The sequence below is a fragment of the Nicotiana sylvestris genome, chromosome 3 (assembly GCF_000393655.2).
Source record: "Nicotiana sylvestris chromosome 3, ASM39365v2, whole genome shotgun sequence".
NCBI lineage: Eukaryota > Viridiplantae > Streptophyta > Magnoliopsida > Solanales > Solanaceae > Nicotiana > Nicotiana sylvestris.
In genome coordinates this window covers 167,883,942-167,956,030 of record NC_091059.1, presented here as the reverse complement: position 1 = coordinate 167,956,030, position 72,089 = coordinate 167,883,942, and the positions used below count along the sequence as shown (strand labels likewise).

The 72,089-nt window shown below is 37.7% G+C and overlaps 1 protein-coding gene and 1 long non-coding RNA gene across 2 annotated transcripts; both read right to left on the bottom strand.

Moving 5' to 3' along the window:
- Positions 1 to 31,284: 31,284 nt before the first annotated feature.
- Positions 31,285 to 48,618, bottom strand: LOC104236766 (uncharacterized). Its single transcript, XR_011406239.1, has 7 exons — positions 48,428 to 48,618; positions 48,225 to 48,298; positions 47,857 to 48,019; positions 47,113 to 47,311; positions 46,274 to 46,556; positions 35,089 to 35,327; positions 31,285 to 31,494 (listed from the first exon to the last, which is right to left on the bottom strand). It is a non-coding gene; the product is annotated as an uncharacterized lncRNA (long non-coding RNA).
- A 1,237-nt stretch (positions 48,619 to 49,855) lies between these two features.
- On the bottom strand, positions 49,856 to 52,183 carry LOC104236767 (DELLA protein GAI1-like). Its single transcript, XM_009790774.2, has one exon. It carries the CDS (start codon positions 51,930 to 51,932, stop codon positions 50,169 to 50,171), a length of 1,764 nt encoding a protein of 587 aa, XP_009789076.1. The 5' UTR covers positions 51,933 to 52,183; the 3' UTR covers positions 49,856 to 50,168.
- Positions 52,184 to 72,089: the final 19,906 nt, after the last annotated feature.

Genomic DNA, 72,089 nt, shown 5'->3' with positions numbered 1-72,089 from the left:
GTACCCTTTTATAAATTCAGACTGATAGTCCAAATATTGCAAAAAATATATTTTTTCTTTAGTCTTTATCTTTCTTCAAAAATAATAAAAATACTTATTTTTGATTTTTAGGTTTATTTTCTCTATTCACGATATGCCCGAACTACGCCGGTTTGATTCTCACCGGATGTGAGATACGTAGGCAACCCTCGTCGGGTTCAACCCCATTTTTCTAAATAGCCAAAAATCAGTAAATAAATAAATAAAAGATGTGTCAAATTTTTAATAGAGTCGTAAATAAGTCAGGTGACGTTGTTTTATCATAAATAGCCGAATGTTCCCGAAAGGGACGCCGGAAGGCTAACTTTGCATAAACAGCCACCTTTGGGTTTTGTTTAGCATTTTTTTAGACCCGCACAGCCTTAAAATCTTTGTCTCCAAAGTGTTTAAAGGCCGTGGTCAAAGCTTGATCCTCTCTGTAAAAAAAATATATTTTTTTTGAGTCAGTCAATTTTGTTAAAATCACCTTAATAAATGTGCAGGATGAGCACGATGCAAAATGAACATTTTTCAATAATGACCAAAATCCCTGTCAAGTTACGGCTATGGTGGAATGATCTAGGTGTTAAAGGACAAAATGAGGTTAAGAAATATTTGAAAGGTCTTGTGGGTCTGTTGGAAATCCAGCCTCGGGGAGATATCATAAGAGCTTTGGTTACCTATTGGGACCCGGCGCACAATGTTTTCCATTTCTCTGATTTTGAACTCACCCCGACTTTGGAAGAAATGGCCGGATACATCGGGAATACTGAACTTCCCTTGAGGGAAAAATACTTGGTCGCCCCAAGAGTCGTCACGGTACATCGGTTCCTAGATTCATTGAAGATACCTAGAACAGTCCACAACCCGGATCTAGCAGCCGGATTCTGTACTCCATGCTTCATATATGATAGATACGGTCACGAGGGGGGATTCAATAATCCAATCAACAAACTGTGCAGCAAAGGAGTTCGTCAGAAGTGGGACGAGCACAGACGGGTGGCGTTCATGATAACGTTTCTGGGTCTTCTGGTATTTCCCAGGAAAGATGGAAACATTGATTTGAAGATATCTGGGGTCGTCAGCACTTTACTCACGCAAAGTGACAGTACTCTCGCGCCTATGGTGGTATCCGACATCTTTCGAGCTCTCACAGCTTGTAAAGCTGGGGGAAATTTCTTCGAAGGTTGTAACTTTGCTCCTACAGATATGGATGACCGAGCACCTCTGCCATCATTCCGAGATTTTGAGCCATGGTTCCCCGGAAAAGACCCGCATAGAAGAATCTTACACGAGAACCAGAGAGATCATTTGGCCCAAAGGAGTCCTGGCATGGACCTCGTTCTTGCAAGCTCTTACTGCCAGCCAAATACAATGGACGTTGGGATGGTTGCCTGTTGATGAGATCTTATATATGTCGGCGGCTAAAACTCATTTCTTGCTGATGGGGCTTAAGAGCATTCAACCTTACGCACCCGGCCGAGTTTTGAGACAATTTGGAAGATGCCAGACAGTACCTCATGAGGAAGATCTTAGCGCTCAAACAGTTGAGATAAGTCCTAACGGACAGTTCCCAGAAGCAAAGATTCGCCAAATCTGGAATGAGGGTCAACTTTTGAAATCAGATACTTGCGTGCGGGATCGAGCCAAAGGAGAAACGGACGCCAGGTTACCTTGCATGGTATAGAAGGGAACTCGAGCATGAAAGGCCAGCTAAGAGACCCCACATCCGGGATTTCACCGAGTCATCGCAAAGGCATTGGGATTGGTTAGCAAAGGAAAGAGGCTATTGCGCCGAAATCAGCAGGCTAAAGCAACAAGTGGAAAACTTGAAATATGAACACAACGTACAAGTTGCTACCGATCTGGGAGAGCGGAACAGGTTGATTCAAGAAAATGAAAAGCTCAGAGCCCAGATCAAACAGATAAGGTTGGATGCAGATAAACAGCCAAGGCGTCGATCAGACGAGCACCTGATAAAAAGGCTAAAAAGCGAGATCAGAGAGTGGCGAGATGGTTTGGAGAAATCTGAGAACGTCATAGCGGAGCTCAAAGCACAGTGGGATACAAGAACAGATAAGCATCGCAGATACCTAAATCAATTGGAAGGCGACCACGAGAAGACTGTTGCTAAGATAAAGAGAGAGATGGCAGCACTTGAGATCAAAGCAGCTAGTCAGGCCAAGGATTTACAAATTGAGAGCAGATACTGGTATGACTCAATAGCCCAGATGAAGCTGGAAGTACGGCGATTGGAGCATCAGCATATACAGGATATTCAAGTATTCGAGATATGCAGCGATCAGATAAAACGCCTACTCATAGAAAAGAAGCAAACCAGAGATAGGATCAAAGCCATTGCCCATGCCATCACCAGACGATGTCTGCGATGTGAGAACATGTCCAGTGTTACCTTCCCCTCGGCAGTAATGGTTTATGTCAAGCAGACTATGCATGAGCTGGAGCAACTTGAGAGGGATTTCACGCCTAGGACCGCGGCAAGGCCGAATGATGCCCCGCGGACACCAATTTGCAAAACCATAATGCACTCATAAGTCAAGCCCGTATCTTAGCGTCTTCTGTTTGTTTTTCCATCAGGGTGATTTTTTTAGTCTATTTTTGAGTCTAGGTTTATTTTTTTCAAAGTTTGATTTTTGCAGAATGTAGTTTGTAATAGACTGCTTCAATAATAAAGAGTTTGCTTCTTTCACGCTCATTTGTGTTTTTCGAACTACGTAATGATCTTATTCACGTAGGCATCGTGATACGTAGGCAATCCTCATCGGATCCGGTCGCATTTCTTTTACTGCAAAATAAAAAAAAACAAAAAGAAAAAAAAGGGAAAAGGAAAGAAAGGAAAAACTAATAAAAGGAAAAATGCCGGAATGACGCATGCTCTCGTAGCAAACATATAGTAATCCACTTAACTGTATAGGTGCATCATGCCCAACGTGAGATTAACTATCTGTTATTTGCTACAAATTAACCGTGCGTTTGTCGTTGAGTATATTCAGGGTTTTGAAAGGACGGTTGGTTTGGTGAAAGTCTGGCCTCGCACTCATATTTCACGAGGTCAAGGAGAAGTGTTCAACTACCTGTTGTTAGGGCCAGAAGCAGTACTCACACTTACTTCACCAGGTCAAAAGGAAGTGTGGAAATGTCTTCAGAAATTCCATTGCAAACGATCCCTGTTTCTGAGGAAAGCTCAATCTCAGCCGTCCTCACACCTGAATCCGCAACCGCGGAGGAAAATAGAATCCTACGGCTCCGCATGTTGGAAATGCTGGACGACTAGAACAATGGGAAAGAACCGCCAAGTGTCGTCCCCGGATTCCCTGAATTATTCTCCAGGTCAAGTGGGACTTCTAATGTCCCCATAAATTACCCTGCTACCCCATTCGGGTACCCAGCCACCTCGGCCTTCTCTGCTGGATCGCCTTCTGAGCCTCATCCCCGAATGTCGGCCACTGATGCAAGCATGAACATCTTTACTGCATCGCCTTGCCCGGTTACAGCACAGCCTACCACGTACAAGCCAAGCTTTGACTCATCCTCTTTTACATTCCAAGCACCGTCGTTCTCAATGGAACCAACTAGGTTCGCTACCAGTACTAATCCTCTACCGCCTCAGTGCGAGCTTGTACCAGGGCAGGATCAGAACCCCAGAGTTGTAGAACAAAATGAGATGGCCAAAAGGATGAGAAGCCTTGAGCAAAGTCTGAAGAATATGCAAGGATTGAGCGGGCAAAAGAGCGTCTCTTACGCCGACCTATGCATGTTTCCTCACGTACACCTGCCAACGGGTTTCAAGACCCCCAAGTTTGAGAAATACGATGGGCACGGTGACCCCATTGCACATCTTAAGAAATACTGCAACCAATTGCGGGGAGCCGGCGGAAAAGAAGAACTGCTAATGGCATACTTTGGGGAAAGTTTAGTAGGGATAGCTTCGGAATGGTATATGGATCAGGAAATGTCCCGATGGCATATATGGGATGATCTCGCCAGAGATTTTGTAAAACAATTCCAGTATAACATCGACATTGCGCCAGACCGAAACTCTCTGTCGAATTTGAAGAAGAAGCCTTCGGAAAGCTTTAGAGAGTATGCTATTAAGTGGCGTGAACAGGCGTCGAGAGTGAAGCCTCCCATGGATGAAGTGGAAATGGTCACTACCTTTCTCCAGGCTCAAGAGTCTGACTATTTCCAGAACATGATGTCGGCCATGGGTAAGCCATTCGCGGAAGCGATCAAGATTGGAGAGATGGTGGAAAATGGGTTGAAAACGGGAAGGATTTTGAGTCAAGCAGCCATAAGGGCAACCTCCCAGGCCGTCCAAAGCGGGTCTGGAGGAACAACAAGGGGGAAGAAGAAAGAAGAAACGACTATGGCAGCCTCTGAAGCAAGGGAGTATCGTCATCCCAGGCCCCATTTTCCGGAAAGAGCCCCACAACACTATTACCCCCATTCAAATTCGGCATATGCTCATCAACCTTATATGGTCATGAATGCCCAACCTTATAACCATCCACCACAACAAGCCAACCGAGGCCCAGCTCCACCTCCCAGAAATCAGCCTCCTTACCGCAACCACTATAACCCACAACCCCCGCAGAATAACTACCGCCCCCAAGAGCCACCTCGACGGCGGACTTTCACGCCCATCGGTGAGCCATACTCAACTTTGTTCCCAAAGTTGGTCCAGTTGGGTTTCTTGCAACCCATCCCTCAAACAAGGCAAAACCCGACATCTCCTTCTTACAAAGCCGGAGTCAGATGCGCCTATCATTCAGGGGCCGAGGGACATGATACAAACGACTGCTGGTCATTGAAAAGAGTGGTCGAAAATTTGATAGAGCAGGGGAAAATAGTGCTAAGGGACGAGGAGATCCCGAATGTAACAAACAATCCATTGCCCGCTCACAATAATGGGCCGCTGATCGGCATGATTTGTGAAAACAAAGAGTTCGATCCTGCTTTGAAAGCCATAATTGCCATTGTCGACACGGGGAAGAGGCCTGAAATAGACCAAAAATCAGAAAAGGGGGAGGAGGCCAAGGTTGCAGAGAGCAAGTCTGAAAAGAAGGTGGAAAAGAAAGTGGTACCAGCAAAGGGCGGAGTTCTTTACGTACCGCGAGGTCAAGCTGAAGAAGACGCAGAAATCCGGGATCAAAAAGACAAAACCTATGTACGTGCCAAAAGGGGCCTATGTGGTCCGGGGGACGATTCAACCACCTCGGCTGAATGAGCCAGTGGTTATCGGACGCGTGCCACAAAAGCCAATGACCAACCTGTCCACAGTGCCGTGGAATTATCAAAAGACTTTGGTGATGTACAAAGGAAAAGAGGTCATGGGAGAACTTCCAGAAAATACTTTCATTGGAGGGTACTCAAATACCCAAGAACTGAACAACGCCACACAAAGGCGCTTTCCTCCAAAGAAGCCTGTGAGTGTTGAAGAGGCGGAAGTGTTCTTCCAACAAATGAAGATGCCGGATTACGAAGTGATAGATCAGCTGCGCAAGCACCCTGAGCAGGTGTCCATGCTATCATTATTGATAAGGTCGGCCGAGCATCAAAAGATCTTACTGAAGACCCTGAATGAGGCATATGTGCCGGTTGAAACCTCGGTTGAGCAATTAGAGCGGATGACAGAAAGATTCTTCGCCGTCAACCAAATCTCCTTCAGCAAGAACGATCTACCCCCGGAAGGAGCAGCACACAACAAGGCTTTGCATTTAACAGTCAAATGCGAGGACTACTATGTCAAGCGGGTAATGTTGGATGGAGGTTCAGGCGTTGACATTTGCCCGCTCTTCCACGCTACAGAGAATGGAAATTGGGACCGGAAGAATCCGACCCAACAATGTCTGCGTAAGAGCTTTCGATGGCATCAAGAGAGATACCATGGGAGAAATAGACCTGTTGTTGGTCATAGGACCAGTCGAATTCCGAGTAACCTTCCAGGTGATCGACATGGACACATCCTACAATTTTCTCCTTGGTAGACCTTGGATCCATGCGGCAGGAGCCGTGCCTTCCACTCTTCACCAGATGGTGAAGTTCGAGTACGAAGACCAAGAGATCGTGGTCCATGGGGAAGACGAACATGCCATTTATCGGGACCCATCCATCCCGTATCTTGAACCAAGAGAAGGGAGCGAACATACGGTCTATCAAGCTTTCGAGGTGGTATTGGCAGAGCAGCACGAAGAGGGAGTACCTTGCCCCCAGCCTTTCTTGTCTAACGCTTCGGTTATGGTGGCCAAAGAGATGATCCGACACGGATTTAGGCCGGGGAAGGGGCTTGGACGAACCCTTCAGGGAATGACAGAACCCATTACTTTACCAGTCATCAAGAAACCTTTTGGACTAGGTTTCAAACCTACTCCAGCAGACGAAAAATGGGCAAAGAAAAGGAGAAATGAGGGCTGGAAGTTGCCTCAACCACTGCCGGATTTACATGCGACTTTCGTCAGGCCAAGGTACGCTGAAGAAGAAGATGATGAGGTCTTCACAGCTGAGGAAATCGAGGAAATATGTGGGGCAATGAGGGAAATGCTCTACGAGGTCCACATGGTTCAACCAGGTGAAGGAACAAGCACTACTGAGATGCTGTACATGGGACCGAACGCCCAACTTCAAAACTGGGAGGCCACGCCATTCCCGACTAGACGGAAGTCCGGGTAGACCTGCCCTGCCACCTTTCCTGTATCACAAGTTATCTCCGGGACATAACTTGAACGTTTTCTTCTTTTCAATTGTTGTTTTGAATTCCTAGTTGTAAACATTGTTGTCCTCCAACTTTCCAAAGAAAATATACAAAAATACAAAAAAAAATCATCATTGCTTTCCTATTCTTTCTTTTGTTCTGATTTTTATTACTTTTCCTCTTATCTTCCTTTTCAGTCCTAATAATGCGGCTTTAAATATGACATGCTTGCGGACTTCACGCCCAGATCACAATGAGCTATTTAACTGCGAATTAATGAACCCAGAACCAGAATATGATGCGGAAGAGGCTTTTAGGGAGATAAACCGAGAGTTGGAATATTTCGAGAATAAACCTAAGCCAAATCTGAATGACACTGAACCGGTAAATTTAGGAACCCCGGAAGAAATCCGGGAGACCAAGATAAGCATTCACACGGACAAGAAAATGCGAGAGGCGATAATTCAACTTCTTCTTGAATTTAAAGACGTGTTTGCTTGGTCATATGATGACATGCCGGGACTAGGTGTCGATCTAGTGGTTCACAAATTGCCGATTCATCCTGATTGTCCTCCAGTTCAACAAAAGCAACGAAAGTTCAAAACTGAGGTCAGTGACAAGATTAAGGAGGAGATCACCAAACAGTTGAAAACGGGAGTGATCCGGGTAGTCCAATATACAACATGGTTGGCGAATGTGGTTCCAGTACCGAAAAAGGACGGGAAAACTCGGGTATGTGTAGATTACCGAGATCTGAACAGAGCAAGTCCCAAAGATAATTTCCCGCTGCCCAACATCCACATCCTCGTTGATAATTGTGCCAAACACGAGATACAGTCTTTTGTAGATTGTTATGCTGGGTATCATCAGGTACTGATGGATGAAGAGGACGCCGAGAAAACTGCCTTCACCACGCCTTGGGGCACCTACTGTTATCGGGTCATGCCATTTGGTCTAAAGAATGCTGGGGCTACTTACATGAGGGCCATGACCGCCATTTTCCATGACATGATGCACCAGGAAATAGAGGTGTACGTGGACGATATGATAGTCAAGTCCAGGACGCAGGATAATCACATCCAAGACTTGAGGAAATTCTTCGAGAGGCTAAGGAAGTATGACTTGAAGCTAAATCCAGCCAAATGCGCTTTCGGAGTTCCATCGGGCAAACTTTTGGGTTTCATCGTAAGCAGGAGAGGTATCGAGCTAGATCCAACTAAGATAAAATCCATCAGAGATTTGCCTCCTCCAAGAACAAAGAAAGACGTGATGAGTCTTTTGGGCAGGTTGAACTACATCAGTCGGTTTATTGCCCAGCTGACAAGCACGTGTGAGCCCATATTCAAGCTGTTAAGGAAAGATGCGGCGATTAAGTGGACAACGGAGTGTCAAGAAGCCTTTGATAAAGTCAAAGAATACCTTTCGAATCCCCCAGTCTTGGTCCCTCCAGAACCAGGGAGGCCACTTTTCTTGTATCTGACAGTCTTGGAGAACTCTTTCGGTTGCGTCCTCGGGCAACACGACATAACCGGAAAGAAGGAACAAGCAATCTACTACTTGAGCAAGAAATTCACCAGCTACGAGGCCAAATACACTCTGCTGGAAAGGACATGCTGCGCTCTCACATGGGTTGCTCAAAAGCTGAGACATTATCTCCAAGCCCACACTACATTCCTCATAAGCAGGTTGGATCCCTTGAAGTATATATTTCAGAAACCAATGCCTACTGGGAGACTGGCTAAATGGCAAATCTTGCTTACGGAATTCGACATAGTTTATGTCACTCGCACGGCCATGAAAGCCCAGGCATTAGCTGATCATTTGGCCGAAAATCCGGTCGATGAGGAATACCAGCCATTGGATACTTACTTTCCAGATGAAGAGGTAAACACCGTAGAAGTGATCTCGGAGGGAGCTCATATTTGGAAGATGTTCTTTGACGGAGCCGTGAACGCCAAGGGTGTAGGGATTGGGGCAAGTTTGATCTCGCCTTCCGGTCAGCATTATCCCGCCATAGCTAGACTGCGTTTCTTTTGCACAAACAATACAACTGAGTATGAAGCCTGCATTATGGGCATGCATATGGCAATCGATCAGGATGTCGAAGACTTGCTGATTATAGGAGATTCTGACCTGATCATCCGGCAGGCTCAAGGCGAATGGGAAACTCGGGATGTCAAACTTATCCCGTACCGACAACATGTGGAGGACCTCAGCAAGCGCTTTACATCAATAGAATTCAGGTACATTCCGAGGTGTCACAATGAACTGGCAGATGCACTTGCTACTTTGGCTTCAATGCTGCCCTACCCGGGCAACGCCCACGTCGATCCTTTGGAAATCCAAATCAAGGAAAGACACGGTTACTGCAGTGTAATCGAGGCAGGATCAAGTACGCAGCCTTGGTACCATGACATCAGGAAATTCCTGAAGACGCAAGAATACCCAGAGCATGCTACTGGAGATCAGAAGAGGACCATTAGGCGACATGCAAGTGGTTTCTTTCTAAGCGGTGATTTGTTATATAAGAGGACCCCGGACCTCAATCTCCTAAGATGTGTCGATATCGAGGAATCGAGAAAGATCATGCACGAAGTACACGCAGGTGTGTGCGGACCTCACATGAACGGGTATGTCTTGGCAAAGAAAATCCTTCGAGCAGGTTATTACTGGATGACCATGGAAAAGGATTGCTTTAGTTTCGTTCGGAAGTGTCATCAGTGTCAGGTGCACGGTGATTTGATTCATGCACCTCCCACGGAACTGCATCCCATGTCCGCACCATGGCCATTCGTCGCCTGGGGCATGGACGTCATTGGACCAATTGAACCAAAGGCCTCGAACGGACACAGGTTTATACTAGTGGCCATAGACTACTTTACGAAATGGGTAGAGGCTGTCACTCTCAAGTCGGTCACCAAGAAAGCTGTGGTGGATTTTGTACACTCAAATCTTATCTGTCGCTTCGGTATTCCTGCGACTATCATTACAGATAATGCAGCAAACTTGAACAGTCACTTGATGGGAGATGTGTGCGAGCAATTCAAGATAACACACAGGAATTCCACTCCTTATCGGCCAAAAGCCAATGGTGCTGTGGAAGCTGCAAATAAAAACATCAAGAAGATTTTGAGGAAAACGATACAAAATTCCCGACAGTGGCATGAGCAGTTACCTTTTGCATTATTGGGGTACCGCACTACGGTACGCACATCAGTAGGAGCAACTCCTTATCTTTTGGTTTATGGGACCGAGGCCGTATTACCGGCAGAGGTAGAGATTCCTTCACTTCGAATCATTGTCGAAGCGGAAATCGAGGACAGCGAGTGGGTTAAGGCTCGACTGGAGCAATTGACATTGATTGATGAAAAGCGAATGGCCGCAGTTTGTCACGGACAGCTATACCAACAAAGGATGGCCCGTGCTTACAACAAGAAAGTCCGACCCCGGAATTTCGAAGTAGGTCAGCTAGTACTGAGGCGTATTCTGCCGCATCATGAAGAAGCAAAAGGAAAGTTTGCCCCAAATTGGAAAGGTCCATACATCGTAAGGAAGATATTGCCGAGAGGAGCACTGTATTTAGGTGATATCGAAGGAAATGACCCCGACACAACAGTGAATGCAGATGCAGTCAAGAGATACTACGTCTAGATCATACTCCGAGTGGTCCTGACACATTCGAAAATGGCGAAGGTTTTATTCCCCACTACTTCCAAACACTACCCAATCCTCTCTCTCTCTATATATATATATATATAAAAAAAAGAGAAAACAAAAACAAAACAAAATTTGATTGAGGCCTGAACTACGTTTGACTTGATTCCGAAAGGATATGTAGGCAGCCTCTCCCTGAGGTTCAGTCACACCAACAATAAAATCCCATTCACCCTGAAATTGAAATTGGGGCACGTCGAGCAGTTTAGAAGTTAGTATCATCTACCTCTCTTTACCAAGCACAAGCCTTCAAATCAATTACCGAATACGGTGGGGAACCAATAAGCATCACAAATGGAAACCGGCACACTCTGAATTGAGAGAAATAAAATGAGAGAGTCTCGGCGGTGAAAACCTTCGGGCACCACGAGGCGATGGGGAGTAGAGAAACCAAAATGAGAGAGCTTGTTTAGTAAAAACTCACAAAGAGTGCTATCAAGCGATGACAGGAAGAGAAATGAGAGAGGTCAGCCAGCGAAAACCCGCAAAAGGGCGCTGTTGGCCGAAAAGAATGACTCCATCCAAAGAAAGTTTCGGCAGAGTGCCACCAGTTTGGAATCACAGATCCGTTCTGGTTTAGGAAAACGCAAGCTCTTAGAAGGTCATACATCTAGTCCAAAGAGCATGTCATGTCATTTAAAGCCAGCGTTATCTTCCTCAGATAAGTTTTTCTCGTCCCGAAAAGGGTGTTCTTTTTCTGATTTTATTTTCCCCTTTCGTTGTTTCTTTTCGAATCCCTTTCGCATTTTAACCCCGAGTTCAGGACACGCCGGAAAGGACAGGTGGCATGGTTTGTTTACACGGAATCCCGTCTCATGAAGGAAAGCACCTCATCTCGTTGATATGATTACCCAAGCATGATGAATCATGACGTTTGATGTTGTTCCGGAGTAAAGAAGAAAGAGAGAAATCTTGAAGTCTTCCCCAGCAAGTCCACCTTCGGACAAATCCCCACAGAGTCTCCCCCTGTACAAATCCCCACAGAGTTTCTCCTTTTGTACAATCTCCCACAAAGTCTCCCCAGTAAAAAAAAAAAAAAAACCCCCGTTGGAATTTCATCAGCACATCCCCGGCGAGTCCTTTTGTAAATATTCCCCAACAAGCTTACCCTAACAAACCTTGGGAAACCCGTTTTGAAACAAAAACCCAGCACACCCCATTGTACAGAATCCGCACAAAGGATCCACTTTGTAAATATTCCCCCCACATAGCTTCCTTTGTACAAGTTCCCACAGAACACCGCCAATAAAATCCCCGTTGAGAACCTTCAATCAAAACGAGACAAAAGAAAAAAGAGGCCTTACGAGGCAAATCATCACAGAATCCGGAAATACAAGCCTGAGCAGTCTAAAGGTTTCGCCATTCAAATCAAATCAATGGCGGGACTTCGCAACAGAAATAGAGACGCAACAAAGCAATTGGGAACGATCAAGGTCACCAAACCAACCGTCATTCCCGAACTAACAAATGATTCTTTGTTTGGAAGGTTGAAACAGGTCTAATCCAAGACAACCGTGCAAGGAGTAGGTGTCGCCCAAAGAAGAAGGTACACGGGTACAGGAAGTACTTCGGCAATAAGGAATTCACTCAAAAGGTAAGTTCCCGCAAACTCCCTTTTATCTTCTATTAAAATAAGAAAACTAAAAAAATAGATCGTGTAGAATTCTCGAGCTTTATCCCCAGCCAATCAGCATTAGGGTTTTAAACCCTAAACTGAATTTTCCTTTTAATCAGCATTAGGGTTTTAAACCCTAAACTAAATTTTCCTTTCAGCCAGCATTAGAGTTTTAAACTCTAAACTGAGCTTTTCCATGCCATCAGCATTAGGGTTTTAAACCCTAAACTGAATTTTCCTTTCAGCCAGCATTAGAGTTTTAAACTCTAAACTGAGCTTTTCCATGCAATCAGCATTAGGGTTTTAAACCCTAAACTGAACTTTTCCCTTTCAGCCAGCATTAGAGTTTTAAACTCTAAACTGAGCTCTTCCATGCCATCAGCATTAGGGTTTTAAACCCTAAACTGAATTTTCCTTTCAGCCAGCATTAGAGTTTTAAACTCTAAACTGAGCTTTTCCATGCAATCAGCATTAGGGTTTTAAACCCTAAACTGAACTTTTTCCTTTCAGCCAGCATTAGAGTTTTAAACTCTAAACTGAGCTTTTCCATGCAATCAGCATTAGGGTTTTAAACCCTAAACTGAACTTTTTCCTTTCAGCCAGCATTAGAGTTTTAAACTCTAAACTGAGCTTTTCCATGCAATCAGCATTAGGGTTTTAAACCCTAAACTGAACTTTTTCCTTTCAGCCAGCATTAGAGTTAAACTCTAAACTGAGCATTTCCATGCAGTCAGCATTAGGGTTTTAAACCCTAAACTGAATTTTCCTTTTGGTCAGCATTAGGGTTTTAAACCCTAAACTAAACTTTTTCCTTTCAGCCAGCATTAGAGTTTTAAACTCTAAACTGAGCTTTTCCATGCAATCAGCATTAGGGTTTTAAACCCTAAACTGAATTTTCCTTTTAGTCAGCATTAGGGTTTTAAACCCTAAACTGAACTTTTTCCTTTCAGCAAGCATTAGAGTTTTAAACTCTAAACTGAGCTTTTCCATGCAATCAGCATTAGGGTTTTAAACCCTAAACTGAATTTTCCTTTTAGTCAGCATTAGGGTTTTAAACCCTAAACTGAACTTTTTCTTTTCAGCCAGCATTAGAGTTTTAAACTCTAAACTGAGCTTTTCCATGCAATCAGCATTAGGGTTTTAAACCCTAAACTGAATTTTCCTTTTAGTCAGCATTAGGGTTTTAAACCCTAAACTGAACTTTTTCTTTTCAGCCAGCATTAGAGTTTTAAACTCTAAACTGAGCTTTTCCATGCAATCAGCATTAGGGTTTTAAACCCTAAACTGAATTTTCCTTTTAGTCAGCATTAGGGTTTTAAACCCTAAACTGAACTCTTTCCTTCCAGCCAGCATTAGAGTTTTAAACTCTAAACTGAGTTTTTCCATGCCATCAGCATTAGGGTTTTAAACCCTAAACTGAATTTTCCTTTCAGCCAGCATTAGAGTTTTAAACTCTAAACTGAGCTTTTTCGTGCAATCAGCATTAGGGTTTTAAACCCTAAACTGAATTTTCCTTTCAGCCAGCATTAGAGTTTTAAACTCTAAACTGAGCTTTTTCATGCAATCAGCATTAGGGTTTTAAACCCTAAACTGAACTTTTTCCTTTCAGCCAGCATTAGAGTTTTAAACTCTAAACTGAGCTTTTCCATGCAATCAGCATTAGGGTTTTAAACCCTAAACTGAATTTTCCTTTCAGCCAGCATTAGAGTTTTAAACTCTAAACTGAGCTTTTTCATGCAATCAGCATTAGGGTTTTAAACCCTAAACTGAATTTTCCTTTCAGCCAGCATTAGAGTTTTAAACTCTAAACTGAGCTTTTTCATGCAATCAGCATTAGGGTTTTAAACCCTAAACTGAATTTTCCTTTCAGCCAGCATTAGAGTTTTAAACTCTAAACTGAGCTTTTCCATGCAATCAGCATTAGGGTTTTAAACCCTAAACTGAATTTTCCTTTCAGCCAGCATTAGAGTTTTAAACTCTAAACTGAGCTTTTTCCATGCAATCAGCATTAGGGTTTTAAACCCTAAACTGAATTTTCCTTTCAGCCCGCATTAGAGTTTTAAACTCTAAACTGAGCTTTTTCATGCAATCAGCATTAGGGTTTTAAACCCTAAACTGAATTTTCCTTTCAGCCAGCATTAGAGTGTTAAACTCTAAACTGAGCTTTTTCATGCAATCAGCATTAGGGTTTTAAACCCTAAACTGAATTTTCCTTTCAGCCAGCATTAGAGTTTTAAACTCTAAACTGAGCTTTTTCATGCAATCAGCATTAGGGTTTTAAACCCTAAACTGAATTTTCCTTTCAGCCAGCATTAGAGTTTTAAACTCTAAACTGAGCTTTTTCATGCAATCAGCATTAGGGTTTTAAACCCTAAACTGAATTTTCCTTTCAGCCAGCATTAGAGTTTTAAACTCTAAACTGAGCTTTTTCATGCAATCAGCATTAGGGTTTTAAACCCTAAACTGAATTTTCCTTTCAGCCAGCATTAGAGTTTTAAACTCTAAACTGAGCTTTTTCATGCAATCAGCATTAGGGTTTTAAACCCTAAACTGAATTTTCCTTTCAGCCAGCATTAGAGTTTTAAACTCTAAACTGAGCTTTTTCATGCAATCAGCATTAGGGTTTTAAACCCTAAACTGAATTTTCCTTTCAGCCAGCATTAGAGTTTTAAACTCTAAACTGAGCTTTTTCATGCAATCAGCATTAGGGTTTTAAACCCTAAACTGAATTTTCCTTTCAGCCAGCATTAGAGTTTTAAACTCTAAACTGAGCTTTTTCATGCAATCAGCATTAGGGTTTTAAACCCTAAACTGAATTTTCCTTTCAGCCAGCATTAGAGTTTTAAACTCTAAACTGAGCTTTTTCATGCAATCAGCATTAGGGTTTTAAACCCTAAACTGAATTTTCCTTTCAGCCAGCATTAGAGTTTTAAACTCTAAACTGAGCTTTTTCATGCAATCAGCATTAGGGTTTTAAACCCTAAACTGAATTTTCCTTTCAGCCAGCATTAGAGTTTTAAACTCTAAACTGAGCTTTTTCATGCAATCAGCATTAGGGTTTTAAACCCTAAACTGAATTTTCCTTTCAGCCAGCATTAGAGTTTTAAACTCTAAACTGAGCTTTTCCATGCAATCAGCATTAGGGTTTTAAACCCTAAACTGAATTTTCCTTTCAGCCAGCATTAGAGTTTTAAACTCTAAACTGAGCTTTTTCCATGCAATCAGCATTAGGGTTTTAAACCCTAAACTGAATTTTCCTTTCAGCCCGCATTAGAGTTTTAAACTCTAAACTGAGCTTTTTCATGCAATCAGCATTAGGGTTTTAAACCCTAAACTGAATTTTCCTTTCAGCCAGCATTAGAGTGTTAAACTCTAAACTGAGCTTTTTCATGCAATCAGCATTAGGGTTTTAAACCCTAAACTGAATTTTCCTTTCAGCCAGCATTAGAGTTTTAAACTCTAAACTGAGCTTTTTCATGCAATCAGCATTAGGGTTTTAAACCCTAAACTGAATTTTCCTTTCAGCCAGCATTAGAGTTTTAAACTCTAAACTGAGCTTTTTCATGCAATCAGCATTAGGGTTTTAAACCCTAAACTGAATTTTCCTTTCAGCCAGCATTAGAGTTTTAAACTCTAAACTGAGCTTTTTCATGCAATCAGCATTAGGGTTTTAAACCCTAAACTGAATTTTCCTTTCAGCCAGCATTAGAGTTTTAAACTCTAAACTGAGCTTTTTCATGCAATCAGCATTAGGGTTTTAAACCCTAAACTGAATTTTCCTTTCAGCCAGCATTAGAGTTTTAAACTCTAAACTGAGCTTTTTCATGCAATCAGCATTAGGGTTTTAAACCCTAAACTGAATTTTCCTTTCAGCCAGCATTAGAGTTTTAAACTCTAAACTGAGCTTTTTCATGCAATCAGCATTAGGGTTTTAAACCCTAAACTGAATTTTCCTTTCAGCCAGCATTAGAGTTTTAAACTCTAAACTGAGCTTTTTCATGCAATCAGCATTAGGGTTTTAAACCCTAAACTGAATTTTCCTTTCAGCCAGCATTAGAGTTTTAAACTCTAAACTGAGCTTTTTCATGCAATCAGCATTAGGGTTTTAAACCCTAAACTGAATTTTCCTTTCAGCCAGCATTAGAGTTTTAAACTCTAAACTGAGCTTTTTCATGCAATCAGCATTAGGGTTTTAAACCCTAAACTGAATTTTCCTTTCAGCCAGCATTAGAGTTTTAAACTCTAAACTGAGCTTTTTCATGCAATCAGCATTAGGGTTTTAAACCCTAAACTGAATTTTCCTTTCAGCCAGCATTAGAGTTTTAAACTCTAAACTGAGCTTTTTCATGCAATCAGCATTAGGGTTTTAAACCCTAAACTGAATTTTCCTTTCAGCCAGCATTAGAGTTTTAAACTCTAAACTGAGCTTTTTCATGCAATCAGCATTAGGGTTTTAAACCCTAAACTGAATTTTCCTTTCAGCCAGCATTAGAGTTTTAAACTCTAAACTGAGCTTTTTCATGCAATCAGCATTAGGGTTTTAAACCCTAAACTGAATTTTCCTTTCAGCCAGCATTAGAGTTTTAAACTCTAAACTGAGCTTTTTCATGCAATCAGCATTAGGGTTTTAAACCCTAAACTGAATTTTCCTTTCAGCCAGCATTAGAGTTTTAAACTCTAAACTGAGCTTTTTCATGCAATCAGCATTAGGGTTTTAAACCCTAAACTGAATTTTCCTTTCAGCCAGCATTAGAGTTTTAAACTCTAAACTGAGCTTTTTCATGCAATCAGCATTAGGGTTTTAAACCCTAAACTGAATTTTCCTTTCAGCCAGCATTAGAGTTTTAAACTCTAAACTGAGCTTTTTCATGCAATCAGCATTAGGGTTTTAAACCCTAAACTGAATTTTCCTTTCAGCCAGCATTAGAGTTTTAAACTCTAAACTGAGCTTTTTCATGCAATCAGCATTAGGGTTTTAAACCCTAAACTGAATTTTCCTTTCAGCCAGCATTAGAGTTTTAAACTCTAAACTGAGCTTTTTCATGCAATCAGCATTAGGGTTTTAAACCCTAAACTGAATTTTCCTTTCAGCCAGCATTAGAGTTTTAAACTCTAAACTGAGCTTTTTCATGCAATCAGCATTAGGGTTTTAAACCCTAAACTGAATTTTCCTTTCAGCCAGCATTAGAGTTTTAAACCCTAAACTGAATTTTCCCTTTTAGTCAGCATTAGGGTTTTTAAACCTTAAACTGAATTCTTCCTTTGTTCGGCATTAGGGTTTTAAACCCTGAACTGAACCTTTCCCCAGCTAGTCGGTATTAGGGCTCCAACCCTGAACTGAGCATGCATATTCTCTTTCATCAATTTTATGAACTTCATGGTGAATAATTAACGAAATTTTCCTAGTGAAACTGGGGCAGAAAAATTTCGTTCGTTTGTTTGTTTTTTCCCGCAGGTCTGACCTCGAGCCACATGGATCGAAATGACCCACGAGATGAATCCCAGTTCGGAATCAAATAAAAAAAAAGAAAAAAAAAAGAAGACATCCCGAGATATCAGAGTGAATGGAGAGCAGATCGACTCCAACGTTTGACTAAGGTCCTAAACCCTGCCAATCGCGTCTCACTCAGTATCCCAGAGGTTGAACAAGTCGCCGCAACTCGCAAGCATCAAGATTCAGATCGGAGTCTACAAGCAGGATCAGCTAAGACCCAAGATCAAGTCGTAAAAGAATCATAGATAGTAATCTTGTAACTAGCAGTTGACATGCATATAAGTAGTTAGTTCAGTTTCCAATTTTCGTTTGGTTGTAATAAGGCGGTCAGTGACGTAGCAGTGACAACAGCAACAGCAGTAGCAGCAAGCATTGCAATCCCATGGTAGTCCCAGCTACCAAAACTTCCCGAACTACATTGACCTGATTCCTGTTTAGCCCAGGATATGTAGGAAATCTTTGAAGCAAGATTCGGTCAGATCTTTCAAAAAACATGCTTCATACGGAGTAGTCCATAGGCAAAAATCGCTCATACACGCTCACTTTATCTTTGCACGAAAACTCTTCGTGTTTCCGAACAAAGAGGGGCAGCTGTGAGCACGTGATTTTTGTTTTACGCGACAATCGCTCCAAAAGAATTAAAAATGTATGTGTCATGCGTAATTTAAACCATGACCCGTTTGTTAGATGGAAAATTACAAAAAATACGCATTTTTTCTTTTGTCCTGATTTGTTGCCGTGTTTAATTTTGCCTACTTTTAACATTTTATCCGCGTGAAATAAATATGTTAAGTGTTAATTAGTGGTGCTTGGTTTTATTTAATTAGTTTGTGTATTTAGGAAATTAGAAATAAAGAAAAAGAAGACAAAATTTGTTGTAAAATGAATTTGGGCCGTGCCCATTTCAAAATCTGGAGCCCAATTGAACAGCCCAAACCCCCAGTCCGAACAGCCCACCCCCAGGAAACAAAACGACGTAGTTTAACACCAAAACTACGTCGTTTCAAGGCCGATCCATCTCAACCATTCAAACCAAACTGATCCAACGGCCAAGATCTCACACCTCGTACCCACTAACAAACCCGACCCGTCTCACCCGGACCAAACCCAAACCCTCAAAACGACACCGTTCCATTTAAGCCTTCAGATCCAGACCGTAGATCTAGATTGATCTAACGGTCGAGGTTCACCCACCCACTAACTATATAAGCCCTTCACCATACCCTGCCCCCCTAGCTAACACCCCTGCCTTCGTCTTCACCGAACCCATCCCCTTCAAACCCTAGCCGCCCCTGCACACCTTCACCAGAAACCCGGCAGCCTGAACGCCGGTGACCTCCACTTGAACACCATAGAACCCCCTCACCACCCTGAACATAGACCTGTTAACCGTTTGGTTCGAATCACCCCCCAGGTCCTCGAATCTTCATTTGAAGATTCGAGTCAAAACTCGATCTAACCCAACCAACCCCAGTTTCATACCAGACACTCCCCGGACCCTCCTCGTGACCAAACCATACTTGGTTTGGTCCGAATCTAACCAGGGAAACACGAATCCCAGATCTAAGTTTTTGAACTCTAGTTTTCCCTGTGCATGTTCCGTGTTTTGTTCAAAACGAAGAGATTAAGGTCTAATGGACCTTAATCGAGGTGTTTCTCATCCGAGAAACACTTCGTTTAAAAGTCCATTCAACCTTAAAGAAGGACTGTTCAAACACCAGTGGATTTTTCTGATTTGTTCCTTAAAAAGATTTGAGGTGAGTCTTGTTTTCTTTTCTTTATTTTTGTTTTAGTCCGTGTGATTTGTTTTAAATATCTGGTCATGTTTTGTTTCAATTTGTGTCTTTAAATTTTACCACCTTCTGATTGACCACTTTGCCTGAACCACTGTGTTTTGTTTGAACCCCTCCTATTCTGATAAGACATGTGTATTGGTTGTATTCCAAATTTGTACTGACTAACTGATTCCTCAAAGTATAATCCTGCTTAATCAGTATAAGTCGAGTCATGTGTCCCATGCTTTTGAATGTCTGATTTGGCTACGTTTGTGTATGTTAATGCTAATATAGTCGAGTCGACATGTGTCGTCAATTAGTTTCAACTGTCTGAACAAAGTTAAATCGATTTGCTTCTATTGAACATTTGCCTGAATCAATTAAGAGCCAGTTTAGTTCACTTATAGCTGTTGGATTGTTTGTGTTTAGATTCTGAATTGGAAGGCATGTGCACTCGTGCACAGCATGTGCACTGGTGCACCTCATGTGTTTTGTGCACAGCCTGTGGCCTGCATAAAGGTTTTGTTAAGCTCTAAACAATTTGACAGCATATGCTGTCAGATATATTCTACTGCCCATACCTTGCTTTAAGTTTAAAAAATGTTAAACCTTTTAAAAGTAAGTCTGCCAGGGAATGTTGATGGGGTTTAATACTTGATTAGCTAAAGTTGGAATTGAAATGGAAGGCACATGGGAGGGGTACTGGGATATTCTGAAAACAGGCTGTTAAAAGAGATAGTTTTGAGGCCTATAAAAGGACTGAACCTGGAAGAAAAAAAGGATACATACACTGTGAGAATAGAAAAGAAAAAGAGAGAGTTGACAGAAATAGAAAGGGAGGACAAAGAAAGAGGACTGGATTTTGAGGGTTGTAAAAGAAAAACACACTGTGAGGAGTTTGGAAATGAGAGCTGAGATACATACAAAATAGATACACATAGATAAAGAGAGATTAAGGGATAGAAGGGATACAACCAACAATCAGAAACTTTTTCCTCCTATTGTCATTGGGTTTTCAGTTGTTTCAACTTGAAAAAAAAAATCAATTCTGATTCTTTGAAATTCCAATTGTGTCTATTAGTCGAGTGTTTTCATTGGTTTACTACTGGTTTGGTCTATCTGGAGTCCTGATTCTACTCCACTGGGTGTTGCTGTCATTTGGCTACTGCTTTCTATTAGCCATAGTTGCATTTCTGCACTCGAGCCTGTTCTTGCTGTATTGTTTTGTCTGCTGCTATCTTGCCCTGCTGCTGCTGCTATTTTGTTTCCTGCTGTTGCTGATTTCCCTATCTTCTTCCTCTTCTCTTTGGCATTTTCAGTTGTTTCCAGGTATACATCTCAAGTCTCACATTGGTGTAGCTGAATGTAACATTGAAAAAGCATGAATAGAAAGATTTGAAAGAGTTATAATCACCCGTTTACTGACTGCCTTTTCATAAATGTTGTCAAGTTTATGTAAATTGTAGTTTATAGCTGATAGGGAATACATTGTTAAGCTTGTACTATGCTGATTTGAACTGTGGTGTTCGATTCGTTTAGTGGCATACAGGATGTAAACAGAACTCTTGAAATGAGAAATTATTTAATGTGATTGTTAAAATTAAATTCACTTTTCCAGCATGTATTGAATAAGTAAGGGCAAATGGCTATTAAACCTAGCCAAACATAATGTGGTTTTGAACTGCCCGGTTTTCGATTTCTTTAGGCCTTTATAGGATTAGTTTGAATGTTATCGGGGGTATTCTTCACTAAGGAATTCTATCAACCCTGTTTAAACAAGTTAATCTAACTTTGGCCTAAAAATGTTTGTTCGGATTAAGTGTCGTGTTTCATTAGACTAAGCGGATTTCTTCTGTTAAACTAAAGCAATTTTCCATTGAAGTGTAGTGTTTTCTCTACTTTGTAAATAATTAATCAGAAATTGATAAGAATCCGGATTAGGCAAAAGCATATAGTTAAATTAGCATGTTCTTTTTCTTTTAATTTTAGGAACAAACGTAATAGAAATGTAGCCACTGTAGGGTTCCCTTCTAAAATAATGAGACGAGCCTCGCCAAATAAAAAGCAAATTGCGGGGCCCTCAATAATTGATCATGATAAATACTTAGAATTTGGGACGGACTGTTTAGTGAATTCCACTGCCCTCCCCAAAGATAATAACGCGTTTAGATTCTTTAGGCGCGACTTTAAGTAAATTATATTCTTAAGATCGGGTGCACATTGATGTGACCCAAATCCAAGTCTCAACGGAGTCAAAATGTGTTAACAACTACGGGCGCATTGATTGTGACGTGGTTCGAGACGCATTTTCACGACGTTGCAATTCTATAAAATAAATGATAATAATAAAAGCGGTTTAAACTTAATAAAAGCACATAAGTCACAACCTGTATTTAAATCAGATATTTAGCCATTATAACAATTTAAGCGACCGTGCTAGAACCACGGGATTCGAGGGTGCTTAACACCTTCCCTCGGGTCAACAGAATTCCTTACTTAGAATTTCTGGTTCGCAGACTTCATTTGGAAAAGTCGAAAATTTCCTCGATTTGGGATTCAAGATAAACCGGTGACTTGGGACACCAAAAGCTAAACCTTTCCCAAGTGGCGACTCTGAATTAAATAAATAATCCCATTTCGAATATTGTCACTTAAATTGGAAAAACTCCACCCGCGCACTTAACCCCTCGGGGCGGGGCGCGCAAAAAGGAGGTGTGACAGACCCGGTAGGAGTTTATTTGGTTTGGGCCTGGTTGAGTTAAATTAAAAGGTGGCCCAATCCGATTTTCTTCTTATTTCCAATGCTTCTTATTTTTCTTCTTTTATTTTTCTTAAACTAAAACTAAATTCTAAAAATCCTAAATTATCGTATAGAACTAAATTAATTTATAAAAGTACAAATTAACTCTCAATAACAATTAACACACAATTAAATAGCAATTACGATAAAAAATCACACAATTTGGACATTAAATGCTAAAAATGCAACGTACATTATTTTTATGATTTTTTTGTTCTTATAAAACAGACTTAATTGCTCCTAATTGTAGAATTAAATCCTAAATACAAATGCGACATATTTTTGTATTTTTTTTATTAATTTAACAAATAAACATGCACGGACAAATACAAATAATTATCCAAAAATACCACGAAATTCTCAAAATTGCACACAAAAGGAAAATTATTTTATTTTATATTTTTTGGGAGTAATTCTCACATAGGGCAAAAATCACGTGCTTAGAAGGGTGATTTCTGATTTAGTTTTGAGAAAGAAAAGAAAAAAAAAAGTGGAGGGGATTTGGCTGGCGACGCTGACCTAATAATTAGGGCAGGTAGATGTTCTTTGGGTAGGGAAAGTTAATACATTTTTTTTAGACAAATATATGTGTCATTTAATGATTTGTCCATTTGACACGTCATCCGTAATTGTAACTCATGCACGAGATTTCCTGGTCTTTGGTGTTTAGTTGACCTACTTCATTAAAGACTTGAAGTGTCTAATTGGAAATAAGCCCAATTAAAGTGTGTGAATGATCATTGAGGACAACTTAAATAGGCCGTTTATGTATTTCACCTATAATTTATATATAGCTATGCCTTAAATTAGGGAATTCAGTTATTTTTTTTTTCCTTTTTTCTCTCCTCTCTTCTTTCCCTATTTTCTGTCGCCCCTCTCTATGTAGACTTTATTATTAGTGCCTTAAATTATGAAATTTGATTACACTCTTTTGAAATATAGTAGGATCATGTGATGTTTCAGTCCATTCGGCTAACTAATTATCGAGTTCAAATGAAAGAGTTTGTCTTGAAACATCTTCAAATAAATCAGCAGACACCAAATTCGTCGACCAAACTGCTTATCAACCTGCTTGGCACCAAGGTTTTACTCAAAAGGCAAGAACATTGAGGAACGAAATATTCAACTGACGACGATGTTTTCTTAACTTTCTAAAAATTGGAGAGAAGAGGTCCATTAAGTATTTGATACAAATTATATATATATCTCTACAACAACATATAAACTAAAAATAAATTTTATACAACCAACTATATAGTATACAACTTATTTATAACTTATCTATATCTTTCATGCATAATTTTTACATAGTTAAATACAAGTACAACATCATACAACTTAAATATAATTTTTATACAAATTTTATATAATATGTCTTTTTGTATGTATTTTCTATATGACTTGTATATATTTTGTAAGTAGTGTGTTCTTCTTCCTCTCTGAAATTCTAATCAAAACTTATATCTTAATGCAATTTTGATACATATCAATAAATTTATGTAAAAAGATAATTATTATAACTTAAATATAAATTTCATACAGTGATTCATACATTATACAAGTATTTTTTTTCAACTTTCATACAACATGTAAATAAAAAATATATAAAATTACAACAGAATACAATTTACATATAACTTTAATACAATTTTGTAAGTATATTGTATGTCATGTGTATTGGTAATCTGTGTTCGAAATCAGAAAATCAGAGTTGTAAGGAAATGTAAATTCAATAAAACAAAACATAAAATAATTTTCGAGCCCACAAGTTGTTTGTGTGTCCTTAAGAAATTTATTCCCCTCACTAATGCCCAAGGTTAAGGATTACTTCCTCCTAGGATAGAATGGAAAAAACTATTATGCAATACTGACAATCGAAATTACAGAACTTCAGCGAACTCAGCAAACAGAGCAAATCACACTTGACACTTTGTTTATTTGGAAAATCAATGCAACAATTGTTGATACCCAATTTTTTTCTATATATTTTCAATATGAAAAATACCTTCAAAATAGCATATGTATGCATATATGAACATGTCCAAGTATTTTATTATTTTTTCATAGTTTTTAAAGGTTTAAATTGATTTATTTTCTTCCTTTTTATCCATAAAATCCCAATAATTATTTTCAAAATTATTGTTTTAATAATTCTTCTATTATATTTCTATATTTATGCCAAAATGTAGCTAAATTAATTTTTATATATTTTTACAATTTCATTTAGTATTTTAAAAGCTAAATTGCACAAAATTGCAATATTAGCCCTTTTAAGGTTTAATTACGTTTTATATTCATAAAAATGGGTCCTGTATTTTTAAATTGTTAGTTATGTATTATAAATTATTTTAGTACTTTAATTTATTTTTCAGAAACTATTTACTATTTTTATAAATTAAAAGGGAAAACTAGCTATTTAAATAACAACCCCTTTTGTATTTCAATTATAACCTAAATCGAACCTCAATTCTCCAGCCCAATTTTGATTTAAACCCGACCCTAACCTAATTTTAACCGAAGCCCAAACCGGATCCCCACCAACCCCACTCAATATGGACCGTTGATCATTCAGATCAACAGTCCACATTCCACCTGCCAAAAATAAACCTAAACGACCCCCCTAACCTAATTCATTTCCACCAACCCGCCGCCCTTGAATCCCCTTCCTCTCCAATTCTCTCTGCAACCTCACCCAAACCCTATCCGCTGCCACCCAAACTAACCCTAATCCCCTCCGATTCTCACTCAATCCATGGACTCCCATAGCTATTTGAGACGTATACCGGTCTTCTATGTTTACTGGTTGCCTGTTTTCGTGATTTCATGGAAAGATCTTGAAGTTATCTAGTCCAGACCTTGCTCAACTTCTATCCATGGTTCTTTTTCCGGCCATTTATGGCCGTTCGAGTCAGATCCATGGCTTTTCTGGCTAGATCGGTAACTTTTTGAAGTCTTTTCACCTTTTCTGGGTTCTCTGAAACCCTAGCTTTAAGAGCTTTCTGATTTTCTTTCAGATCTGTCTTAGATCTGTGCATGTTATGAACCTCTTGGTGTTTTCTCAAAAGTTTTTCAATTTCTTTCAAAGTGACTCTTCGTTTTCTCAAATTTTGAAAACGAAATTTTACTTACGTGATATATTCTACTTCTCAAGGAACGACATACGCTCAGCTGGGATCAAGTCTGAGGTCCTCACTCGGACAGAACGTCCTAGCCAGCCTCGATCCTGATCTTTATCAATACTCGAGAACGGGGCTTTACTAGCCCAACGCGTGAGCTTGATTAGCACCATCACCTTCTCCCTTCCCAAAAAAAAAGAGTCGGGGACTGTATAGGCACATGAGGTGGTCGACGATGAATGAGCATCCATCGATCTTGGTCACGAAGAACCGAAGAAGGATCACGATCCTCTAGAATGAAAAGTTAATTTGACCAAGACATACCTTGTATCTTTTGCAGAAGTCGATGATGACCGGATCCAATGAGCCCACTATAAAGGTATAAGTGTAAACACTTAAGTATCCCTCGTCGTTAGTGGTCATGTCTTCATCGGTTCTAGGAACCACCACATGCTTGTCAACCCAATTGCAACATTTTTTTACCTTATGGAGGACCTCTTCGGTAATCGAGCCTACGTATCTAGAGATCTCCTCACACCGGCCTTGTAGGGGGGGGAGGTTTTTTGACCTTAAAATTGGCGGTTATCGAACATCCTCCAGGGACGAACGCGTTCAATGAGGGTTCCTATGTTGGTTCCTCGACAACAGTATGTGGAACAGTCTCCTCGGTAGCTGGCCACGAGGTAGAATGAGTTTTTTTGGGGGAATAGTTTTTGAAGTCTCCGCCATTTCTTTGAAAATCGACGAAAAATAAGGAGTTAAAGGAGTACACTTGATGGTTTGGGATGAAGACGAGCAAAAGTTCTTATAAAAGATCTCAAATAACCGAGATATAAGTGCCAGAAAGTATGGAGATTGCTAAGGTAAGAAGGCAGAAGGTTTAGATGTAAAGTTTGAATGAACAAATGAGGAGATATTTATGGTTTTTCAGCGATGGTTCGCATCCAGGAATGGCCAACCGGCAACTGGCAAGCATTTAATGTCATTAAGACTTGACTGACGAGACGTTTCATTTGTTTTGTCATTTCTGTCGCGGGGTATCGAAGTAAGAATTGGAAGCTCATGTCGTTTCTCGCCGTCTACTCTCCGAAAAATGAGGGGACTATCTGTATACCGTCGAAATCGAGCTCACCTGCGACATGGTGGGTCGGGCTCGGAACTTGGCAATAAAGGACTGAGGATCGACTCCAAGTCCCACCGGGCTAGAACCCGGGGTCAACACGCCTGCCTTCGAGGAGATTGAGTCCGAGTTCCAGGAGTCGACCCTAATCCCGAACGAGCTCGAAGAAATATTGTTAGCATAACCAACAAAAGACTGAAATATCCGTGACCGGCGGATATCACGGCGGGGTCTCGGCACGTATCGATAAGAAACCAACAATTAGTTAATCAGGAGATTTTTTACCTCACTACAATATAAAGGGACTTTAGCGGCAATAAAAAACAACATTGGCGGCAATTACAATAGCCGCTATATCACTTACCGACAATTGGTGTTTCGCCGCTGAAACTGGGGTCAGTAAAGCCTTTAGCGACGTTTCTAACAAAAGCTGGTAAAAGGTATGACTGATTGCCGCTAAAAGTAATTTGCTTTAATGGCAAATGTTTGCGACAATTATTATGGCTAATAAACTCACTCTAAAAACGGCTAATAATGCTCCTTTAGCGACTATTTTTATAGCCGCTAAATTTAAAACATTTGTTTTATGGCAATTAGAGTGGCAACAATAGCTCTTATAGAAACGTACTAGGATGCCCCTTTAGCATCCATTTTAAAGGGTAATAAAGCCAATTAAATTGCCGCTAAAAGTCATTTTTAATACTAATAAATGGCTACAATATCCCTATATAAACATCTTAATTTGTCTTTTTATCGTCCATTGTTATAGCCGGTATATCCTGTTAAATTGGCACTAAAAGTCACAAGTTATTACAATAAGTTTAGCCACCATTAATAATAGCTACTACTAACCAGAAATTAATGCAAATAACAAAACATATTAATATTAATTCATAAAACCATAATATATCACATTAAATCTTAACAAATAAAAGGAAGTACTAATCCAAATTAATATCACAGTAACTTAAAAGATAACCTTATATTGTTTGAAGTAAATAGCTAATGTCATTATATAACTAATCTTAACGAATAACAATCTTCAAATAATTTCTGCAACTCTTTGTCATATTGAAATCTTCCACCCGCTAAATTATCGAACATTAGACTGTATGACCTGAAATTATAAAATAACTATGTCAATAGATGAAATATAATAATCCTCAATTCCAAGCTAAGTTAAAGCTTGCTTGAAATTATGATTAGAAAAGTCAATTGTTCCATATAGTAAAAGAGAACACACAATGCTCATGCAATGTTGGGAAGAGAAACTGCGATAAAAGTGAAGCATGTCACTTTAATCTGCTAATAATACTAAATAGATTAGACAAAGAAAGTGTATGTAAGTTAATATGTGCTTGAGGTAATATGAGCATGGATCACAGAACACTAGGGAAAGAAAGGAAAAGAGTAAACGGAGATGCTTACAAAATACTATTTCCATCTTTGACGAGGACAATGTGTATAGGATTTTCCTGCTCGTGCTTAGTCAAATTCTAATATAGTTTAAGATATCGTCCCACAGAGATTGGAAAATCTATGCTACAAACTTGTAATATTTTAGCTATTATTTGAGAGAACCAAATTGATGAAAAGAATAGGATTTTGAATTTGTAAATTACTTAAACAAAAACAACTTGTGGAAAATTTATATTTAAAAAGTGTTGGGAATCATTGAATTCACTTGACGATATTTTTATAATGAAATCTCAATTTCTACATATATTTCACTAATGAATAATTGCTTATTGCTATACAATTATGTTTTGCTCACTAGAAAGTAAACAATTAATAATACTCCTTGAGGTTATATTATTAACTAACTTACGACTAGTGACGATAAGACCGAAATATTTGTCTTGCCTGAATTGTGCTAAGAGGTAGTAAAAACTTCGTGAGAATATTTTTATTACAAAATCAATGATATTGCTTATAACAATTCCTCAATGAGAATTAAAATTAAAGTAAGCAAAAATCAAGATTTGAAATGCTAGATTGCTGAAAATTACCCTCTATCTATTGATTCACACAAGTCAGTATGTATCGATTTTGCTTCGTGAGAATTACAAAATCAATACAAGTAACTTGAGAAATAAATAGATAGATGTGGCTAATTAAAATCTAACACCCCAGCACAATATAAAAGTGGAGCTAGAGAACCTCAGGCCAAATATGTAATAAGATTGAGAAAACTATTGTAAATATATATATCAAGCTTCATCAACTATCCCAACAAAAAGACACTACTCCATTATCGAGTATTTGAAAAAGAAAAGACTTCTATAATATGGCCTATATTGCCAATCCTACTAGGAAATCTAAAAATTATAAGAAGTAATGAAAGAAGAACAAGAAATAATAAGTGACCAAAGCTTTAGAAAATAAAGTGGCTCTTTTGTTCCTTTTTTCCTCGATGCTTCATACACAGAGAGTTGCCTTATATTTATAGAAGTGTATTTCTTCTTGAAGTGTTGTGATATCAAGTGAGGAAGATGCATCTTGAGGAGAATATGTCTTGAGGAAGATGCGTCTTGAGGAAGATCTATCTCGAGGAAGATATGTCATGAAGAAGATGCTTCGTGATCTTCTTGCATTGTGGAGTGAATATGTTACGACCTTCTTGTTTCTTTCATTTTCTTGCTTAATTAATAACATTCTTATCTCCTGCAAAACATTGTTAGAAAATATAGAGAATCGAAATATTATATGAATACTTTATTTAAAATAGTATATTTTTAAGTATATAATATATAAATATTTTATATTCATCAAACTCCCCCATACTTGAATCATTGCTCGTCTTCGAGGAGAATTATTTTATTAGTAATTATTTTTTCTTGTAGACTAGAAAAGTAAGAAAATAAAAATTCACATAACATTCAAAACCTATAAGTTTTTCAAGTCACCAAATCTTTACCTTGTTTCTACTTCTGCTTTTGTTTGACAAAAACTTTCTCTCCTCCTTTGACGAACTTTTTGAGATTGATAACATTATGATCATAATCCTTGAGTTTCTCAAACTTTGTCCATAAGCTTGCCCTTCATATCAATCTCCACTAATGTAGAATCAACATTGATTTTTAAAATCTTTTTAGGACTTTTTCAGGCTTTTATTGTTAGGCTTAGTGCGTGTAAGGGTAAATAAAATATTTATGGTGACTGTGTTCCTTCCAACTTTATAATGTGAGCCAATTATTTTACCAAAGGAACTAATACAACTTAATACAAAGAAGATAAACTCTAGAGATGCCTTCAGTCCCATGATTAAAACTAATTAAGTCAACATTCCTTTCAACAGAAACATTCTCCATAAGTTCTAACTTCTTACACCAAGAATTTATTCCATAAGTATATTCACATCATTTTTTTAAACTTTATATACAAACCAATCCACCTTTCTCTGAATACAAACTTTACACCAAAAGTATTCCTTCATCTCGTGCTGAAATAGCCATTTCCGCTCAATTATAGCTGGAAAAAATCTTTTTTCTTTGGTTAAACCAATATGGTGTATCAAGAAGAGTTGGTTTATCCTTTCTCTCTTTTTTTTAATAAGGCTCAAAATTGGGTGCTAAAGGAAAATATATGTGTGTGTGTGTGTATAGTGGTAGAAACAGAGAGGCTAAAAAGTGAATCAAGGAAAGCCTAATTTCATTTAAAACTCAATGTTGTCTATAATTTCGCCTTGATAGACATTATGGGCAAGTTCTAGCAAAGTTTAATTGATTCTACCTGTTGATATCATAATGCTTCTCAATTCCAACTATTTCTCAGATTAGGAGATTCATTATTGTCATCACAAAAACACAAATACAAACATGGAAGTTATATGGAATAAATGAAAAAAATATGTTTGAAACCATGCGAATAATTATTTTAAAACTTTAATATTATACAAGAACAACAATTAAGAATAAAATAAAAGATGAGTTTATTTGTATTTACCAAGGGTAAGTTTTATAACCAGCAGGCTAATGCCAAATACTAATAATTATATTATTTTGTTACCACTAATAATTTTTTATATGTACAATTTTAAAATATATAGCGGTATATATATATATATATATATATATATATATATATATATATATTACATCTAAAAAAACAAAAAAAATCTTTTTGGCTTTCAAATTTACAATCACAAAAGAAAGCTTGAAAGAAACTGTGATCACACATATTCTATATGTACTAGACTGACTAATTTAAGACCTTATCAGCCATTTGGTCTTGGTTTAAATATAAACCAAAAAATTACCCGAGCCAGTAATTAATTTGCACAATTAAATAGTTAACCAACCAGTCACTCAGGCATACCGATCACCATGGAATTACTCCTGTATATGTGACTCTGTTTTTGTAGAGGCCTTCATAAAATGTTCTGGTTGTACAATAACCTGGATATTAACTAGATCAATTGGCTAAGAAATTTTATTATGCAAATTTATACGGGACTTATAAGGCTCCATTGCTTCACCCTCAATGGCTACGGGAAGGAAAATGTAGTTCTGAGTTTAATGTCGCCAACTCGACTTATTTTCTACATGATTCTTCATTCAATTAGGGTAACTTATGGTTATTTCTCAAATTGGCCTCCAAAATATAATTTTAGTTTGTGACCATTTACTTTAAATTTGTCTCCACCACTAATTTGTTGAATCTCAATAGCACCATATGAAATAACATTTGTAACATTGTAAGGACCTGTCCATCTGGACTTTAATTTTCCAAGGAATATGTCATGACCCCAACCCCGGTCATGATGGCGCCCAACACACTGCTAGGCAAGCCCGACCATTCAACAACATTAACCCAAATTCTTATTCAGATTATAGATAAATATCACAGAGAATTTACTAAGTCATTACATTCAAGTGTATAATTAATAATAAAATATGCGGAAGTTCAATTAAAATACCACACCATAGCCCAATAGAATCCGGTGTCATGAATATGAGCCTCTAATACAGAATATCCACCTATTACAAGTCTGTCTAGGAAAAATGCGGAATAAAAGATAGAGATAGAGGGGAGAGATCAAGGCTGCGAATGCCATGCAGCTACCTCAATACTCCCAGATACTGCTGTTCAGCTAAACAAATCCTCACTCAGCCTGTGGTGTACCTGGATCTGCACGCAAGGTGCATGGAGTAATGTGAGTACTCCGACCTAGTGAGTAATAAACATAAATAAAGGCTGAGAATAAAAAATCATGGGAAAAAATACCAAGTAAACTATAACTGGCAGTTTAGAACAACAATTAGTGAAGCAACAAGTCAATTAAATCAGAGTACCAAATACTGAGACAAGTATAACCGATAAAAACAAATGCATGAGTGCAATGCAATGCATATGATGGTACACTCTAGTACCCACTGTGGCGTGCAGCCCGAGCCATCCATTTATTTATCGTCGACGGCGCTCACTGGGTGTGTGTGCAGACTCCGGAGGGGCTCCTACAGCCCAAGTGCAATATCAAGCCATCTCGTGGCATCAAATCTAGGCCCTCGGCCTCATATCAATCTCAGTATAATCAACCAGGCTCTCGGCCTCAATATCAATGTAATACTGCTGCGACGCGCAGCCCGATCCATGCTCAGTCCAGAAACCATCATAAGCCCCTTGGGCATTTGTAAAACAATAGTTCTCAGCCCGAAATATCATTTAGAAATATCATTTAAGTTTTTAAATCTTAGAAAGATGGCTGAGTTTGCAAAACAGTATTTAAAACCTTGGACTGAGGTCAAATGATATGCAAAATATGCGAAAGCAGTGATATCAATCCCTGAAAGATTCAAATAATTGGCAAGAAGCCCAAATGTAACAATTAAATCCAAGTAAGGATGATTCTCAATTTAGTTCAAGTAGAAAACACGGTAAAAACATCTCTCGGGACGGACCAAGTCACAATCCCCAATGGTGCTCTACCCCACGCCCGTTATCCGGCGTGCAAGTCACCTCAATATAGCGTTACGATGTGAAATTCCGGGGTTTCAAACCCTCAGGACATCATTTACATCAATTACTCACCTCGAACCGGCTAATTCTCTAGCTCGCGATGCCTTTGCCCCTTATTGACCTCTGAATGCCTCGAATCTAGCCATAACGATTCGATTCAGTTAATAAAAATTATAGGAATTAATTCCATATGGAATTCTACATTTTCCATCAAAAATCCGAAATTACACTCAAAATTCACCCGTGGGGCCCACGTCTCGGAATCCGGCGAAACTCATAAAATCCGACAACCCATTCCGATACGAGTTCAACCATATCAAAATTATCAAATTCCGACAACAACTCGACCTCCAAATCTTAATTTTTCATTTTTGAAAAGTTTTGCAAAAATTCCAATTTCTTCCATTTAAATCTGAATTAAACGATGAATATAACCATGTATTTATGAAATATAATCACTTTCGGATATAGAACACTTACCCCAAATGTTTCCCTTGAAAAATTTGTTGAAAATCTCTTTTCCCAAGCTCTACAATCGTCACAAATGTATAAAAATGGCTAATTCCCGAATATAAGTTGTTTTCCAGGCAAGTCGCATCTATGAAATGCAACTTGCACTTATTTCCAGCCAAAACAAAAGGCAGTCCCAGCCTTCACTAAATCTATCATAACTTTCTGTACAAATATTGGAATGATGAATGATTTACTTTTCTGGAAACTAGAATGCAAGGGCTACAACTTTCATGTTTTGCAAATTTTCAGATTCCTTATGGATTTCGAGGTATAAGCTTCCAAAGTAGCCCCCTCGCATCAAACATTTCTGGAAAATTTCAAAACAACTTTACCAACCCTTATTCAATCGATCAATGTCGGAATAATTAATGGTTTAGCTTTCTGGAAACTAGGATTCAAGAGCTACAACTTTAATGTTTTGTAAATTTATAGATTCCTTATGTATTTTGAGATATAAGCTTCCGAAATAGGCTCCACGATTGCACAGTTGTTGTCCAAGACAACTTCTGCAGCAGAAAATTCCAGCAATCTTTTTATCCGATTTCCATTCCGTTAACCTTCCGAAATCCACCCGAGGCCCTCGGGACCTTAACCAATTACACCAACATGTACCAAAATACAATACGAACTTAACCGTGCGATCAAATCGCCAAAATAACGTCATATGCCACGAAATAAGCTTTAAAATCCAAGAATTCCTTCAAATTTCATAAAATATCAAATTTTCCATTTTGAGTCCGAAACACGTCAAACGACGTCCATTTTTAACCAAACTTTACAGAGAGTGCTTAAACCATATATAAGACCTGTACTAGGCGCCGGAACCAAAATATGGGCCCGATACCATCACTTTCTAATCAAATTTCATTTCCATTTTCCTTAAATATTTTCAGAAAGCAATTTTACTCAAAAATTCATTTCTCGGGCCTGAGACCTCGTAATTCGATGATTCTTGTTCCTATGAATCACAAATAATAATACAAATATAGTGCTTTAGTCGAAACTCAATTCAGAGCTCATTTGCTCAGTTCAATACTCATTTCGCTCGCTAAATAATTAACTCATGTTTCGCATCAAAAACTCAATTAAACCACGTCCGAATGACCTGAAATTTTGCACACATATCCCAAATCACCTAACGAAGCTACAACAACTCTCAGAATTCCATTCCGACTCTCAAATCAAAATCTCACCTATCAACCGGAATTCGCCAAAATATTAACTTCGCCAATTCAAGCCTAATTCTACACCGGACCTCCAAAATTACTTCCGATCACACTCCTAAGTCACAAATAATCCCCCGAAGCTAACCGAATCATTGGGATTCAAATCCGAGCCCTCTAACACATAAGTCAACGTCCGGTTGACTTTTCCAAAACAAACCTTCCTTAAAGAGACTAAGTGTCTCATTTCCTACTAAAACCAATCCAAATCAACTCGTTCACACCCAACACTGATAATGAAGCATAAAGAAATAGGAAATGGGGAAAACGGGGCGGTAACTCACGAGACGACGGGTCGGATCGTCACAGAATAGCCTGAGTCGGCTATTGTAAAGAAGTACCAAATCTCCAATTTTGAAACTCTTTTGTCGGATCAACTTGTCATGCCATATTTTTGTCTTTTCTTTGAAAATTCTGGAATTTTCATAGGCTTCCAACCTCAGCTCTTCTAATTCATTAACCTGAAAAAATCTATTTTTACCCGCAAAGGTCAAATCAAAGTTTAGCACTTTCAATACCCAAAAAGCTTTGTGCTCTAATTCAACCGGTAAATGAGAAACTTTTCCAAAGACTAGTCTATATGGAGATGTTCCAATTGGAATTTTGAACGTTGTTCGATAAGCCCATAATGCATCATCTAATTTTAAAGACAAGTCTTTCCTAGAAATTCCAACTGTCTTCTCAAGAATTCTTTTAACTCGCGATTCGAAACTTCAACTTGTCCTTGAGATTGAGCATGATATGGTGTTCCTGTTTTATGAGTCACACCATATTTTGATAGCAAAGTAGAGAATTGCTTAGTCATGAAATGAGTTCTTTGGTCACTAATGATGACTCGTGGTGTGCCAAATCTAGTAAAAATATTTTTCTTAAGAAAATTGCATACTGTACGAGCATCATTCTTTCTTGTGGGGATCGCTTCAACCCATCTTGACACATAATCCACAGCCACAAGAATATATTCAAAAGAGTTAGAAGAAGGAAAAGGTCCCATGAAATCTATTCCCCAAACATTAAATATTTCACATACCTGTATCGATTGCAATGACATTTCATCTCTTTTAGTGATGTTACATGTTCTCGGACACCTATCACATTGTGCAACATATGCTCGTGCATCTTTAAAGAGTGTTGGCCAGAAGAATCCAGCTTCCAAAACCTTAAAAGTTGTTCGATTTGCTGCATAATGACCTCCAACTGCTCCATCATGGCAGCGATATAAAATTTTAGTCATCTCTTCTTCAGGTACACATCTTCTAATGATATTATCTGCACAAAATTTAAACAAGTAAGGTTCGTTCCACAGATAATACTTAGCATCAGATATAAGTTTTTTCCTTTGTTGGTATGAGAGATCTTGGGATGTCCACTTTCCAACCAAGTAGTTTGCAATATCTGCAAACCAGGGTGGTTGAGTCACTACTGAGTCGATTGAAAAAATATGTTCATCAGGAAATTCTTCCTTTATCTCACTAAAATCAAGGGGAGGATTTTCTAATCTAGACAAATGATCAGCTACCTGATTCTCCGTTCCCTTTTTATCTTTTATCTCAAGATCAAATTCTTGCAGAAGTAAAATTCATCTTAACAATCTAGGTCTAGCATCTTTCTTTGCTAAGAGGTATTTCAAAGTTGCATGATCGGTGAAAACTGTGACCTTAGTTCCTATCAAATATGGACGAAATTTATCAAACGCAAATACTACTGCTAGTAACTCTTTCTCTGTTGTGGCATAATTAAGTTGAGCCTCATTCATTGTTCTACTAGCATAGTAAATGGGACGGAAAATCTTATCCTTTCTCTGGCCTAAAACAGCTCCTACTGCTATATCACTAGCATCACACATAACCTCAAAATATTAATTTCAGTCAGGGGACACAACTACATGGGCAGTTGATAACTTTTTCTTAAGGGTCTCAAATGCATCTAGGCAATCACCTGAAAAACTAAACTTAGTATCTTTCATCAAGAGGTTAGTCAGCGGTTCTGAAATTTTTGAAAAATCTTTTATGAACCGTCTGTAAAAACCTGCATGACCTAGAAAACTTCTAATGCCTTTAACAGTTGTGGGATGGGGTAATCCTGCTATAATATCAATTTTAGCCTTATCAACTTCTATCCCTTTAGCAGTGATTTTATGTCCTAAAACAATTCCCTCAGTAACCATAAAATGACATTTTTCCCAATTAAGAATCAAATTTGTCTTTTCACATCTCTTAAGAATTAAAGTCAAGTGATAAAGACAATCCTTAAATGTTTTTCCAAAGAGTGTAAAATCATCCATAAAAATCTCGAGAAACTTCTCGGTCATGTTAGAGAAAATTGCTGACATGCAACGCTGAAATGTAGCAGGGGCGTTGCACAAACCAAATGGCATTCTCCTGTAAGCATATGTTCCATGGGGACAGGTGAAGGTTGTCTTCCTGATCTTCTGATGTAATTGGTATCTGGTTATACCCTGAATAGCCATCAAGAAAACAATAAAACTAATATCCTGCAATTCTTTCCAACATTTGATCAATAAATGGCAAAGGAAAATGATCTTTTCCAATAACATCATCAAGACGTCTATAATCAATTACAGACTCTCCATCCTGTGACAGTCCTGGTAGGTATGAATTCATTATTTTCATTTTTAATAACTGTCATACCTTCTTTATTTGGAACTACCTGAACAGGACTTACCCAAGGATTGTCTGAAATAGGATAAATGATACCTGCTGCCAAAAGTTGTACAATCTCCTTTTACCACTTCCTGCATTACTGGATTCAATCTCCTTTGGGGTTGGACTATTGGCTTGTAACTATCCTCCATAAGGATTCTGTGAGTACAAACGGTCGGACTAATCCCTTTGATATCTGCTATAGTCCACCCTAAGGTTCCTTTGTGTGTTTTCAAGACTTCAATTAATCTTTCTTCTTGTTCTGCAGTCAAAGAAGATGAAATAATCACTGGACATTGTTCTTTTTCAAGATAAGCATATTTTAAATGAGATGGGAGAATTTTGAGTTCAATTTTTGGTTGAACTTCTTCTGGTTGCATCTACTGATCCTCATAATCGTTTTCCAATATTTCAGCTTCTCTTCTAATGATGGGATCATCATCTTGTGTGGTTCCTGATTTGGACAAGCATCTTTCCATTGAGTCTTGAGTTAATTGATTATCTCTATATTCATATGTAAGATAACTAATCATGTCAATTGAAAAACATGAAGATGATGATTCATCTTCTGAAAATCTTAGAATCTTTTGCATGTCAAAAATGACCCTTTCTTCATCAACTTTTACAATTAGCTGTCCTTGGTGGACATTTATGATTTCTCACCTGTAGCAAGAAATGGTCTACCCAGAATAATTGGTTCATCAGGACATTCTTTCATTTCAAGTACTATAAAATCTACGAGAAAAACAAACTTATATACTCTTACAAGCACATTTTCAATTATTCCCTTAGGTTTCTTAGTACTATGATCTGCAAACTAAAGAGAAACACCTATGTCCTTCATTTCACCAAGATCCAATTTTCTAAAGATAGAAAGTGGCATCAAATTTATTGAAGCTCCAGAATCGCAGAGTGTTTTTTCAAAATACACTCCTCCCAAAGTGCATGGAATTGTTAAACTGCTAGGATCACCAAGTTTTTATGGTAGCTTATTTTGAAGTATAGCACTGCATTTTTCAGTAAGCATTACTACAGAATTTTCTTTAAATTTCCTTTTACTTGACAAAATTTCTTTTAAAATTTTTGCATATGAAGGCATTTGCATCAAAGCATCAGTGAAAGGAATATTAATATGAATTTGTTTCAAAATTTCTAAAAACTTTGCAAATTTGCCATCAAGCTTTTCTCTTTTCATTTTTTATGGAAAAAGAATTGTCACAGGGAGAGGAATTATTTTTTCAATATTTTTCTCTTCTTTTTTCTTGACTTCTTTATCTTCTAATGGTTCAGAGAGTGTTTCAACATTCTTACCCTTGTTTACTCGTTGTTCTGACTGGTTCTTTTCTTGTCTGACTTTATTGGGTTCATCAAGCTTCTTACCTGATCTTAAGGTGATGGCCTTAAGTTGTTCCTTTGGGTTTTTCTCCGTATTGCTTGGTAAGGGGCCTTGAATTTTTTCTGACACAAGAGTTGCCAATTGGCTCAGCTGGATTTCCAAATTTTTAAAGGCTGAATTTTGGCTTTCCATTTTTTCATCAGTGACCTTAATGCATTTATACCAAAGGTCATCAAGACTTGAATGTGTTTGCTGAGGCCTTTGCTGATATGGAGTTGCTTGTTGATAAGGTCTAAAATTTTATTGCCCATGGTTTTGATTTTGGTAACTAGGTGGACCTTGTACCTATGGCTTCTGGAAGCTCTGAGAGTTCTCGGCACCATTTGGATTGCTCCATTGAAATCCTGGATGTTTATGTGTCATTGGACTTCCAAAGAGGTACTGCTTGTAACATATTGCATTGACCTGTTCATCATTTTGATTGATTGTGTGGCATTCATGATTCATATGGTTTCCATAAACGTCACAACCTCCTCTTCCCAAATCCTTGCTCCAGTTCCCTCGAACATTCCTATAACTGTTCAAATCTCGATTTAAAGGGATGAACCCTAGCAGCCGCCACCATTCACCACAGCCTTCCGGTGGCGGCGGCGCCTCCAATGCCTCCCAAATTAACACCCCGAAGCCACATCACTCCCCTCTTCCCTAATCCACGATCTGTTACCCTCAAATCAAACCAGAACTTGTCGAATAATGAATCTAAGTTTTAAACCTAAAACTGCAGAGTCAAGATTCGTTGATACTTTAAACTAATTTTGACTTTATCTGTGTGTTCTTGATAAGAACACACAGTTAAAGTCAAAATCTGGTTTAAAAATTGAAGATTCGAAGGTTTTCTTCAATTACTACTGACTGGTGAGTTTCTATCCTGCTTCTATGTTTATATTTTATTAGTATTATTCTAATGTTCGTCTTTCTCGTCTCTTTTTCTTTTTCTGGACAATTTCAATTGAAATTCGACCAGTCCTCTGGTATAAATTATTTCTGTCCGCTGTTTGTTTCTTTAGATTGGTTTTGTGGATTTGTTTCGTATAATTGGGATATCAGTTTGTTTTAAGACTTTGAATTGTATCTCGTTTAATCACTTAATCAGAATAATTAGGATTAAGTTCAATAGTTTGGTTTAACCTCTACTTTAATTATGTTGATAAGAATTGATTAGTATAAGTTTAAAGTGTTCACCTAATTAAGAAGCTTCTCAATAGTGGTAAGGTTAGAATTACACTAACTAGGTTAAGTGGACAATTAAGAAATGAAAAGGTAAATTGATAATGGAGAAGGCACTAAGCTGAATGCTTATTTAAAAGGGCTGAACAGGCTGAAAATGGGGACACAGAAAATACACTGAGTTCATAGAGAGTTATAGAGTAAAAAAGAGAGAAAGAGAGCTAAGATATTCGAGAACTGAGAAAAAAAGAGAAAAAGGTTAAAAATTGGAAAAAGTTATTGTTTCATCAAAAACTCTCGGTGATTTTGATTTCTTTTCAATTCCTGAAAATATTTTTAACCCATCCGAGTAAACAATGGTTTAAGCTTGATCATCAAGTTCTGGATTTTAAGTTTTGCTGGGCTTTTGTTTGGTTTGGACTCGGTGTATTGAACTGTCATATATCTTCTAGGGTTTTTAAGCTGAATCTACTGTTTAACTGGTTGAATCTGGGCTAGCTGCTGCTGTCATTAAGCTGATCCTTCATTTTTGTTGTGCTTTGCTTTCCAGGTATTCATCTCACCTTCTAATGTGTGAAAAGGGGATGAACATGAAGTTTGGTGTACTCAAGTTGATGTTTGTAATAACATAATCGTGTGCTTGATGTTTCTGCATTTTTAAAAGTCATCTGATTCAATTTAATTTTTCTGTGTCTCCTACAGTTCTGTTTTGAATAAGGAATGATGTAGTAGTAATAATTTGTAATTCATTATGCTGGTTGCTAAATGTGTATGAAAGGTCATGATAAATGTTGGTTAAGATCTGGAAGTTATATGTGTTTGCAAGGCTGAATAGCTAGTTCATTTGTTGATCAATGTGTAAGGCAACCTTTGTATTCATTACTGTTGAGAGGAGCATGTATTCATTACTATTATGTTTAAGTCATAATGTCACTCTACTGGTTTGGATTGACGCCTTACTGTTTCGAGTTGAGGATATGTTAGTATTTACTATCCTATTTCGTGTATGTTGTTAGCTCATATGGAGTTTTGGTCAGTTTAATAAGAAGCCTTTGAATTCTTTATCTTAAATTAAGATGTTGAAAGCTTTATCATCAATATATTGGTGTTAATTGGTGTTAATTGGTGTTAGGGTATAAATGTTAGTTTAGCCATCTATATAATAGACATTAATTGTGTTCATTTCGTAAGTTTCTCAAATTATTTAGTAGAAGTTAAAGTTAATATTAGAGTTAGTATGTTTGAGCTTCAGGAGTTATCAATTTGCAGTTGGGCTCGTTGTTGGCCCAAGCCTTGAAAGTCGAATCTGAGTTTCAGTATTGTGGGCCTTTAATCACTAGGCCAAGTTCGAAATAGAGAATGGTCCATGATATCTCTAAGATTTTGATATTGGGCTCACTTGGAGCCCAGCGACTCGTATACCAGGTCCGCATCAATGTTAGTTAATTGGGCTTTATTTATTTGGGCCTTTCAGCAATCCAACGTGGGCTGCTCCTTTTTACTTAAACAAGCAGTATACCATGAGTAAAAGTCCAATCCCTTAACATGTAGACAACTAATTTCTTTCAAATAGTGGAGGTGGGCTATATAAATAATAAAAATGACAAATTACGTGGCCCTCGCATTAGTTTCATAACCTAGATATAAAAATGATTAATATTCGTAGAAAAGCCTTTAGGGCCGTTTAAAAACACAATTGTGATTGTATATACGTCCGCGTAACACAATTACGATTTCAAAAAACAAAACCGGAGTATGTGTTCGCGCAACTTAGGCCAAACTCTCTTAATAATAATAATAATAAGGCGTTATTAATTGACGTGCCAAACAAATGGGTATACGTACGCGTAACCTGTTTCAAGACAATTTCCTAATTAAAAAGCGGTAAAGGGAAAATACACATAGGTTTTAAAATCAGTAATTGAGCAATTTTTATAAGCCAAGTATGATCAAAGCAACCGTGCTAGAACCACGAAACTCGGGAGTGCCTAACACCTTCTCCCGGGTTAACAGAATTCCTTACCCAGATTTCTGGTTCGCGCACCGTAAATAAGAGTCAACCTTCCTCGATTCGGGATTTTAAACCGGGGACTTGAGACACCATAAATTATCCCAAGTGGCGACTCTGATTTAATGTAAATAATCTCGTTTCGATTGTCACTTAAATTAGAAAAACTCCATTATATCCCCTCACGGGGAGGAAAAAGGAGGTGTGACACTTAGCAGTTTCAACAAGTTCCAGAAAATCAATTAAATGACTGTGTGGATCTTCACTTGAATCTCCTGTAAAGATACAAGATTGTTGAATTGTTTGAATTAGGCTGGTCCTAATTTCAAAGTTGTTGGCTGCTATTGGGGGTTTTCTAACACTAGATTCACAGTTGAAGCGGTCAGGCCTAGCATAATCCCTAAGGATTCTGTTTGCTGGTCTTGGCGCCACTTCATCAAATTGATCTTCTAAAAGGACCGGTGGTACTTCGGGTGGATTGATATCGTCTACTCCCTGATTTTTCATTCCTTCACAAGCTGCGCTCTGAGAAGATGATGTTTGTTCTTTCGTGCATAATCGAAGAGATCTTTCAATTTCAGGATTGTAATGTGCCAACTCTTTTGTAGAAGAGCGGGTCATAAATTAAGTGATTTTTTTTGAAGTAAAAAAAATTAAAGTTTTTTTTAAAGACAATTAAACTTAATTCCTACAATAACAGTATCACTAAAAGAAAAGTAGTAGTAGTAGTGAATAGTACACTTAGTGATAATAATTATAAATATTAAAGGAAAAGATAGTTAGTACAAATAGTATATTATGATGAAAGTGCTATGACGTGAAGTTGCTGACAATATCATAAGAGTTATAGATATACACATTAATTATATCTACACATATTAATAATGAAAACGGTAGGTAATAGTTACAACAATGAGAAAGAAAGAAAAAAAAAACTTTTATATTACTACGGAAAAAAAACGTTAGAATGGATATAATAGTAATAGTTATCGAAATATTTAGCAGGTGACGATATACTAACAAAAATAAGGATACCAATACATACAATAATAAATTCTTAAATTAGTAATAAAATATTTAATTTGAAGTAGATTTATGCCAATCCCGGCAATGACGCCAAAAATTTGACGAGGCCAATGTGTATAGGATTTTCCTACTCGTGCTTAGTCAAATTCTAATATAGTTTAAGATATCGTCCCACAGAGATTGGAAAATCTATACTACAAACTTGTAATATTTTAGCTACTATTTGAGAGAATCAAATTGATGAAAAGAATAGGATTTTGAATTTGTAAATTACTTAAACAAAAACAACTTGTGGAAAATTTATATTTAAAAAGTGTTGGGAATCATTGAATTCACTTGACGATATTTTTATAATGAAATCTCAATTTCTACATATATTTCACTAATGAACAATTGCTTATTGCTAATACAATTATGTTTTGCTAACTAGAAAGTAAACAATTAATAATACTCCTTGAGGAATTGTGCTAAGAGGTAGTAAAAATTTCGTAAGAATATTTTTACTACAACATCAATGATATTGCTTATAACAATTCCTCCGTGAGAATTAAAATTGAAGCAAAAATCAAGATTTGAAATGCTACATTGCTGAAAATTACCCTCTATCTATTGATTCACACTAGTCAGTATGTATCGATTTTGCTTCGTGAGAATTACAAAATCAATACAAGTAACTTGAGAAATAAATAGATAGATGTGGCTAATTAAAATCTAACACCCCAGCACAATATAAAAGTGGAGCTAGAGAACCTCATGCCAAGTATGTAATAAGATTGAGAAAACTATTGTAAATATATATATTCAAGCTTCATCAACTATCCCAACAAAAAGACACTACTCCATTATCGAGTATTTGAAAAAGAAAAGACTTCCATAATATGGCCTATATTGCCAATCCTACTAGGAAATCTAAAAATTATAAGAAGTAATGAAAGAAGAACAAGAAATAATAAGTAACCAAAGCTTTAGAAAATAAAGTGGCTCTTTTGTTCCTTTTTTCCTCGATGCTTCATACACATTGCCTTCTATTTATAGAAGTGCATTTCTTCTTGAAGTGTTGTGATCTCAAGTGAGGAAGATGCATCTTGAGGAGAATGTCTTGAGGAAGATGCATCTTGAGGAGAATATGTCTTGAGGAAGATGTATGTCGAGGAAGATATGTCATGAAGAAGATATGTCGTGATCTTCTTGCATTGTGGAGTGAATATGTTAGGACCTTCTTGTTTCTTTCATTTTCTTGCTTAATTAATAACATTCTTATCTCCCGCAAAACATTGTTAGAAAATATAGAGAATCGAAATACTATATAAATACTTTATTTAAAATAGTATATTTTTAAGTATATAATATATGAATATTTTATATTCATCAAGTTTTCCACAAAAGGTCAAAACTCATTGTCCAAGAACTTTACCCCCTAATACTTGGTGCAGCACGATGGAAGATTATGTATGGAGGGATTAGAGTTGTCTATTGTTGTGTGTTGTGATCACAAGTTTGACAAACTTCACATTGCCAAAGATTATTCCCATTCTTATGGCTTTTCAATGGCTGGCCTTAGTGGCTTGGTTCCATGCCTGTCGGGGAATAGAAGGAAGTCTACATATGCAATATTTTTCCTCGTCCCGAAGACAAATATGTATCAAAAGACTTCCAGTAACATGATTCATTTAGTTTCTTGATAAAACGAAGTGGCTATAACGCTATAGAATCTCGATTTTTCGATCCTTCTTATAGGTAAATGAAAGCAGAAAAACCCAAAAACAAGGGGTAAACAAATGATCGAGCTGTTATTTATCTTTGTTGGCCAATCTTTTATTTTCCTTTGTACAGTTTGTACTTCCGTTGAATAGAGAGATTGAATGACAAATAGAGCAAGATTCACCATTAATTTATTTCACTAGTCATACGTATGTTGGGGTTAAAATGACAAGGTGTCATGCGAAACCTAACAAAACAAACCTTAACGACGATAAATCAGATAAAATGAGAGTAAGGTATGCATACAATCAGTTAAACACAACTAAGAAAGTTTACGATGCACTTTAGATGTACATATTAGCAAGAAAATCTTCTTCTCCTACTAGCGCAACACTAAATATAAGAGGAATGCAAGACACAGATAATTATACCAATTTAGACAGTAAAAACATGTACACTGTCTAATGCACAGCACCATCAGACCAACCATGCGGGCAGTGAAAAGATAAGTAATCACAGCTGTGAACCAACTACATGTTAAATACCAATTTGCACAAGTTCATGGACTTTCCATGCCTAAAAGAACACAAAAATCTTGCAGCCACTGAGGGATGCCACACTGAGGGTTGTAATGGATCAGACTTCCAGGAGAAATTAGAGGAACATAAGAAGAAAAGGGTGTATTCTGAAATTACAAGTAGTGACAAGAACAACACCATAATTGTGTGTAATACAAGTACTCCTCACACTTAGTTATTTCATTTCATTTTATGTAATATTAAACCACATATCACGGAACTTAACAGTTCTGCAAGAATAATTGGACTTTATAGAAGATGAGGAAATCCCTGCAATGCATGAGGCAATCTACACAAAGTATATAATACTGAAGTTTTACTGCTCTAATTTCTTGTCAGATACTGAAGTTTTTATTTTGGTAATTACAAGCTTCATTAATCAGCCGTGAAAAACCAGTACAGTGCATTAGCTTAGCTATATCAGCTAAAGACAGTATACAAAAAAGACTCTTTAGTTCCTATACAACTTTACTATCTAAGCTACTGATCTTATTTACAAGTCTAGAAATGAAGATGATGCAACCATCCTTTCATATTCCTTCCAGCTCTAAGGTTGCAGACATAAAGTATGCACGCGGAAAACGAAAGCTTACAGGAACAAGTAAACCAATACTTTAAGGAAAAGCTTTACTAAACCAATACTTTAAGGAAAAGCTTTACTGCTATAATTTCTTGTCAGATTTTCTGTTGTTTGAACAATACTTACATGAACTACTAACTAGTTTATTTTCCAATTTGCTTTCTTAATTGTTCAAAAAGGTGTAAGAATCATTTTTTCTTTGTTTTTAATTGTTCAAAAAGGTGTAAGAATCATTTTTTTCGAAAGATGCAATTGAAACAGTCATACACATGAACTTTATAGCTCCTTTTAACCACTCAGGTTAGTTACTCATTCGAATGATTCATATTATAAGGGAATGTTGCTCACCTTCTTTGAGTTATATCAAAACAGTATAGTCCTCCAAATAATTTTAGAAGTATCCCACCTCCAAAAGGTTTTTAAACAGACGTTCTTGATAAACAGTTTGAATCTCATTTGATCATTATTGAATTTATATTTGTTGAATAACTTCAATTGCGAAACCATTCCTATTCATGTTGGATACAAATAATGTAACTAACTAAATTTGCTTGTTCATTCATCTTTAGATATATTACTACGAAGTTGCTTACCAAGTATCAATTTATCCTTTTCTATAACTTGCGCTTTATATTCTTTAGTTTATCTTTATTTTACTCAAAACTTCAATAATTTTATGTGTTTATTCAAAACTTTATATACACAATGCTATAAAATAACTTGTTAAAAAATAAAAAAAATTAAGGCCGGACTTTATGGACAGATTGAGATATATCTTGCATGACAAGTATCCATCTCCTACCCTCCCCCTCACCTTGGCATATCAATTTTAGAGACCGATACATTCCTTTGAAAAGGGACAACCGCAATGTCTAGCATCATGTGAAGTGCACTATGCTAAGCCACAAATACACAAATATAAGCCAAAAGCTATCAAAAAGAGTTTCTTACTCTTCCTACCTCAGTTTGCAATACATGGTTGGAGAACAACAATATAAAACATGCATATGAGGTTAGACAGAGTGATACATACAAAAATATCAACAGCAAACATGCAGTTGAATATGCAAAACTCAAGCAAATATAGCAAGCATACCTCAAGTTCTGCAGACCCCACCAGAAACAATAAAAGAACTTCTGCGGAAAATCCATTGATTCCACAACACCAGATTGGAGGGCGACAAGGAATATCCCAAAATCAAAAAGTGTTGCGTTGGTGTATCTATAGGACATGAACTATTTAGCAATATTTTAAATCATGTATGATCATCATCATAGTACAATGAAGAAAGATGACACGCAGATGAATTTTCACATGCTCGTTGCCAACAAGTAGACTCACGTTCTATTGAAAACAGGTACCAAAACGCTCGAAGTACCTAAAAGGCAGAGAATAACTTGTTATCAATGTTTCAACAATGATAGTGCACAGATAACGGACTATAAGATTATGACTTAACTACTTGCTAATATTATTGAATATCTGTAGTAATCATATGTTTGCATGCCAGCGAAAACTTAAGATGAGTGAAAATCAACAAATTTTATTCCTACAACACCAATTGGGACCAAAAATAAAATCAAGGCTTAAAAAGACACTTTTTAATACAACCATCCCAACTTTCTTTTTATAACAGTTGTGTCATAGACAGCTTGTGCGCGCCTAAATTATTCCACTGGGTACCTACTACCTCCCACTAGCAAAGGTACAGGGTAATTTGCTCACCGAGACAAATGGAAAGAAATCACCGGGTAACATTTTGTCTACATTGAGATTTGAACCCTAGTCCCCAAAGTTTGTACCCACTTCTTTGACCACAAGCCAGACCTTAGGTGCCATTCCGAAAGTAATTTTCTAACACATTAGTTTAAACTATCTGAGTGAATAGTATGATAGCCTTTTATAACCAAGCTTATTAGTTATTACAAACTTACATGACTGGCAAGCATATAAAGAAAAAGATTGAACGAAGCTCCAGTCCATGCTGTTTCAGTGAGTTGTGAATTCCTTATATAAAGGATAAACTTGAAGGAGCCTCGGAATATATTGGAAGAAAACAACAAATTTCAGCAAATTCTTCATGTTCAAAGATCTAGCACCCCGCAATTTAGGAATTACAATTAAAATTACAACCTGAAAAGACAGAAAAACAACATGAGTAAAAACAATAAATCTAGAATTTGTACTTGCATTGAAATGAGCTAGCATGATTATGGTTAGCAACCTAGTCGCTGTACAATCTGTTTCAGAGCTGAGATTCTAGCTTAACAACATAGTAAATCCTTAATATCATGAAGCGCATGAAAAAACAGAAGTTTAGAAAATCATTTAATGCCAAAAGGTCTGCATATCATGAAAATCTACATTCTCCATGACAAACGGATACATTGTTTGTTTGAAGCAGCATAAATCTTGCACACAGTCGACCAACCATGTGTTATCCAATAAATAAGAATATTTATTAAATTAACACTTCAACAACATTTTTAAAAGAAAGACCAAAGGTGCTGAAGAAGACAATGCCAAACAAAGCAAAAAGGCTGAGTGAGCCTAAATAGACGGACATTGAGGACATGACCTTCCAATTAGGCAATGTATCACCATGGACTAATGGTCACTCAGGACAGCAAGTTGATATTATCAACCAAAAAAAGAAGAATAAGAGAAATCACTCTAACCTGTGGTAGAGGAAGAACTGCAAGAATATCTATCAAGAAGTAAGAGGACAAGTATCTCTTTGCTATTTCCCAAGCATCTTCGACCAAAACTCCTCTTCCAAATACACTCGACGAAGGGGCGATGAAACCAGTACGAAATTGAAGCACAATATGTAGAAAATTTCTGAACAATCACAAGAATAACAGTAGCCTTAGAAAACATACAGAGGAACCAATTCATAAAGCAGTAGAGGAGGAATAAACCCAATCAATCGCACATCAATTTAACGGCAGTCGGTTATCACAAACGACTTAACATATGTAGAAAAGCTATACTTTCACAAATCTCAAAACACAATAGTTGGACATCAAAAATTACAAATTTGTACCTTGTAAGCAGATTTTTTTGCCGATAAAGACAAGAAAGTGAAGGAGAAGAATGATTTCTACAACAAGCTTGAACCTACACCAAAAGAGAAGTTGGCGACGGATGAAAGGGAGAATACTGACGACGAAGATTGAGCATAATCGAGCAGCACCAATCCAAACTCAATTGCAAATCACACTTGCTGGGTAAGAAGAGAAGTTATACCTTGGAAAGAAGAGGATTAATTAATCTCTAGAAAAAGTTGCCGGAGACCTGATCGATGCAGGCTTGCAGAGGAGTTATCGCGACTTCATTAATCGTGTCATTCGATGTAGGCTAGGGCACGATTCTGTATCCCTTCAATAAAGGGAATAGGTTTTCCTATTATTTCCTAATTGGAGGGATTAAATTCATTGTTGTCCAAACAAAAATTGGAGGGAAAGATTATTATTTTTTGGGATGCGGATGGAAAGTTAAAATAATAAATTTTTTTATTCTAATTAGTAATGTTTAGTGGCAATTTATTATATTGTCGATAAAAGGATATTTTTTAGTGGCTAATGATCATGTGCCGCTAATATTTCAGCTTAAAGAATCTATTAGTTAATTGACCGGTTGTCACTAAATAATTGCAGGCCCTTTTTGTAGTAGTGCCTTTTTATAGAGTTTAGGACTCCTCCATTGTGTAAAGAGGGTTGCAAATTCATGTAGGACATGGTAACACGCTTTCCAAAGCAATACATTATTATTTCTATTTTGAAGCTCTTATTTTTCTATATCTTGATACCTGTTGAAGTGTATCTAGTTCGAGTGTGACTAGGGGTGTTCAAAACCGAACCAAAACCGAAATCTGAACTGCAAAAGTGGCTTAATGACTTATTGGTATCGGATTAACGGTTTAATGGATGGGAACGAATTGAAATTTTTTTATTAACAGCTTATCGGTTTGGGGGCGGATTTTTAAATTTTCTTAACGGATAATCCGTTAACCCGTTAAGAATATATATATATAATTTATTTTATCCATATATTACTATGTATATTAAATAATAAAAATTCCTTCCACACTTCCACACTTCCAGTAGTGGACCTCTATTAGACATTTCGACTTTATACTTATCCTTGGGGTTTAGTCACATGTTACTCTCAAGTTTCATGCTAATTAACACTTTGTTGTATTTTCACTTAAGACACAAAACTAACGTTATTTTACTGTAATTATCTTCTTAGAACATTCACAAGGTTCTACACAACTTTTATGATCTGTGAACAAGACCAATAAACTAGCTAGCTGAAATGTAACACTATACTTGGTGTTTCCAGTAGCCCTGCTACTCAAACGTGTTGCTGGAACTCGTGCAGATCTGAAATGTCCGTCCGATATCTTATCGGATGGCTAGCGGATTAATACATTTACAAGCTGATAACCGATAAGCCAAACCGTTAAAAGTAAATAACCGCCCGATAAACGGCCCGAAGTGTGACTGACCTTCCAAGACTGAAATTGTTCAATTCGTGTGGTTTGCTGTTATTTTATCATTGTTTATTTCAATTGCAACTTAATCTATTACTTTGTGTCAAGTTAATCCACATATCATTAAAACCGCTTACAAATTCAATTGTTATACGATTTTTATTGGTAAACATAGAGAATTCAAAAAATGAAAAGATGATATTCAACTTATTACATGTTCTTATTGTTAAACTCCACACTCAAGAGTCCTTTTTTTTTCTTTTTCTTTTTCATATGTAAATACACATTGGACAGTTCAGATTCATCATGAAAATTACAAGATTCGATCCACCAAAAACCAAAATATATTTAATAAAACAGATCTCAACACCTAGTAAAAGAGAAGATTAAAAGAAAGTTGCTAAAAATTTGTAAAAAAGGAAAAAAGGAACAAGAAAGGCCAAAAACCGAGTGAACCACTTAAGCAACTCGCCAACGAACCGACTCGGTGAGTTAACTACTGAGTTTCCAAGCAGAGGTAGCAATTAGGGGCCTTGTATGCCAACCCAACATCAAACAACCATTATTTTCTTCCACTTTGTATCCACCACCACCAGCAAACAAAGCTAGTAACATACTAGCTTGTTTAAATGCATTAGAACCTAAATGAACCGGCTCAAAACCAGCCGAGTTAAACCGGGTTCTCCACTGAGCCAATGTCTCGTGCCTCTCAACTCGGTCTACACCCTCACACGACACCAAATTGCAGATTTGCCGCCCTAGATACACCTCCGACATCAACTTATCTTGGTCACTCACCGGCCCTAATTCGCCACCGCTGCCGCAACCCTCCAACGAGTCAAAAAGGGTTGAGTAATAATGCAATGACTCCGTGAACCGGTCCATGAAAACCGGTCCATTGTGATTAGCTTCTTGCTCGACGATAGTGAAAATCTCAGGTTTCAAGTCCTTCACAAATGACAACACCTTCTCTATACCTCCAGGCCTAGCTAGCAACTGATGTAATTCGAACATGGAATTCACTGCAACAGTTTCGCCTTCACGGATATCGAACATGGACGCATCGAGATCAGCTAAAGTGTTGGCAACAAAGCCCCTAAATTCGAATTCAACATTGATTGATTCTGCCAATTGAGCTAATTTCCAACCAACTTGTTGCAAATGGTCTGTGTTATCTTGTGATGGCGGACCAATTCCAGTTAATCTGAAAGTTGGTGCACCACCTGGCCTTAACGCTAAGGCTTGTAACAAAGCAGGCCATTGCATACCTTGTTTCATACTGAAATCAATCACATGGATTTTATTCTTGTTTGCAAAAGCTTCAAGAATGGCTTGATTTGCAGTGAAATGAGCGAATTTAAGGTAAGGGCAAGTCTCGTAAAAGTGCATCTGTAGAAGGTCGGTGAAGGCAGGATCGTTAGGGTTTGAAGGGTACAATCTGTAAACTTTCCTTGCCAGAGCTTCAGCGAAATACGTCGCGACTTTTCTCATTGCCCCAGCTTGTGACACAGCTAAGAATCCAATTTGCTTCAATAGAGCTTCAGCTAATTTCATCTTCTCCTGTTGAATTGCTTCTGCACATGCCATTAATGTATGGACGAGCCGAACGCCGTTGCCTTGCGAGTCAACAAGCACCACGGGCCGAGTTGACTCAGCCGGCCGTGTGGAAATTGACTCGCTCTGAAAACTTCCCCACATACCACCCCCCACGGAGATGCTTGAAGAGGACGACGACGATAACTCTGTTGCTGTAGTGGGTTTGAATCGTTTGCTCTGTGGCTGCTGCACCTGCGGTTCATGAGCTGGATTTTCAATTTGGGGAAAAACGGCTTTACCTGGAATAGCTGTTAGATCTGAATCGAAGGAGGAGGAATCCTCATAAACTTGATTTGTTGGGAAGGAGGAAGATGAATTGGAAAAAGGGTCTTGCGGATTGAGCTCAGATATCATAGATTCAAGCCAAGATGAGAGATCTGAAGGGTTATAATGAACAGTTTCAGAAGCAAGAAATGAAAGATTATCTTGTTCAACACTACCCATAACTTCCTCAAGCTGTTCCAGTTTCTGAGCAACTTCAGCCATGTCTGATGCCTTCACTTTGTAACCCAAAACAGCGAGCAGCTCATCATCAACTCCTCCATCTTCCTCCCACATCTTTCCTTTTCCGGAACAACCGCCGCCACCCGCGGCGGAGCTACAACCACCTGAAAATGAATCTTCCAGTTGCTCATACGGCATCGTGTGCCCTCTCTTCATTTTTTTTTCTTTTCTTTTTTCTTTTGAGCTAAGGAAAATAGTTGAATTCTGTGGACTCAGAAATTGATGGGATTTCTGCTACATGTATATGATTATGGCCTTATGGGGTGGTTTCTTTTTTTCTTTTCTTTTTTTTAGAGATAAGAAAGAGGTTTTTAGGAGAGAGAGAGTTGCATAGGAGAGAGAGTGTTGTATAGAGTCACAGGAATGGCAGACGGTGCGGGTGGGTTCTGTCTGAACCTCCACAATTTCAACCCGCCCCTCCCCTCATAAAATTTAAACCGGCATCCATTCACCTCACACTTCACACGCGTTCGCCCATCCCGTTCCGCCCCGCACCGCAATTCTTTTTAAAAATAATTTCTCTTTTTCTTTTGTAGTTTCTTTGCCAATAGTTGTATTATATAAAGCCCCCACAAACATATGCACAACATCTTAAATCTGCCAATTAAATTTTTATATAGAACCTCGAAACCCATAGGAGTTTTTTGTAAAGCTCACTTTTTAAAGGATACTATATGAGAGATTTTATGTATAATAATATTTTTATTATTAATATTCCCTCTTTTCCGGTTTATGTGAATCTATTTTTTTTTTTGTCTGTTCCAAAAAGAATGACCTCTTTCTAAATTTAGTAACAATTAAGCTTAAACTTATAACTCTACTCTTAATGAAAAGTTTTTATAGCCACACAAATACTCTATGCCCCTTTTGATTTGTTTAAGACCACAAATTCGAAAAGTCTTCATTTTTTTTAAACTCCGTGCCCAATCAAATAGGTTCACATAAATTGGAACGGAGTGAGTATTAAGATTTTGACAATATGCCAAGTTATTACTGAAACACAATGAAGACCAAAAATATAACCTAGAGACTTTTAACATAAAGGATAATTAATAGCAAATCATCTGCTAATACATGATCTAGAATAAAACATTAAAACTTTATTTTTACTACTCTTCCTCCTCCTTGGACAGCTTAATCACCTGAAATTAATTAACATAATGCAGCATTAGGCACTGCATATATACTTAATGACGAACTACTTCACCAATTAGAAAAACTATTTGAAAAAGAGAAGAAAAGAAAAGGAAAACAATGAAATGTTTAAATGCAAAAGCTCATAGTTTATGTATGTGTTTTAGACAACTAATTTTTATCCCAATTCCACCTTAGGGGTTGTTTTGGTAGGGTGCATAAGAATAATGCTAAATATGATGATTAGTAATGGTGGTATTAGTTATGCTAAGATTAGTTATGCTGACATATTTTTTATCCATTGTTTGATTTGATGTATTAAAGTAGTAAGAATTGCACGGGGCGCCCTATTTGGTCGCCCCCATTTAACCTATACTCATTTTTTAAAATTTTTTAAACTTGTACCTACTTTTTAAACAATTTCAGCTCCCCTTCTCCTCCTCCTTCTCCTCCTTCGTTTTCTTCTTCTTCTTCTCCTTCTTCTTGTTCTTCTTCTTCTTCTTTCTTCTGTCGTTGTTGATGTTGCTATGAAACTTCAATTCATGGGATGATTGTCATAAGTATGTTTACCAGATTATTTAAAAATAAATTATAAATAATTACGTAAGTTAGTAGACAATAATTTGTAAATATTTCCACGTACGGGAAGTTTAAGGTCATACTTAGTGATTCTTTTCATGATAATTCTGTTCTTTTCACGTTTATTGTTTTCAAAATTTATGATTTAGATACTGTTGACAATCTGATTATTTATCTAGTATGTTAGAAAGATTTTTCAAAAACTTCAGCTTATATAGTGCTGAAGTTTTTACAAATGAACTAAATAACTTCAGCATTTTCTGGTAAGTTTGTGAAAAAGCTTTATGACAAAACTAATGAATCCAGGACTAAAAAAACTTCAGCTTATTTAGTGCTGAAATTTTTATAAATGAACTAAATAACTTCAGCATCTATGCTGAAGTTTTTGAAAAAACTTTACGATAAAACTATTGAATCCAGAGTAAAAAACTTCAGCTTATCAAGTACTGAAGTTTTTATAAATGAACTAAATTGTTAATCCATGTTTTTGTACCTAAAAGTAAGTCGTGAGTCAATTGATGTAAGCTCAAAAAGGATGAAATTATCTATAAGGACGAGAAAGGTTTGCTGAAGTGTTAAGCAAGTTAAGATAAATATGAGACTTTTCAATCATGATTTAAATGAGTTTAAAGCCATGATATGACTATATATGATGATTGTATATGAAGTGTAAAGTTTGAGAAAATCGGATTTAAGTTGCGGAAAAAACCGACTAAGGATTTGCCTTGTAATGAAGCTTTTTGAGTAATAAATTTCGTGTACTATATGAGGTCTTTTGGGACATATTATATACCAAATTGAAGGTCTTAGAATGTAGTTTCCAACGCTCTTAACCGTTTGCTCATACGACACCCGGATAAAAAGTTATAAGCGTTGAAGACGAGCCAATTATAGGGTGTCAAGTAGCACCGTTTGACTTTTCAACAAAATGGAGATTATCTCCTTTATCTCGTCTCTTTCTGCATATTTCCAGAGAGCACGACCAAATAAGACCCCTAACATCACCCTTAAGCTCTCTACAAGGGTTTCAAACAATATCATCATCCCGGGCACGAAATCAAGAAGCAATAACACTAGAACAATCCCCACAGCGTAAGTATTGTTATATTGCCTCTCTTTTTCTTTGTAGTTTGAGTTTTGAAAGGTATTTAATAGTTAAGAAAATTCTTAATTTCTGGTTTTAAGCTCTTAAATATCAAGGAAGGTTGATTAATTGATTTCATAATAGTTAGAACTCACGGGATGGTGATTGGAAGACGTGAGTTCGAGTTATTTGACTTGTAATGGACTGTTTTTGGGCTATTTCATATAGCTTTTGGGATGTCTATTTTGTTGTTGTTAAATTGAGTTTTTGGAGGATAAATGGTGTGGAGAAACACCACATAATGGCAAAATCATGGATTAGTCATTATGTTTGACACTACTATAGTCGTCGTTTTGGATATGAATTGATATTGGGCTGTTGTAAGCTAAATATAACATGGATTTCGATTTGCATCCACTGTAGGAGGTAATTATATTATCTTCCTACAGGCGCTTAAGGTTATCTTGGCATAGGTTAAGTTAAATGGATGAACTAGACATGGACTAGTGTATAAAGTTGCTAATTAAGAATAATTGGAGTTGTGGATCATTTTCTTTGTTATGGATATATGGTATAAGGCTGGAATTATTGATTAATGACTTCATTATCATGTTAATAATACTATTAAGTTAAAGTAAAAAGTCTATAAGGGATGATATGGGGTATACGAATTTCAATTTGAGCTTGTCGCTCGTCGTAAAATAGTTATGACTTGTTGTTTTATGATGTCTTGTTATTGATAATTATGTATTGCTGGATTTCTCTAGTAATTATTGTTGGTATATGATATTGGAGGAGGCTCTTGCTACGGGCGAGATGCTGCCCAAATTTATATAAACGAGCTACAAGTTAAAGTTGCAGACTTGGCCTTTATTCAACACTGATTTTGAATCTCCTTATGCAATGGTAGATTGAGTTGAGTTGTTTGAAGTAGCTTGGGAGGTATTAAGGACTCACCGTGGTTAAGGTATGTTAAGGCACTTCCCTCTTTCTTTTGGCATGATCTAAAATGAAGTGAATATGTTATTTCATAACGGATCTACTCCTAGAACTAAGGTTGCCCATGTTGTTCTTTCCTTATAACGTTATTTTAAGCAAGTATATATGATCCTTGAATCCTATAGAAGCTCATATTGATGGTATGATGTCCATAATGTTAATCTAAGGTGCAACGACCTTAAGTCACTCCAAAAGGTTTAGAACGTGATTCTATGAGTCTAGCATGCATTATATATAGTATCTATTTTACTCTACCGAGCCGCGCTATAGTAGGCCGGATACGACACCTATTGTGCAATCACTGATCAGTTGGATTTACCGAGCTCCACGTGGCCGTGTACGTTTTTACCGAGTCCTCTTTGAGGTCGGGTATGATATGATGATAATGATGATGCCTACAAAGGCGTATATTTTTAAAAGTTTATTTATATATATGTATTACACATTTCATGTCAGTAGCCCCCAGAGGCACACAGATATTACAGGTTGTATCTCCTCTATCTCTCTTTACATTAATGTTCGTGTTTATGCTTTCCTGCCTTACATACTCGGTACTTTATTTGTACTGACGTTCCTTTTGCTTGGGGATGCTGTGTTTCATGCCCGCAGGTCCCGATTGATAGGTTAACAGTCTTCCTAGTAGGCTATCAGCTCAGCGGAGGTGTTGGTGCACTCCACTTGCTCCAGAGTTGCCTATTTGGTCAGTATGCTTTGGATATGTATTGATTGGTATGTCCGGCCCTGTCCCGACCTTTATGATTTTATGTACTCTTAGAGACTTGTAGACAAATGTCGGGTTTATGGATACTTGTATGGCCTTGTTGGCATATGTGTTGAGTTTACAAATGGTCATGTCGGTTTTATAGGCCCGTATGTCATATGTATAAGTTTGAATATCATGTTGGGTCATCATATGTTGAGTATTACCTTACGTTTTATTCTTGTTATCTCATGACGTGTTTCTGGCTCATTTACTCAAGATAGTATAATAATAAAGATATGTTATATTGGTATTCGGTTGATTAAGGCACTGGGTGCTCGTCGCGGCCCTTCGGTTTGGGTCATGACAGAAGTGATATCAGAGAAGTTATGTCCTAGAAAGTCTACAAGTCATGTCTAGTAGAGTCTTGTTTATGGGTGTGTTATGCACCACACTTATAAGCAGGAGGCTACAGGCGTTTAGGACTGTCACTCTTTCTTCTTACTCTAGATCATGTTGTAGAGCTCAATTGTAAGAATTTAAACTTCTAAATTCTATTGTGTTCGTAATACAATGATACCTCATCCAAATAAACAGTTGGTATGAGATTGAATGTGGTTGTGGAAGAGTTGAGTCAGAGGAACTCGATTTTGCATCATGCTTATTGTGAGCACGTGATTTTTGCTTCACGGAAAATACTCCAAAAGAAATCGGAAAAGAAATAAAACAAGTTACCTTCGGGTACAATTTTGAGGATTTGTGTGATATTTTGATAATTGTTTTGTCCATAAATGCTCGCCTTGCTATAGTTAAAAAATACAAAAATACATGTCGCATGCATGATACATTTAGGAATTAATTAACCATTATTTGGTTTTAAAAAGCGAAAATCACAAAAATATGCATTTTTATTCTATTTTTGTTGTCATGGTGATTTTATTAAATGTTTTAATTTATGTGATAACTGTTGTTAGGTGTTAATTAATATTTGTGTAGTTTAATTTTGGTTTTTAGGAATTTTTGTTTAATTATAAGAAGGAAAATATCGGATTTGGGCCAAAAATTCAACTGAAATCAGGCCCAAACCAATACAATGACCAAGTCCGAAACCAGGCCTTCCAGGGACGCCCCCAAACGACGCCGCATAGGGCGTTTGATTTGAGCCGTTCATCCATACTCATCCAACGGTCCACGATCGCGTCCATAAACCGACCTGCTTACCTGGGTCGACCAAGCCCCTCATTAAAACCAAACGACCCCGTTTCTACACCAAACGACCCCGTCCTGTCCCTCACCAATTAATCCAAGCCGTTGAGATCATTTGATCTAACGGCTCAAGTTAATTGCCACGTCCCATATATAAACCCCTCATCACACCCCGCGCCCCCCATCCGAACACCCCCCTTCCATCATCTCTCTCAAGAGACTAACCTAACACCCCTTGCCAAATCCTAACCGCCACCCTTCACCCTCGCCATAAATCCGGCAACCACGATGCCGGTGACCACCAAAATAACACCCCTGATGCACCCAACCACCCTGAACACAAATCTGTTAGCAGTTGGCCTCGAATCATTCCCCATCGTCTCGAATCTTCGTTTGAAGGTTCGAACAAAACCCCGATCTACACCAACCCACCCTAGATTCACACACGACCCTGCCCTCACTCATGACCAAACCAAGTTTGGTTTGGTCCGAATCTACCCACAAATCCTCAAGCCCCAAATCGGACTGTTCGAACCCTAGAACACAAGAACTTTGGGAATCCGACCAGTTTAAACGGAGGGTTGGGGTCTAATAGACCATAATCGAAGTGTTCTCGGTTGAGAACACCTCTATTAAAGTCTGCTCGACCTCAAATGGTCAAGTCCAGTCAAAGCTTGGGTCGTTTGTTGTTGAGCTTCCAGAGTAAGTTCTCTTTTTCTTTTCTGTTTCTGGTTCGAATGTTGTTTGAGTTTGTTAACATGTTTAGTTAGTTTGTTGGTATTTCTGATGTGTTCTTTCAATTTCCTTCGTCTTCGTAAGACATTTTTATTTGGTCGACTATTCTTCTGTTTATGGTTGAATACGTATGGTGATATACATACTCGATTTGATCAGTGTCATCATGTGTTCCATTCATGTTGTTCTTCTGTTTTGTGCAAAGTTGTTTGAAGCCATTTGGGGCCCTGTTCGTATTATTTGTTTGATCGACTGATTGTTCTACGTTATAATTAGTATAGTCGATTAGATAAACGTCGTCGATTAGTTTTATAGGACTGAATGTTCAAATGTCCTGATTCTGATAAGCTTCATATGATTGATCGAACCATTGTCATTTAGCTTATTGTTTGAAACTATTTGTGAATGGTTTGTAGCTGCAGTACAATAGCTGGAACTCAGTTTAGGATAGTTGTTGAGTTTGAACTTCCATAAGTTCAAATTTCAGTTTGTTGAAGTTTAGGTTAAAACAGTAATAACCAGGGGTTTAAAAGGGGTAGTTTGGGGTTTGAAAAGATCAGAAATGGTTAGTTTAAGTTGGGCTGTCAGTAGGGTACTGAAGTATGATTAAACTAATACAATAGTGGGGAACAAAACTTGATAACATGGGATGTTAGTTGAGTATTATAATAGGCTCATAACATTTGAGTAATAATAAAATGAATTGATGGGGGATTAGTTGTTTGTTGTCAGCTGTCCATGCCATTTGGGGCACGAAACACCTGATAATGGGAAATAAAGGGGTATGGGCAGAGTTGAGGGCTGCAGGGATCAAGGCAGCCTGGTGCTTGCCTACTTTGCTTATAAATAGGCTGGTTTTAGAACAAAAGAGGGGGGGGGGGGTTTTGCCTGGAGAGAGTTTTTTCTTTGGCTGGACAGTTTTTCTGGGTTGGACATTAGAAATTGAGAGAGGTCGAGTGTTAAAGCTAAACTTCTACATTAAAGAGTTTGAGGTTGCTTTTCTTGAGTGTTTTGACAAAAATCAGAAATTACTGCTTTCGTGCACCAGTCTGTTGTGTTGGGATACTGCTGGGTTTCAGTTTAGTTTCCCTGGTTTCTTTACTTGTTGAACACTGTTTCAGCTGAGCGTCTTGGTTTTCTGTTGGTTTGAAAGTTCACTGGTCTCCTGTTTGGTCTAAATCTGTCGCTTGTTCCTCTTACTGGCCATTATTGGGTTTTCCTGCTGGGTTTGTTTTGGTTTAACAAAATCTGCCTGCTGGGTTATTTGCTGCTGAGTGCTGCTTTTCTTGTTGCTGTTGTTGCTGTGTGTGTGTGTGCTACTGCTGCACTGATCATTCCGCTTCTTCTTTTGCTTTCCCAAATACCAGGTACACCACTGATACACTGTCAATGTAAGCTGAAAGTTGAAGTATGAATACAAAAAAATGAAGCGTTGAAGCTGTTTTTTTACCGAGTTTTCGAATCTGTTTCAGTATGTATATTGAACATTAAAGTTGTATATATAATAGTTCACATCTTCTATTTAGGATAATGAAGGCAGTCCTCATGTATAATTAAGCCTCGCGTATGGTTACTTTGTATCACCTTATGTATGTATGTTGGTAGATAGAAAAGAAGTAAGAATGTAGTAAACAATATCTGGAATTTTAGCTGTGTTTGTGATTAGCATATCTTCTAACGTATGTTAAGTGTTAAATTGTCCATTGCTAGTTAATCTTACTCCATTTAGCAGGTTGTCTCGCTATAACTTGCAACAATATCATTAGAATAAAATAACAACAGTTTCCATTTCAACCTTATAAATGTTGGGCCTGAGTCGAATGAACTAACAGGCCCTTATAGGAAAAGGAATGGCCCAGGTCCAGCCCATACAGTGTGCGCTGGGCCTGGGCCCATGATATCTAAACGACTGCCCAGGCACGCGGTCATATTTCGGATTTGGCAAATCATATTCGGAACCCGACTATAACTAACTTGTAAGCATGAAAAATAAAGATTGGACCGTTACTCTTCTTTCATTATTAGAGACAAACTCAGTAGAAAACATAGCCACTATAGGACGCCCTTTTAAATAAAAATGAGACGAGTCTCGCCAAATAAAACGCATAGATTGCGGGGCCCTCACAAAATGTATGTGTTGATTACTTAGAACTCGGGATAGGCCGTTTAGAGAACTTCACGGCCTTACCCAAAACAACAACACGCTAGTCCTTTAGGACGCGTCTTAATTAATCTTACTTTCTTAAACTCGGGTGCACATTTATGTGACCCAAATTCAAATCTCAGCGGAGTCGAAATGTGTCTCTAATCACGGGTACATTGATTGTGACGTGGTTCGAGATGCGTGTCCATGACGTTGCAAATTTCTTTTTAAAAAATAAGAATGAGATGAGCCTCGCCGAATAAAAATACAAAATTGCGGGGCCCTCAGTAAATATTTGCTATAAAATTGCTTAGACATCGGGATGGACCGTTTAACAAAATTTCACGGCCCTACCCAAAGTAAATGATACGCTAGTCGCTTTAGGCGTGCCTTTAATAATTTAATTTTCTTAAACTCGGGTGCACATTTATGTGACCCAAATCCAAATCTCAACGGAGTCAAAGTGTGTCGACGACCACGGGTACATTGATTGTGACGCGGTTCGAGATACATTTTCACAACGTTGCAATTCCCTGTAATAATAATAATAATAATAATGAAAGTGGTAAAGAGTTAAAATTTGCACATAAGTTCATATTTGTATAAAATCAGATAATCAAGCCGAATATGATAGTTGAGCGACCGTGCTAGAACCACGGAACTCGGGAATGCCTAACACCTTCTCCCAGATTAACAGAATTCCTTATCCGGATTTCTGGTGTGCAGACTGTTAAATAGATTCATTCTTTTCCTCGATTCGGGATTAAATTGGTGACTTGGGACACCCTAACTCTCCCAAGTGGCGACTCTGAAATAAACAAACAAATCCCGTTTCGATTGTCCTTTAATTGGAAAAACTCCTTCACCCCTCGCGGGGGCGGAAATAGGAGGTGTGACACTTATGATGAGCAAATGTGGGGTCTTCAGTAGATCATGTGTGTTCTAAGATGTGTAAGCTTCTTGATAAGGATCCCTAAGACAAGAATATCTGTCCACTCGTATAGTAAAAAGGAATAAGTGAATCGGAAAGTAGACACAAGTTTCAGCAAGTAAAACAAGCAAGATGACGAAGGGTACGAGGTACCTAGTTAATGAAGATTATCAGTATTTACAATTCAGGTAGAGAAATGTAAGTATTGGTATTACCTTCAATATTAACGGTGATATATACAATTGACCACACCCATCTCAGTTGTGCCCTATGGGAGCTAACAAATATAGTTTAAAAGAAGAAGGTGATATCAAGATTCAATTCGGGTTAGAGTAACCAAAAATTATGGATGGATTGTTATCATTAACTAATGTATAAGGATAGTGCAAATGTGATAATAAATCTTCTTGTGAGACACCTAGATGGTAAACTTTAGAATAGTACAATCAGATATGCATACTGGAGTATTCAAAAATTTCAGAAGATAGGCAGTATGATCCTAGAAGGGACAAATATTTACCTTAGTATGACTCCAGCCCCGAGTAAAAAAATGAGAATGTTAGGCATTCCGAAGAGCCAATGAGATAAAGCAATGGGGAGCTAAAAGGGAAAGAATATTTTATCAGAGTTTTCAGAATAAAGTGATAGATAAAGATATTATCCGGAGAATAAGAAGAGAGTAAATGAAGCATCCTGAGTAAGATGTAATATATGGGTGATAACATTAAATCAAAATATAACATGATGACAGAGTCTATAGTCAAGTGAAGGAAAATACAAGAGGTGACAGGCCTTGAGGCAATAAAAGAGTATAAGCCATAAAGTCATATCCTTATTTCGAGAAATGAGTTGGTGACTTCAACGTGATTACCAGGAGGAAAGGTTAGACCCCAGAGTAATAAAAATCAGTATGGGTTGGTGAACAAGATAAACTGAACATGAATTAGGGACGGAATGTCACGACCCAAACCGAAGGGCCGCGACGGGCACCCGGTGCCTTACTCAACCGAGTACCAACGTAACATATCTTTCTTATCATGTTATCATGAGTAAATGAGCTAGAAAACTCGTCCTGAGATAACAAGAATAAAACATAAGGGAATAGTCAACATATGAAGACCCAACATGATATACAAACTAATATATGTGACATACGGGCCTATAAGGCCGACATGACCATTAGTAAACTCGAAACATAGGCCGACAAGGCCATACAATTATCCATACACCTGACATATGTCTACAAGCCTCTAAGAGTACATAAAATCATAAAGGTCGGGACAGGGCCCCGCCATATCAATCAATACATATCCAAAGCATACTGACCAAATAGGCAACTCCGGAGCAAGTGGAGTGCACCAACACCTTCGCTGAGCTGATAGCCTACTAGGAGGACTGTCAACCTATCAATCGGGACCTGCGGGCATGAAATGCAGCGTCCCCAGGCAAAAGGGACGTCAGTACGAATAAAGTACCGAGTATGTTAGGCAGGAAAGCATAAACAAGAACAGTAATGTAAAGAGAGAGATAGAGGAGATACAACCTGTAACATCAGAGTGCCTCTGGGGGTTACTGATATGAAATGCATAATACATATATATACATAAACTTTTTAAAACATTCGCCTCTGTGGGCATCATCATCATCATATCGTACCCGGCCTCAAAGAGGACTAGGTAAAAGCGTACCCGACCATCATAAGGTTCGGTAGAATCGTACCCGGCCACGTGGAGCTCGGTAAACCCAACTGATCAGTGGTTGCACAATAGGTGCCGTACCCGGCCGACTATAGCGCGGCTCGGTAGAGTAAAATAGATACTATATATAATGCATGCTAGACTCATGGAATCATCTTCTAAACCTTTTGGAGTGACTTAAGAACATTATGGACATCCCTACCATCAATATGAACCTTAGTAGGATTTAAGGATCATACACACTTGTTTAGAATAATTTTATAAGGAAAGAACAACATGGACAACCTTAGTTGCTAGGAGTAGAGTCATTATGAAATAGCGTATCGTTTATGTTCATTTCATTTTAGACCATGCCAAAAGAAAGAAGAAAGTGCCTTAACATACCTTAAACCCGTTGAGTCCTTAATCCCTTCCAAGCAACTCTTCAAACAAGTCAACTCAATCTATCATAGTATAAGGAGATTCAAAATCAGTGCTGAGCAAAGGCTAAGTCTATAACTTAAGCTAGTAGCTCGTTTACGTAAATTTGGGCAGCATCTCCATTGTAACAAGGGCCTCCTCCAATACCATATACCAACAACAATGACCAGAGCAATCCATCAATACATAATTATCAATATCAAGACACCATATAACCACAACAAGTCACAACTACATTACGACGAGCGGCAAACTCCGATTGGAATCTGTATACCCCTTATCAATCCTTATAGACTTCTTACTTCAACATAAAAGTATCATTAACTTGATAATGAAGTCATTAATCAATGATTCCAGCCTTATACCATATATTTATAACAACGAAAATAATCCACAACTTCAACTATCCCCAACTAGCAACTTTATTCACTAGTTCAGGTCTAGCCCATCCATTTAACTTAATCAATATCAAGATAACCTTAGGCACAAGCAAGAACACAATATACATACCTCCTACAGTAACTTCAAGTCAAAATCCAAGTTATATTCATTTTACAACAACCCTTAATAGCAATACAACACCATAGAAGTGACTTAAGCTAGTCCAAGTATTATCTTATAGTTTATCATCCTAACAACTTAACCAACATACAAGCAAGCTTAAGCACAATTAGTAGGTTGTTATACTCACCTTAGACAGCAGCAACAACTTGGAATTTCATCCAAATACAGCCCACAACAATCCTCAATGACAACACAACCTCAAAGAGGTGTTGTTCTTCACTAGAACTAAGTTTTGATGTTGAAATATGGTGTAATCACTTTGGAATCACTTCAAACCCTTGTGATATATGTTTAGGAGGGTTAGGAGAAGTTTGGAGACGAACTTTAGTTGAAAAATGAGCAAAAATAGGCGTCCAAATCGTTTATAAATTGAAGTAGGTCAACCACCGCCTAAGTGGGTCCCATTGGGAGCTGCTTGCGCGGTCTCGCGAAAATGCGAATATCTCTCTACTCCGATGTCGTATTGACAAACGGTTTAATGCGTTAGAAACTAGACTCGTAGACCTTCAATTTGGTAGGTAGAACACCCCATTATTCCAATTATATTTGGAGAAATTCTCAGATACATTTGACCTAAATTTCAGCAAATTTATGAATGTAACTTGTGATGACCTTTGCCAACTCTTGTTCCACAACTTGCTTGCCTTCAAAATATAGAAAATGAATATCATACGACTAAAATAACTCATATAATAACCTCCTTATCATGTTAATAACCCTAGTCTCACCCCAAAGTACATGATATAACATTCGAAACTTGTCGACTTTCGACGAAACTTATTTTCTTCAATTGGTTTAGCTTCTAAGATTTCCAACCCTCTTGGTAATCGTTATTCATGATCTTAAATATTTGTAACCTCCAAGGTAACATTATTAACTTACTTTATTTGCTTCCAAATAGAATCTCATTTCCGAGCTTACATCAATGACTTACGATGTACTCTCACGTATGAAAACTTGGGGTGTAACATCATTCCCCCCTTTGGAACATTCGTCCTCGAATGTTGACTGATGCACTTATCAATTTCATAAACTATGGCTCTTACGAATACTTTAATGTTCATCTTGCCATCTAAGCAACAGTTTTGTGAATAAATCCAAACGCTTGGGCATTCCCCCCTTTTAGGCCTCTTTGTCACGCCATGACATGTGGTCGGAATTTTTCCAACATCGTAACATTTGCTACCTTATATCATGCAGTATGTACGACTGTGTCCTTATATGAGTGCCTAGCGACTCGTCTTCCTTTTTTCCTCCATCTTTTAGCCAATCTATAAGCCTTACCGTATGAACATATACAGAATTATGAAAAGTTGTCCCTCTAGAAATCTATAGGTGTATTGATGTCTTTCGCTTGGTACTTTATCGAACTTAAGACTATTGCTATCTCTTGTTTCATAGCCTTGCATATCTATCCTTATGGATTTACTACATCTAGGCAGGTTATACTATACCATAAAACTTACTTCGTTTTATAATTACCGAGGCTTGCTACCCAACTCCAGGTTACTCTCTCGCTGCTTATCCTATATGTATAAATCTAAGTCCTTTAGTGCTTCCTCATTTTTATTCATCTTAAGAATAACAAACAAATCTCATCTCATACTTTGGAACTTGTACCCATCTATTGTTTATTCACCTTAATGTTGATCTATAATCTATCACTGATAACTTGCAACCTCTTACGTAATACACTGTCACTAGGGCTCACATCTTATTGGGGAACATCTGAAGTGATTTTCCTGATCCACCTAGGGATAATACTATACTTCAATAACCATATTTCATTGCATCCCAACGCGATTCATCTTATGGGGGTATTCTAATCCCGTGCAATTAATGAAATCCCTTTCTCGTTAAATCATTACTCAATCAAAGGCCTAAGAATCATCCTCTTATCTATCACAATTACACCCTTATTCTACCGCCAGGGCAACATTCCATCTCTTCTAAATGCACCTAGTCTTAGACTCCTCTGGGTTCATTCAGGCTGTATAGAGTTTTTTATTCATATGGAAATCATCAGCTCCCTTGTTTTGATGGGTTTAATCCCGAGGACATACATATTCTCGTCACCTTCTCACTCATCTTTTCATATCCTTACTCCTATCTACCTAAAACCTTGTTGCTCTACAATACTTTACCTTAGGACCTACACCGATCTATTTATACTACTCCCAACCTTCCTTTAACTTGATAGCACCATAAATTTCCTTTTGTGCCTTCTCAGTTGTCCTTAAATGTAAGCAATTACTTTTGATGGTCGTTCTATCACTTGTTGCATGAATACTTGGCTTGTCCTTTTTGCCCACGAATACTATAATTTCTTGTACCTTATATGATCTCAAACATCACCTTTGATAGCTTCTTTTTTTACCATTCATTAGCCATGATAGGTGCCACTTTCTTATGGAGTGTATACAATATTGTAGTGAGACTGTTGTTACAGGATCATTTACTCTCTAGCTCACTATGCTTAGGTGGAAACCTTCTTCCTTATTTCCTCAACTAGTCTTTCATTGTAGTACTTAGGGAGACCTTCTGGCTCTTGTAAAGTTGCGAGCTTGATATATCGTACACCCGAAGGTAATTTTCGTTATTCTTACTTGCCTATAATAATCCTTAGTTACATAAATTTATGCCTTTGTGCTCGTAGGGTTACTTCTAAGCTCAAATTTTTATTGTCTCCTTAGTGACACTCTCTCTTATTTTCATAAACCTTTAAAAGTGGTACCTTTAATTGCCTCAACTCCTATCTGAATTTTTTTCAAATGATTGCGATCTTGTATCTGCGAGACTGAATTCATTATGCTGCAGTTCACTACATTTATCTTGCATGATCTATTGATTTATTTGTGACCTCTTGTCTAGCCATAACTGGGCTCTTCCTAAATCAACTACTAATTACTCGTTGGTCCATTCTCATATATATATATATATATATATATATATATATATATATATATATATATATTTATTCTGCATAATCCCTCTTGGGATATATCCTTTGTCTTAACTTATCTCTCACCACTAGCTCCAGATGTATCAAATGTCCATTCATACTTATTTATCAATAACATCCTGGCCGGAAACTTTTACTGCCTCTCCCCGGTGTCGTGCTTGTATAATGTTCTGGATTCGCAACATATCTGCAGGAACTGAATAAATGCAACATCATCCCTTTCTCCTTTTTACCACATTCTTCCTTTACCATTCCATAGTTAACTGAACCGCTTAACTCCGACTTAATACCATATCACACCATATTCCCCCCTTCAGGGGAGTACTAAGATTTAGTACTACGACGATCTACCTATACTTGTTTTACCTTTTCATATTCGGCGTCTTTTCACATTATCAATGAACATTAATCACCTTATGGTAACCTTCTGTACCAGGGATAACTAAATTTCTTACGCACGAAGGTGACACCTACGGTAACTGGCACATTTAGTCCTTTAAGATTAACTCTGCTCAGTGTGCTTGCTTTAGGTAAGCGACTTCCTAAATAACCTTTAAAGGTTATTCGTCTATTGTCTATTCTATTATTGTTTGGAGCACGATCTTTGAAATTCTCACGATGTCGACCATTATCAAATCCTCCGGTCCCTAATTCATGTTCGGTTTTATCTTGTTCACCAGCCCATACTGATTTTTATTACTCTGGGGTCTAACCTTTCCTCCTGGTAATCACGTTGAAGTCACCAACTCATTTCTCGAAATAAAAATATGATTTTATGGCTTATACTCTTTTATTGCCTTAAGGCTTGTCACCTCTTGTATTTTCCTTCACTTTGACTATAGACTCTGTCATCGTGTCATATTTTGATTTACTGTTATCACCCCTATATCACATCTTACTCATGATGCTTCATTTATTTTCTTCTTATTCTCCGGATAATATTCTTTTTGTCTATCACTTTATTCTGAAAACTTCAACAAAAAGTTCTTTCCCTATAAGCTCCCCTAGCTTCATCTCATTAGAATGCCTAACATTCTTTTTTTTTACTCGGGGCTAGAGTCATACTAAGGTAAATATTTGTCCCTTCTAGGATCCCACTGCCTATATTCTGAAATTTTTGAATATTCCAGTATTCGTATCTGATTGTACTACTCTAGAGTTCACCATCTGGGTGTCTTAGAAGGATATCTTTTACCACATTTGTACCATCTTTCGGAAACATTGGTTAATGATAACAACCTATCCACAATTTTTGGGTTACTCTAACTCCAACTGGATCCTGATATCCCATCTTTCTCTTAAATAATATCTGTTAGCTCCCATAGAACATAACTGAGATGGGTGTGGCCAATTGTACTTACCTCTGTCATTGATGAAGGTACCAAAATGCTTATATTTCTCTGCCTGATTTGAAAATATTGATAATCTTCATTATTTGGGTGCCTTGTACCCCTCTTCACCTTACTTCTTTTACTTGTTGAAACTTGTATCTAGCTTCTGAATCCCTCATAGATTTTCACCATATTCGTGAATAGATATCCTTGCCTTAAGGCTCCTTATTAAGAAGCATACACATCTTAGTACACACACGATCTGTTGAAGACCTCATATTTACTCATCATAAGTATGATGTGAAATCGAGTTCCTCTGACTCAACTCTTTCACATCCACATGTAATCTCTTACCAACTATCTTTGTGGAAGTAGGTATCGTTGTATTATGACTAAAGTCGAATTTAGGAGTTTGAATTCTTACAACTGAGCTCTACTGCACGATCTAGAGTAAGAAGAAAGAGTGACAGACCTAAATGCCCTGTAGCCTCCTGCTTATAAGTGTGGTGCACAACACACCCATAAACAAGACTCTACTAGACACGGCTTGTAGACTCCCTAGGACAGAACTGCTCTGATACCACTTCTGTCACGACCCAAACCGAAGGGCCGCGACGGGCACCCGGTGCCTTACTCAACCGAGTACCAACGTAACATATCTTTCTTATCATGTTATCATGAGTAAATGAGCTAGAAAACTCGTCCTGAGATAACAAGAATAAAACATAAGGGAATAGTCAACATATGAAGACCCAACATGATATACAAACTAATATATGTGACATACGGGCCTATAAGGCCGACATGACCATTAGTAAACTCGAAACATAGGCCGACAAGGCCATACAATTATCCATACACCTGACATATGTCTACAAGCCTCTAAGAGTACATAAAATCATAAAGGTCAGGACAGGGCCCCGCCATATCAATCAATACATATCCAAAGCATACTGACCAAATAGGCAACTCCGGAGCAAGTGGAGTGCACCAACACCTTCGCTGAGCTGATAGCCTACTAGGAGGACTATCAACCTATCAATCGGGACCTGCGGGCATGAAATGCAGCGTCCCCAGGCAAAAGGGACGTCAGTACGAATAAAGTACCGAGTATGTTAGGCAGGAAAGCATAAACAAGAACAGTAATGTAAAGAGAGAGATAGAGGAGATACAACCTGTAACATCAGAGTGCCTCTGGGGGTTACTGATATGAAATGCATAATACATATATATACATAAACTTTTTAAAACATTCGCCTCTGTGGGCATCATCATCATCATATCGTACCCGGCCTCAAAGAGGACTCGGTAAAAGCGTACCCGACCATCATAAGGTTCGGTAGAATCGTACCCGGCCACGTGGAGCTCGGTAAACCCAACTGATCAGTGGTTGCACAATAGGTGCCGTACCCGGCCGACTATAGCGCGGCTCGGTAGAGTAAAATAGATACTATATATAATGCATGCTAGACTCATGGAATCATCTTCTAAACCTTTTGGAGTGACTTAAGAACATTATGGACATCCCTACCATCAATATGAACCTTAGTAGGATTTAAGGATCATACACACTTGTTTAGAATAATTTTATAAGGAAAGAACAACATGGACAACCTTAGTTGCTAGGAGTAGAGTCATTAATGAAATAGCGTATCGTTTATGTTCATTTCATTTTAGACCATGCCAAAAGAAAGAAGAAAGTGCCTTAACATACCTTAAACCCGTTGAGTCCTTAATCCCTTCCAAGCAACTCTTCAAACAAGTCAACTCAATCTATCATAGTATAAGGAGATTCAAAATCAGTGCTGAGCAAAGGCTAAGTCTATAACTTAAGCTAGTAGCTCGTTTACGTAAATTTGGGCAGCATCTCCATTGTAACAAGGGCCTCCTCCAATACCATATACCAACAACAATGACCAGAGCAATCCATCAATACATAATTATCAATATCAAGACACCATATAACCACAACAAGTCACAACTACATTACGACGAGCGGCAAACTCCGATTGGAATCTGTATACCCCTTATCAATCCTTATAGACTTCTTACTTCAACATAAAAGTATCATTAACTTGATAATGAAGTCATTAATCAATGATTCCAGCCTTATACCATATATTTATAACAACGAAAATAATCCACAACTTCAACTATCCCCAACTAGCAACTTTATTCACTAGTTCAGGTCTAGCCCATCCATTTAACTTAATCAATATCAAGATAACCTTAGGCACAAGCAAGAACACAATATACATACCTCCTACAGTAACTTCAAGTCAAAATCCAAGTTATATTCATTTTACAACAACCCTTAATAGCAATACAACACCATAGAAGTGACTTAAGCTAGTCCAAGTATTATCTTATAGTTTATCATCCTAACAACTTAACCAACATACAAGCAAGCTTAAGCACAATTAGTAGGTTGTTATACTCACCTTAGACAGCAGCAACAACTTGGAATTTCATCCAAATACAGCCCACAACAATCCTCAATGACAACACAACCTCAAAGAGGTGTTGTTCTTCACTAGAACTAAGTTTTGATGTTGAAATATGGTGTAATCACTTTGGAATCACTTCAAACCCTTGTGATATATGTTTAGGAGGGTTAGGAGAAGTTTGGAGACGAACTTTAGTTGAAAAATGAGCAAAAATAGGCGTCCAAATCGTTTATAAATTGAAGTAGGTCAACCACCGCCTAAGTGGGTCCCATTGGGAGCTGCTTGCGCGGTCTCGCGAAAATGCGAATATCTCTCTACTCCGATGTCGTATTGACAAACGGTTTAATGCGTTAGAAACTAGACTCGTAGACCTTCAATTTGGTAGGTAGAACACCCCATTATTCCAATTATATTTGGAGAAATTCTCAGATACATTTGACCTAAATTTCAGCAAATTTATGAATGTAACTTGTGATGACCTTTGCCAACTCTTGTTCCACAACTTGCTTGCCTTCAAAATGTAGAAAATGAATATCATACGACTAAAATAACTCATAGAATAACCTCCTTATCATGTTAATAACCCTAGTCTCACCCCAAAGTACATGTTATAACATTCGAAACTTGTCGACTTTCGACGAAACTTATTTTCTTCAATTGGTTTAGCTTCTAAGATTTCCAACCCTCTTGGTAATCGTTATTCATGATCTTAAATATTTGTAACCTCCAAGGTAACATTATTAACTTACTTTATTTGCTTCCAAATAGAATCTCATTTCCGAGCTTACATCAATGACTTACGATGTACTCTCACGTATGAAAACTTGGGGTGTAACACGGAAGGATTTTATAATGGTTGATATCATGAGAATTTCAGAGATAAAATTCCGACAACAATAGAATGGACAAAAAAAATAACCTTTAAGGTTCATTCAGGAAGATGCTTCCCTAAAGCAAGCACGTGGAGCAGAGTTAAGCTTAAGGGAGTAAGTGTGCCAGTTACACTAAGTGTCACCCTTGTGCTTAATAAATTCAATTATCCTCGGTATATAGAGGTTACCGCAAGGCGAGTAAGATGTTAGTGAAGATGTAAAAAAAATGGTAAGATGAAGAGGTAACTATGGAATAGTAAAGGAGGAATACGGTAAAAGGGTGAAAGGAATGAGATAGCATCTATTTAGATCCTATAGATATAATATGACTCCAGAACATTATGCAAGCATGACGCCGGATAGAAGCAGTAAGGATTGCGCACCCGATAATATTGATAAATAAGTGCAAATGAACACTTAATACATACGGAGCCAATACGAAAGGTAACTTAAGACAAAGTAACTTAAGACAAACTAAAGAGAGATTACTCAGAATATAGATATGAGAT

Coding starts and splice junctions, on each gene's coding strand:
- LOC104236767 (XM_009790774.2), bottom strand. CDS start 51,932: ATGAAGAGAGGGCACACGATGCCGTATGAGCAACTGGAAGATTCATTT.